Source organism: Mauremys mutica, chromosome 2 (assembly GCF_020497125.1).
Source record: "Mauremys mutica isolate MM-2020 ecotype Southern chromosome 2, ASM2049712v1, whole genome shotgun sequence".
Taxonomy (NCBI): Eukaryota; Metazoa; Chordata; order Testudines; family Geoemydidae; genus Mauremys; species Mauremys mutica.
Genome location: NC_059073.1, coordinates 153,378,444 through 153,450,532, shown reverse-complemented (window position 1 = coordinate 153,450,532; position 72,089 = coordinate 153,378,444). Strand labels below are relative to the sequence as shown.

Genomic DNA, 72,089 nt, shown 5'->3' with positions numbered 1-72,089 from the left:
TGGATATGTCTGATAATCATTCTGGAGCTGCCCCTTCCTAGCACTAATAACTGCAGAGGCACACTGTAGACAGCTGTAGATCAACTCAAAACTCAAAATTATAGAACTGTAGAAGTAAACAGTTGCTGCAATTAGCATATTAGGCAACAGTTAAACAAGTCAACATGTAAGAGGACCTTAAAAAAAAATCCAATGTTTGTTTGCATTACCTAAGGAGCAGCACAGTCACATAACCTCCAGTTCCAGGCACCCCACAGAATAGAAAGTGACAGTTTGGCATGCCAGCCAATCAGCCCCCAAAGCTAATTTTGCTGAGGATGGACTAGATCCTTACCTGGTATAAATCAGCATGGCTCTACTGAATTCAGTGACTGATTACATTTGATTTACACTAGCTGAGAAATGCTCCCAGTGAGTGGAAAGTTACAGTAAATATCTTAACCTTTACTGCTCCTGAATTTCAGTTCCTTACTGTATATACTCAGTAAAAAAAAGGGAGAGCAGCAAAGTGGTTCTTCTTCGAGTGATTGCTCATATCCATTCCATGTAGGTGCGCGCGCGCCGCGTGCACGTTTGTCGGAAGACTTTTACCCTAGCAACTCAGTGGGTCGGCTGGGCGCCCCCTGGAGTGGCGCCACCCTGGCCGCGGACATATACCCCAGCCAACCCACCCACTCCTCACTTCCTTCTTACCGCCCGTGTCGGTCGTTGGAACAGTGGAGTGCAGCGTAGCTGTCCTTCACCTCCCTAGCATTCTCATAGCTTTCGTGTATATAGTTCTAAAATCAGTTAAAAGTTAGTTAGTAGTTGATTCTTAGTAGTTAAATTAGAGTTCAGTAAGTTTAGTCGGGTTCGGGGCTCAGGCCCTCCCCGCACCGGGACCGGCGCTCATGCCCGGCTCCCCGGGATTCAAGCCGTGTTCGGCTTGCCATCGCCCGATGCCTACAGGAGATCCGTATGACTCCTGTTTAAAGTGCCTCGGGGAGTCGCACTTATCGTCTAAGTGTGCCATTTGCAAGTCTTTCAAGCCTCGCACTGAGAAGGAGAGGGACATTAGAGTAAAACAGCTCCTCATGGAGGCGGCTCTAACCCCTCCGTCCTCGGCACCGAGTGCACCTTCATCGGACGCGAAGCGTTCGTCTTCGGCACCGAGCCGCACCGGTGCACCCGCTCCTTCTCGGCACCGAACTTTGTCGGTGCCTAAGTCAAGCCAGAGGCGCTCACTCTCTCCTAGAGCGAAGATTCCTAAGACCCCTGCCGCCCCGGCACCGCCCCCGGTGCGGCATGAGGACACAGCTCCACTGCACCGCACAGTGCCAGCAGCCACCGTGCTGCCGCCTGAGCCGTTGCCGTCGACTCCGGCTCGCCAAGCCCCGTCGAGTCCGGCTCCTGTCTCCCCGGCACCTGCTGTGGTCGAGTTGAGGGTGCCTTCTACACCGGAGGTCTGCGAGGTGGCAAAGGACCTGATAGCGCTCTCGGATGCGGTACCGCCACTGCCCCCGGCACCGCCGGTGCGGGCCATCCAATCGATGGGGAAGCCAGCGTTGATCCATCCTGCTTCCGCCAGCGCTTCTGCCCGGCACCGCTCCCGATCACGGTCCCACCGACGTTCTGGGTCCCGGCACCGTTCTCGCTCCTCCCGCTGCTCGCAGTCCCGGCACTGCTCCTCGGCACGGCGCCGGTCGGACTCGTGGCACCGCTCTCGATCCCGGTCGCCGTCGTACTTCTCCCGGCACCGCTCGAGGTCTCGGCACCGGTCATGGCACCGCTCTACTAGAAGCCGCTCCCGACGCCGATACTCCAGGTCCAGGTCGACCTCCCGGCACCGAGCCGGTCATAGGTCCCGGTCCCGTTCTCGGCACCGCAGTTTTTCGTGGCACCGCTCCCCGGTGCGGAAGAGCACCAGGTCGGTGGGGATGTCGGCTCAAGGCCTATCTGCTCCGCCATGGCCTTCCAGGCATCAGTCAGCTTCGTCCCAGATGGGAAGCTACTACTCCTAGGACCAGGAGGCGGATGTACCGGAGGGCTTGTTTCAGGAGGCACATTCTGAAGCTCAGAGTAATCAGCAGTGGCCCTTTTGGACACCATGAGCATACCATCAGGCTCAAGGTTCTCCCCTAGCTCTAGCGCGGGCCGCCTCTTCCGAACATCGGGCCCCGGAGGCCACAATTAGTCGTCCTCCGCCAGCTGGCACGGACGCCCAGTTACCTCCTCCAGTCGCCTCACCAGTGCTTCTGGAGCAGGAGCCTCAGCTAGAGGAGCAGATTCCAGACGCCCTGGCTCTTGGTATCTCGTCCTCTTCGTCACCGGACGAGGCAGTGGCGGGCGCTTCGTCTTCGAGCCCACCACCAGTTGACCTCGCTGCTCATCAGGACCTCCTCAGGCGAATTGCCTTAAATATCAACCTGCAGGTGGAGGAGGTCCCAGAGGTTGAGGACCCTGTATGCAGCATCCTGGCGGCGGATGCGCCCACTAGAGTGGCCCTCCCGTTTATTAAGACGATCCAGGCCAAGGCTGATACCCTTTGCCAATCGCCGGCTTCTATTCCACCGACGGCGAAGGGGTTCGAGAGGAAATACATGGTGCCATCCCGTGGGTATGAGTATCTCTACATGCACCCTCCTCCCTCATCTCTAGTGATCCAGTCTGTTAACGACAAGGAGCGCCATGGACAGCCGGCCCCCACTCCTAAGTCCAAGGAGGCCAGAAGGATGGACCTCCTGGGTCGTAAGGTGTATTCGGCGGGCGCCCTACAACTCCGCGTAGCGAATCAGCATGCTCTGCTGAGTCGCTACGACTACAACACCTGGTCGGAGATGGCGAAATTCTGGGAGTTGCTTCCCCCAGATTCCCGCCAGGAGTACAAAGCCTTCCTGGAGGAAGGGAGGAAGGTGGCTAGGACCTCCCTAGACGCGGCGGACTCCGCAGCCCGGACCTTAGCGGCCGGCGTCACCATGCGGCGTATCTCCTGGCTGCAGTCCTCTAATCTTCCGCCCGAACTCCAATACACTATCCAGGACCTGCCCTTTGAGGGCAAGGAATTGTTCTCAGGGAAAACCGACACCAGGCTCCAGAACCTAAAGGATAGTAGGGTTACTATGCGCAACCTGGGTATGCATACCCCCGTAACCCAGCGGCGCACTTACCGTCCTCAGCACTTCCGCCCATACTCTGTCCCCAGGCAGAGGCAGGTCTTTAACAGACGCCGAGGGCGTGGAGGCTGCAGGCGCTATTCGGGGCCGCAATCTCATAATAATCGTGGCTCCTCTAAACCGCAGCCGGACCCGAAGTCGTCCTTTTGAAGGCACGCCCGGGGGCAACATACCTTTCTCAGTTCGGGATCCTTTCCCCCTGTTCTTCAACCGCCTCTCTTATTTTTTCCCTGCGTGGTCCCTCCTGACCTCAGATGTCTGGGTCCTGCGCACCGTGAAGCACGGATACCACCTCCAGTTTGCTTCCACCCCGCCTTACCGTCCTCCCTCCCAGTCCCTCTTCAGGGAACCCTCTCACGAGCAATTCCTCTTGCAAGAGGTACAGACGCTCCTGAGCATCGGAGCAGTGGAGGAGGTACCAAAGAAAGATTGGGGCAGAGGATTTTACTCCCGTTACTTCCTGATTCCGAAGTTGAAAGGAGGTCTCAGGCCGATCCTAGACCTACGCAGCCTCAACAAATTCCTATTGAAGTTAAAGTTCCGGATAGTCTCCCTAGGGACCATTATCCCCTCCTTGGACCCCGGGGACTGGTATGCTGCCCTCGACATGAAAGACACTTACTTTCATATAGCCATATTCCCGCACAGGCAATTCCTCCGCTTTGTGGCGGGCGGTCGACACTTCCAGTTCGCGGTCCTTCCCTTCGGCCTCTCCACAGCACCTCGAGTATTCACAAAGTGCATGGCAGTGGTAGCCACCCACCTCCGTCGCCAAGGGCTCCACGTGTCCCCCTACCTGGACGACTGGCTCCTGAAAGGGGCCTCCAGAGAGCAAGTCAGGGAGCATGTGCGAGTCGCACAGGACCTGTTCATGAGCCTCGGCCTGCTGCTCAACGTGGACAAATCCACCCTGGTTCCCACGCAGAGGCTGGACTTTATAGGAGCGACCTTGGATTCCACTCTGGCCAAGGCCTGTCTTCCTCAGCCAAGGTTCCTGGCGTTGACGACCGTCATCCGCACCCTTCAGGCCTTCCCCACGACCTCGGTCCGTACTTGCCTTGCTCTGCTGGGCCACATGGCGGCGTGTACATACGTCACCAAGTACGCCAGGCTCCGGCTCCGCCCCTTTCAGACATGGCTCCACTCGGTGTACCGTCCGGCCAGAGACTCAATGGACACCTTGGTCACCGTGCCGCCAAGTGCGCTTCACTCCCTCGACTAGTGGCTAAACCCCTCCATGGTGTGTGCAGGGTTTCCCTTTCATCCGCCTCAGCCCACGCTGTCTCTGACGACAGACGCATCTTCCCTGGGCTGGGGAGCCCACCTAGGCCACCTACGCACCCAGGGCCTGTGGTCATCAGAGGAGCTCTCCCTCCACATAAACGTACGGGAGCTCCGAGCGGTCCGCCTAGCATGCCAGGCGTTCCGCAGGCTTCTGTCTGGCCATTGTGTCTCCGTCTTCACGGACAATACAACGGCCATGTACTACATCAACAAACAGGGCGGGGCCCGCTCTTCCCCCCTTTGTCGAGAAGCCATTGAGTTAGGGGACTTCTGCATAGCGCATACGATCGACCTGGTGGCATCCTTTCTCCCGGGAGTTCGGAACACTCTCGCGGATCGGTTGAGCAGATCCTTCCTGTGCCACAAGTGGTCCATAAGACCAGACATTATCCACACCATTTTCCGCAAGTGGGGCTTTCCCCAGGTGGATCTCTTCGTGACGCGTGTGAACAGGAAGTGCCAAACATTCTGCTCGTTCCGGGGCCACTCTCCGGTATCGATCTCGGACGCCTTTCTTATTCAATGGACACACCAACTGTGTTATGCGTTTCCCCCGTTCCCACTAGTCCACAAGGTTCTGCTGAAGCTCTGTCAGGACAGGGCTCGTCTGATCCTGATTGCCCCGGCATGGCCCAGGCAGCCCTGGTACACCACGCTGCTCAGCCTCTCTGTGTCCCCGCCGATCACCCTCCCCCTCTGCCCAGACCTTATAAACCAGGAGCACGGCAGTCTCCGCCATCCGGACTTCCCGGCTCTCCATCTCACAGCGTGGCTCCTGCGTGGCTAGACGCCTCAGAGCTACGCTGCTCCGCCCCTGTGCAACACATCCTGCTCAGCAGCAGGAAACCTTCCACTCGGTCCGCATACTTGGCCAAGTGGAAGCGTTTCTCGCTCTGGTGTGTGTCACGGGCCCTTGCGCCCACGGCGGCCCCCGTGCCAGTCATCCTGGACTACCTATGGCACCTTAAACAGCAGGGCCTGGCCTTATCTTCTCTGAAGGTCCATTTAGCGGCCATATCCGCTTTTCATCCTGGCGAGGGTGGACACTCTGTGTTCTCTCACCCGGTGGTCGCTAGGTTCCGTAAAGGGCTGGAACATCTCTACCCTCAGATCCGTCACCCCGCCCCTACCTGGGACCTGAACCTCGTACTCAACAGGCTCATGGGACCGCCCTTTGAGCCGATGGCAACCTGTTCTCTCCTATACCTGTCATGGAAGACAGTTTTTCTGGTGGCCATTACTTTGGCTCGGAGGGTCTCTGAGATCCGAGCTCTCACTGTAGACCCTCCTTACACTGTCTTTCACAAGGACAAAGTTCAATTGCGGCCACATCCCGCTTTTCTCCCTAAGGTGGTCTCGGCCTTCCACACCAGTCAGGACATCTTCCTCCCGGTTTTCTGCCCCAAACCTCATTCATCTCCACGGGAGCAATGATTACACTCCCTGGATGTCCGCAGGGCGCTTGCATTTTATATTGACCGCACAAGGCCCTTTCGTAAGTCCCCCCAGCTCTTTGTGGCCATAGCGGACCACATGAAAGGCCTTCCCATCTCCACTCAAAGAATCTCCTCATGGCTGACAGCATGCATCCGCACGTGCTATGACTTGGCCCATGTTCCAGTGGGCCACCTCACTGCCCATTCTACCAGGGCTCAGGCTTCTTTAGCCGCCTTCCTGGCACACGTACCAGTTCAGGAGATATGCCGTGCAGCAATCTGGTCATTGGTCCATACGTTTGCTTCACACTACGCTCTGGTACAGCAGTCTAGAGATGATGCAGCCTTTGGCTCAGCAGTTTTGCATTCCGCCACGTCTCACTCCGACCCCACCGCCTAGGTAAGGCTTGGGAATCACCTACATGGAATGGATATGAGCAATCACTCGAAGAAGAAAAGACGGTTACTCACCGTTGTAACTGTTGTTCTTCGAGATGTGTTGCTCATATCCATTCCACACCCACCCTCCTTCCCCACTGTCGGAGTAGCCGGCAAGAAGGAACTGAGGAGTGGGTGGGTCGGCTGGGGTATATATCCGCGGCCATGGTGGCGCCCCTCCAGGGGGCACCCAGCCAACCCACTGAGTTGCTAGGGTAAAAGTCTTCTGACGAACGTGCACGCAGCACGCGCACACCTACATGGAATGGATATGAGCAACACATCTCAAAGAACAACAGTTACAACGGTGAGTAACCGTCTTTTCAGGTTTCAGAGCAAGTGCAACTACTGAAGAGGAAGCCATGCAACAGAAGTACTACCAGCACTACCATGGTTGCTGCAAAGGGCCCAGTGTCATCAGAACACAACTAGTCCTGAGTGTGCCCCACATATAGTGGGACTGACAAATGATAATGTTGCTGCTTTCCCCCCCTCTGATTCAAGCGGTCTTGTAGTTTTATATTCTGGCTATGGGCATCAAATGGATAGTGAAAAATGACCTGGAAAGAGGTGGAAAAACACTGGAATAATAATAATAATAATAATAAATACTAGACTAAGGCTCATTGGATGTTCAAAGATCTGGTAACTTAAAATCCCAACCTACCAGTTTGTGTGCAGATCACAAGCATTATGATGCATTGCTTTGTAGTGTAGGAAAACCTCATTGCTTCTCTTGCCATTAGTGGTGGTAATAACAGTAGAACTAATAACAGTGGGGTTTTTTTTATTCTTATAAATAAATGTTTGGTCCTTCAAATGCTTGCAGAAAATGAACAAAAAGGGTCAGAGATAATTCCAATTAGAATTCAACTAAAATGTAGTCGGGATTGGCATTTTCAGTGTAAGCCATCTACTTTATGCCCCATCCTGCAAAGACATATGCATAGTCTTAACTTTACTCATAGTTCATACATCTTTGCAGGACTGTGGGTTTAGGCTGCATATTTTTCCCATAATTCAAGTTATTCATTTGAATATTTAAAAAAACAACAACTCTGATTCCCAGTGTAATAATTATTTTCTATATTACACTTAGAAAACAACCCACTTTCTGGCATTCAAAACTCAATTTATTGCTAAACTCAGTTGTCTTGTTTAAAAAAAGCAACCAGACCATCTCATTCAGTTTGATGTTAATATTCATTTATCTGCAGGGGTCAGTGCCCCTTTGGCCATTTAGCTCAATGTTTAGAGCAGCATGGGCATGATTTTTATAGACGCTTCAATATTGGCTATGGAGTGAGGTGGGAAAGGGATGTCATATGAATATCAAAGCCTTTTTACTCAACTGAGTCGTGCTGCTTGGCTTACTTAGCAATGTTACTGTTTTGTGGCCAGGAGCTCTCTGCTTCAATCCCTCCTGACTTTTTGCAATGATTTGTGTATGTATTAATACTAAATCATGTCCAAAAGAGACAGCAAGACTGCCAGTGTTGTGCAAGTGGTTGATTACTAGAAAGGCAGTGAGTAGCATTTTTAGTGACTTAATAGGAGGTACCTGTGGATTGACAGTATCTATTAAACATGAGGAAAGATGAAAGGTGTCTTGAGTTGAATCATGTTACAGTGCCATATTGATAAACAAAACCTCATTAAAGTAGAAGTAGACCTTCCTCCCTTTTGGTTTGGAAAGATAGTGAAAGTCTTCTTATGAAGAGAGGACTATTGAGTTGTGCCTTCCAGAGGTGGCACATGGTAATTAAAATTGACTCTCTGGCTCTAGTGTGCTCATTGGAACTGTTTGAATGAGGCCTAATCAACAACAGATGAAGGTCAGTAGAAGCCTCTGTTCTTCCTGTGAGAGCAGTCATTGTCCTAACTCACCTGAGCTAGAAAAAGAACTTCTGCAGGCTGTATTCATATTCAAACTACAGCTCATTGGGCGAATAGAAACTCAACATTTTTCCACACACAAAGACACACTTTTGATAAAAATTGTCAAGGAAAACTTCTTCCTTTTTTTGACACATTCTAATTAAATACAGGTTCCAGGGTAGAAATTTCACTTCTTGTTTGCACCCTGACTCTAAATCCACCCAGTGTGTGTCGCCTCAGATTTGAGATGCAGGAAAGGGGAGATTACAGTAGAAATCATTAGAAAGCCAACATTTACCAACTCCTACAACATGATATACCAGCACTGTCCATGGTAGAAAATATCCAGTCTTATTTGTTCACATTCCAGTGACATATCTGTGGTCAATCATTTTCATGTTGTTGTGAGCACTGCCAGTTCCCACGTATCCAAACCTGAATCACCAGTGTTCCCCTTTGTTTTCCATAGGAGATATACACTTCTACCCCGATATAACGCTGTCCTTGGGAGCCAAAAAAATCTTACTGCGTTATAGGTGAAACTGCGTTATATCAAACTTGCTTTGATCCCTCAGAGCGCGCAGTGTCCCCCGCACCGAGCGCTGCTTTACTGCATTATATTCGAATTTGTGTTATATTGGTCGTGTTATATCAGAGTAGAGGTGTATGTGGTAATTGTGAGAATTCTCCTGGCAAATACTGACTTTTTAATACTATTACCTGTACTCACTACCTAACATTTTCTTCATCTATCATGTGTTTACACACTTTTAGGCCATGCACAACTGGTAGCAGGTTGTTCAAGCAGTAGTGTTATCAGCATTGAATCTTTGGACACACTATTCCTGGAGGAATTTTGAGCCTCTGCGCTTGTGAAGAATTCATGTCAAATGCAGAATATTTTTCCCCTGCAGAAAATACGTTGAGCTGGAGTGGACCCACAATTACAGCTTTCACTCACCAGGGGCTGCTGTGGCACCACAAAAGGGCAGCTCGGTTTGGGCCGGAGCAGCCAGCTGTGGAGACGGTGGAGAAGATGCTGACTTCTCACAGCACTCTGCCATAGGGCCAGGTGAGGAGGCACAGGATATTAAGGGGATGGACAGTATGGCATATGGGGCTGCTGGGTGTGTCGCAGACTGAGGTTCAGAAACGCTAGTGGTGGGGGACAGAGTGGGGTGGGGGCACAGGAGGTAGTGGGGTGACAGCATTGAGCTAGTCGCTGAGTGGGGGTGCAGGGCCACATGGGGAAGAGGCAGGGATTTCCTCCTCCATCCTGAATTTCCCCAACACCCCCCCAGTGGTCAACCTCTATGCTTGGCAGCTGATAGCCCTGGACCTCTGGGCTTGACATATAAGTTATGAAAGTAACAAACATGCTTGAGCCCCAGCACCTCTTTCATTACAAATTAAGCACTGGTCACTCTCAACTGAACTGACCTTGCTAAGCACTGGGGGTTGGATGCCAGATCCCAGTGCGGGGAGAGAGGGTGGTGCATGGGTGGGCTGCCTGGTGGTGTGGGCTCTGCCTAAAAGTCACAGGCATTATTTGACCTGCCCCTCTTTCCTGTTTAAAGATAGAGGCTGATTAGGCACTATAGTCAGTCTTTTGGGGTTTTTTTTTAAGTGACCACTAGCGATGAAATCAAGTCAAAGTCTGCTGTGGGACAGAGTTTCTGTGGAAGAGACAGCCCAGCCTGCACTAGCAATGAGGTTCCCCCTCTGAGAGCTGAAATCACTGAGAGCTGATGGAACCTTGAGAAACTGACTCACAAAGAGGTCACAGTTGCAGGTGGCAGCAGAAAGTAATAGTGCAGGGCCATTGGGGACAGAGCGGTGGAGTGAATGGTGGCATGATGGACAACAGCAGCCAGAGCAAGTGGTGAGTGGCTGGAGGAACAAGCAAGATGAGGGTTGGAGGAGAACTCACATGAAAGCACCTTTGTATTCTGGGTCTCCACTGACCAAAGACAACAACGATGAGTGGGGTGCGGTGGAGGGAGAAGGAAGGGGCACATTAAAGGAACATTTGTTTGTTGACTATATTTTAGTGACTTTGCTCCTGAAGGACAGATTTGTGACTGGGAAACTTTGTGGAGTTTCTGTACTAAACTTTTTAATTATGATTAATTTTATGTAAGAATGGCCATAATGGGTCTTACCAATGGTCCATCTAGGCCAGTATCCTGTCTTCTGGCCAATGCCAGGTAGTTCAGAGGGAATAAACAGGCAATTATCTATACTCCGTCATCCACTCCCAGCTTCTGGCGAACAGAGCCTAGGGACACTCAGAGCATGGTGTTGTATCCCTGCCCATCCTGGCTAATAGCCATTGATGGACCTAACCTCCTTTAACTTATCTAGTTCTTTTTTAACCCTGTTGTAATTTTTAGCCTTCAACATCCCTGGCAAAAAGATCCACAGGTTGACTGTGGGCATGACATGGATTTATGTAGTAAAATTGGAGGAGCTTGGTTTGCCAGAATGATCAGCCTAGGCAATATTGACAAGACTGCAAAACACAAAGCCTCTGAACTGCATCAACATGCAGACAGCTTTATAAGCCTATCACTGTCAAAGCCAATTTTAGAAGTACTTAATGAGGCTGTTAAAAATGGCGGAAACACAACACAGTTTATGTGAACCAACATGGCTGTTGCATCATACTTTCTATTTAAGCAAGCAATATCAAACACTACAAACTGTAGGCCAATGTTAAGTGCACTGTCATTTGTTAATATTGAATTTGGACACTGGTTCCAAACAAGACCGGCAAATGCTTGATATCTTTCTGCACAAAAATCAGCTGACTGACTAGAAGCATGTGGTGCAACAGTGAAATACTCAGCAGTTGAAAAAGTGAAGAACTCTCTTAACACATTCAAACAATGTGCATACATGGCTGATGAATGCACCGATGCAAATAGGAATCAAGTATTAAGTCATTGCATACGTTAACTTGATGTCCGTGGTAGACCAGTAGATGCATTCTGGATGTTCAGGTTGTAGAAGACACATCAGCTGCATCTGTCACATCTTAGAAGAGTTAAATGCTTGTAAATTGAACCCCAAACAGATGGCTGCTTGTGCATTTGATGGAATTGCAAACTTCTCTGGAAGACATAGTGGTGTGCCGGCTTTACTCAGAGAAAAGCATAATTCTAATCTCTCCAATACACACTGCAGAAGACATCTGCTCCAACCAGCACTAATATCAGCTGCAGAATCTTCAAAAGATATTAAAAAGCCATACGTTTAATGGCTTTGTTTTACTTTTTTTCTTCCCCCAGCAAGAGTCCAAAAGAACTGAACATCTTGAGAAAAAAAATAGAAGATACACTGGGATTGAAGTTCATATTAGTCCAACCTGGGAGAACCCGCTGGTTTCTCATGAGCAATCCTTGGTTGTTGTCTTAACATTACTGCAACCATTATTACTGGCTTTGGAAATTATCTACTGAGATAGGACAGATCTAAGTAGTGCCACTGGTGGACTATATTTGCATCTATATTCAGAGAAGACTATTGCCATTCTCTTGTAAGTCTACTGTTGAAACCACTTGAGTCATTAAACAATGGCATCCAGGAATCTGCTATAACAGAAATAGATCTTTGTCCAACAATAGAAGCCACACTTGGATCAATTAGAGAGATATCCATTGAAAACATACTGGAAGAAGCAAAGATTTCAGTTCAGAAGTTAAGTAAAGAAGGCACTTATACTGAATCTGTAAGTAAAGAGGACAAGTGTTGAGGTCCAAAATCCAATTAATGATGGGGATTTCGGGCTGTAAAACCACAGTCTGCCTCTCAGTCAGGTGCTCAGTTTCAATCAGGGCCCACTAGCAAGCCAAAAGCTGCTTCTCGAATGGAGTATACCGGCTGGCCGCCTCAGGAAGTTTATGAGACCAAAACCCGAGGGTCTGAAATCATGGGCACCCAACAATTTCTGCCACAGACTCCAAGAGGTATAATCCTCCAGCACTGATACCTCCAGGTGAAAGGGGCTATGAGGATCATAGGAGCACAAGGGCATTGCAGTCTGGATGGCATCTTTAGACTCCCCAAATGCCTGCTGCTGGGCTTCATCTCAATTGAATGCCATCTTTTTCCTGGGGACAGTATATAAAGGGGCTTTAAAAGCAAAATGAGGTGTGGGATATGGTTACACCAGTAACCAAACAACTCAGTCACTCACTGTGCCTCGACCTTGGTGGTCCGGGCTGCAAGCTGGGCAATTTGGTCTACAACAGAAGGAGGGATGTGGTGCTGCACCCCTTGCCACACAATCCCAAGGAATTTCATGGTGGGCTGTACTTTGTTGGGATTAACAGCCAACCCCCTGGCCTGCATGTGAGTGGTGAGCACCTGCAAGGTTTGCTCTACTACAACATGAGCCATCCCCTGAATCACAAAATCATCAACATAGTGGTGAATAGTCACTGATTTTCGAGGGTAAACATCTAGAGGTCATGTGCCACCAACCCATGGCACAACATGGGACTGTGGACATAACCCTGTCGCAATTGCATGGAAGTGTACTGGTGCCCACCCCAGATGAAGGCAAATTGGATTTGTGCCTCTTCAGCAATGGGAATTGAGAAAAAGGCATTGGCCAGGTCAATACCAGAATACCATTCCTCCTCGGTCCGCCCGATGGCCTCAATTAAAATCACAACATCAGGAACAGGGCCATGAGTGGGGGCATCTCCATGTTCAGGGCCCAGTAGTCAACTGTCATCCACCAAGACCCATCGGGTTTTTTTGCAGGCCACACTGGGCTGTTAAAAGGAGATACTACTGGCTTAATGACCCCCGCCCACTGCAACTCAGTGATTGTCTCCCCTATCTCCTTCTGTCTCCTGGGAAACCAATACTGCCTCAGTGAAACAACTGGGCATGGGGTAAGACCAGGGGCTCCCATAAGGCATGGCCCACCACAACCACCTGCACCCCAAACTGGTACCTCCCATCAGAAAGTGAAAGGGAAAGGCTACACTGAATATCAATGCCAATAATATACTCTCTGACAGGAGTAACAACCGGTGAACACAAATGGGGAGGGGTATCTCCAATTTGCAAAACTAAGGCCACCCAACTAACAAGTATGGCCTGCCCCCCAAATCCATTAATCTGTAATGGAGTACCCTGGAATCTGGAAGGATTACCATAAACAAGGGATAGCTCACAAGGGCACTGACCTACTGCTTATTGTGGGATGACCAATGAATCCAGACATTTACATGGGGGCGCTGGTGAGATGCGGCATTTCCCTTTATTAACCCAATGGCATCAGCCGTGCTGGCCTTCTAGTGGGTGTCTGGCATTCACCACTCATCCAACGAGGGGTAGAGGCGGGGAGTGGGTTCAGCAAGCATCTCCACCTCCCAGTTCCCGCCTTTACCCTGATCCTTAACCATTTCCCGATGGAGGGCAACTAGTTCTTTGGTGGGGAGCCGGTCAATCTTGTCCTTTGGGGTTCCCTCCTTCAGCAGGGCTACAAACAAATCTCTCCTCAAAAGGCATGTGGGCTCCTTCTTAGCGCCCCCCCTTTCGGTTGGCTCAACTCACCCGGACCTTCGTCTTGTTGTCTTCAATGTCCCCCAACTGCCCCAGCAGCAAGGTGGTCTCACCCACTGGGCGGCCCTGTGCAGGACTCAGAACAGCCAAAAGGGCCCCTTCAAACAGAGTGGGGTGGTGCTCAACAAACGGTTGTGCATCCCAGCTGTGAAGGTCTCATGGCCTGGACCCTGGCAGTTATTCGTGTAAAACCCTACCTGTATTCCCATTTCCCAAAGGCAAACGGAAGCCTCAGGAATTGTACTCCAGGGTTTATCCACATCATCCCAATCCATGTGATCTGGCCACTGGTGCTCTACAGCTGGCAAGTCCCACTCCCCGCTGCCTCCGGAGGACCCCCCAGAAGCTGATTGATCGAAATATCCCTGGAAAGGGCCCCTAATTTCAAGATCTCCCCTGGGAACAGGTGAACTGCCTCAGTGCCGTGGTCCTAGCAGCGGAGCAGCCAAGACTTCACGCAATCACCCTCCCACTGCCTGAATTGTGCCCGAAGGCCCTGGAGTTCTGTTTGCAGATAGTCCCGGATTATCTATATCGGTTAGGGGTCTGCTCCTGGAGGCTCCTTAGTTTTGTTAGTAACCTGGGGCTGGACCTCCTTTGCACTGCCTCCCTCTACCTCAGTCTCAGTTTCGCCTTCCCACCTACCATTGTCATCACTGGAGTCCCATATGTTCCTGTCCCACGTCTCAGAGTCCCAATCTGATGCCATAAGGGCCCTAACCTTGGACTGGGACATGGCGGGGTGGGAGTTCTACAGGAGGCGGCAATGGCGATCCCAGGAATAGTGGATTGTCATAGTCTCAGCTATCTCCTGCTGCTTGCGGGTCCTCAGCTGAGCCGCTTCCAAAGCCTTAGTTAGCATGTTATTCTTATCCATGAGAGCTCACCCATCATCCACCAGGATGCGTACATTCTTCTCTAGCTGCTCATTATGTGCCGACAGCACTTCCACCATTGTCAGGAACAACCATCCCCACCCCCAATCCTTATAGAGTTTATTATGCCCATATAACTCTATTTCCTTCTCCATCTGTTCAGCCAATTTGGCTGTGGTGAGGAGAACTTCATCCCTGTCCCATCCAACTGGGGGAGCCACCCGGCATAACAGTTTGGCCACCGGTGCCCAGCGGGGGGTAATACTCTAGCTGGGTATCTTGTCGGAGGCCACAACCCCACATCCTTGCTTACCCCCCATCTGGCTACACTTCCCGGAGGTATCACCGAGTGTATTCTGCCGACTACACCAGGTGTTGGGCCAAGGTAACTTGCTGTCAGTCCCAACAACAAGATATGTTTGTTAAGCCAGCTGAAAAAGTACAGAGACTTGATTCTTCCAAATCTACAACAGTGACTTCTGGATTCTACTCAACCTTTATGTAGCTTTTACGGATGCTTGTCTTATAAAACACAGACAATTGAGTGGAGTGAGGGACTAACCACAATGGGGTTGCCATGTGATCAGGACAGAATAAAGAATTTGAACACAGAGGGGAATATCATATGATGAATGAAGATTTGACTTCAACTTCTTCTTTGTCATCACTAGTGGTTCGACCTAATCTTTGTGTTATGTTTCCTGGATGAAAGAAGTATTAATTCATCTCTTGCTACTCTAAGTCACAACAATCTCAGCTGAGTTCTTTTTCCTCATTGAATAGAATACTGTGTTCTCAAAGAAGTTGCCTTCTGCTTGACCATGAGCATATCATGAAGGACTAGAAGTACCGGACACACAAGAAACCACACAAAACGAATGCACTGCATTCAGGAAGTTCATTAACACGGTTGTTCAAAATTACAACAAGAAACCAAGAAGGATGCAGATGTAGTGCTTTATAGTAGGCCTGAGTAACCAACTTTAATTTCTGTGATGATTTTAAAACAAGTTAAATATAATAAAATGATTGTTAAACATTTTTTCAGTTTTTACTATGGTAACATACAGCCTACCTTCATCCTCATGGTCTCAACCCTTGTTGCCCCTCACCCCCCTTATATAGTCGAACACCTCCCCTAATTTCATTTCCTGGGAAAAACACTGGGAAGAGTGGTGGCTGAGTGAGAGCACAGGGACACATGGGGATGGGGAAGATGTGCCTGACTGAACGGGAGAGGCTAGGAGTCAGTCAGGGTCTACATGGGGAGGCTTCCCAGCTCCCTAACTGCCCCAGCTCCCTATCCCCTCCCCACCCCCAAACAAACAAACTATTCCATACTTCTCCTACCCACACACAACCCTCCAGGTTCACTCTCAGTCTCCTTTCTGGGAATTACTTCCTTCTCCCTCAGCTCCTTCATTACCCCATACTCATCCAAGCCTTTCCACTGCTTTTCAGGGGTGTGGGAAATGCATTTCTGTATCATAATTTAAATGAATTAGTACTCAAATTTCTACATTAATATGCCTTGTAAGGAATCTGTTTGTCCCTCCCCCCCAAAAAGGAACATTTTTATTGTCTGTATTGTGACCTGTATTTTGAAATAAATTACCAAACTAATTGAAACCAGTGTAATTATATTGTTATTTTGACAAATAAAATATGCAGAATTTTAAAATATTGTGCACATACTTTTTACTTTTTGTGTGTAGAATGTTCATTCTGCATGTTATTCCTGTGGGAACTCTCCAAGTTGGATGCAGCTAGGAAGTGGAGATTTTCCATGTCTAAGAGGCAGGCATGAGACCAGACTGTGGAGGATCAATGGGAGTTTACCCATTGTGATGGAAGTCAATATCTGATACCTTCATCAATCCACTAATTAGCATTGACATGCTAAGGTTTGCCAAATCTGTAGACACCCTTTCACTAATTGTTGGAAAAAAAACTGAGAAACCTGAAGAATTTCTTCAACTAGTGAACTATAATATTCAGGAAGGGACAGATAAGTGCCCCTAAAGCTTACCAGCCCTCCCCTCTTCCCTCCCCCCCCAACCGCCACTTGATTTATTTTTGTTTCCACGACCATCTGTCAATAAACAACTGATTTTCTTTTGTTTAACAATGTTGTGGCCTTTTATACTTAAATTGTAGATAATTCTGAAATCTGTCTTCATTTAGACATATCCTAGGCAAAGTTTGCTAGTAGTGTATTACTTTGAGAAACAGAGCCTTTTTTTTTTATTTTACTATCTTGTCAATGTCTTGAGAAATTCTGGAAAATAGAAAGGAACAAGTTAAATTTTGCTGAAATATCCACTTTCTTGGGAACTTGTTAAATACAAAGAACGTACTAGGCCAAGAATCTGTACTTGTAACAATGTTGAGCAGTATGTGATATAGCTGTAGCTGTGTTGGTCCCATGACATTAGAGAGTCTAGATGGGAGAGGTAATATCTTTTATTGGACCAACTTCAGTTGGTGACGGAGATTCTTCTTCAGGAGCGTGTGGCTGGAAAGCTTGTCTCTCTCACCAACAGAAGTTGGTCCAATAAGAGAAGCTTTTGAGCCACACAGAATTGAAGAAGAATCTCTGGCTACGTCTACACTACCCGCCGTATCGGCGGGTAGCGATCGATTTTTCAGGGATCGATATATCGCGTCTCATCTAGACGCGATATATCGATCCCCGAACGCGCTTATATCGATTCCGGAACTCCACCACCGCGAATGGCGGTGGCGGCGTCGATATGGAGAGCCCCGGAGATCGATCCCGCGCCGTGAGGACGGGTAAGTTATCGATATAAGATACTTCGACTTCAGCTACGTTATTCACGTAGCTGAAGTTGCGTATCTTATATCGATTTTTCCCCTTAGTGTAGACCAGCCCTTTGTCTCCAACAGAAGTTGATCCAATAAAAGAAATTATCTCACCCACCTAGTCTTTGTAATGTTGAGCAGGTAATTTATGGTAAAATGTAATGCACTTCAAAGAACCCAGCAAGATTTTATCTTTTGAGACTTGTGATTAGATTCTTTGCTGCATATTTACACACATAAAACAGGAAATGTCATTTTAAGAGAAGGGCCTTTTTGTTAGACGCTTCAGCAGTGATTTTTTTTTTAAATTCTTGTGGAGTGAATAGCACTGTGGAACTCTCACGTTTCTGCTATTACATAAAGGGAAAGTGAAAGAAACAGCTTAGTATCACGGCTCCACTTTGTTTCCTTCCCTCACGCAGGAGCCATAGGCTTTAATCATTGGGATCTCCCTAAGTGAAAGGGGAGTGCTTTTCTCACATTACTGTCCCTACTCACTTTCACCCTGTGGATGCCTCTCCATGGGTACCCAACATATAAGGGATTCCATTGAGTTTTGGTGATGGAGATGTGTATAGGAGAAATGGATTGATCACATTTCATGGCACTGCACGCTACCAGATCTCTGCATAAAAATTAGTAGTTCACTCTCAATGGTAGTTCTCATTATTGATTCCTGGGTTTCACCATCCATAGTGTATGCACCTTTATGATTCCTTTCCCTAGACGTATTGGCTTGCATTCAGTTTAGATGGATGCCTAAGTTAAAACGTCTCCCTCTTGTTAGGGGACTTATTCCTTCACCCTCTCACTTCCCTGGTCCTTCTCACATGAACAGAGAGCAACAACACCCGAAGTCCAAAGGCGCAAGCAATTTGATGTTTATTGGGGTGAACTTCCAGCAAGCATGATTCCAGTTTCCTTCCTTGGTGTCCCCCTTCCCAGCTCTGACACCACAGAGCCTTGCCTGTGTCTCTGTTTCTGTTCCCATCCCTATTCCCATTCCCCCTCTTAGCAAAACATGATCCCAATTCCCCCACCAGGGGCGGCTCTAGACATTTCGCCGCCCCAAGCAGGGCAGCATGCCGCGGGGGGTGCTCTGCCGGTCGCCAGGAGGGCGGCAGGCGGCTCCGGTGGACCTCCTGCGGTCCTGCGTGCCTGCGGGAGGTCCACCGGAGCCGCGGGACCAGCAGTCCCTCCGCAGGCATGCTTGCGGGAGGTCCACTGGAGCCGCGGGACCAGCGGACCCTCCGCAGGCACGCCTACGGGAGGTCCACTGGAGCCGCGGGACCAGCGGACCCGCTGCAGGCACGCATGCAGGAGGTCCACCGGAGCCGCCTGCCACCCTCTTGGTGACCGGCAGAGCACCCCCCGCGGCATGCCACCCCAAGCACGCGCTTGGCGTGCTGGGGCCTGGAGCCGCCCCTGTCCCCCACCCCCAGTCCCTATTCCCATCTCCCCCCCACTTCCTGATTGACTGCAGACTATATAGTAAAATTTGAGTTCTGTTAGCTATACCATAACCAATCATTTTACTGAAATTTAACTAACCAATCCTAACATATTGTAACATGATTATTTAACCAATTATATCCCACCACATTAATTGGTTTACACCCAACAAAATTAATTATACAGCAGACAGAAACAATCACAGAACCAGACAGAGATTATACAGACAAACAATAGGGAAGTGATACAGTGATAGAACAATACAGAAATGAGGATTTCACATCCCAGCTATTGATAAGTGAGTTCTTGCCACACAGGATGCTATCAAACTAAGTTTCCTTTTACATCTTCTAGGCTCTTCCCATTCTCTGGAGGTGATAGGAATATCAGGACAGGATTGTATTCCTAACAGCCCAATAGCACCTTATTTCAATGTGACTAGTTTGGAATGTAAGGATGTGACCATACACTTCCCAGCTTATGGCTGCCTCTCCTGCTTAGCTGAAGGCCTTAGACTGAGAACAAGGCCTCAGACTATCACAGTAAGAGATAAGAGAAAGCCCTTACACAGACAGACAGTGATTTTGATTCTTTCTTTTATACCTCTATAAGTAGCTAAGTGATAAGAATACACCTAAATTATTAAAGTATAGGCCTTTGCAGACAGGCCTGAATATCTATATCCAAACACCTCCAAGTTGTCCTTCACTAAAAGGAAGCTTTTCACTTCAGGCTCATCTGGCTTAAAAATGCTCTTAAACAACCCAGGGAGCTCCTTCAATGACAACTGGCAGGCAACACCCCAGCCCATAACTCACGTCAGGCCTGACATACTCCTTGCTCCAACTCACTATGGTCACAATCTGTATCTAAAAGGTGTCATGTAAGGTATCATATATAAGTTGATAGCATGCTGGTCACTAATATTATTGGATGAGGTGTGCACAGGTGGAGTATACAGATTTATAGATGTGTGCTGGAAATATGTTCTTAAAATGTGTTTGGCAGACACTACAAAAGCCCAGCTAGTGCTAGACAAAGGAATGTTTCACCAGCTTGACAGTGTCTCCAAGGTAAATTGAACAAGACAAGGCCAGAAGCAATGGAAGTTCTTTTACATATAAGGTAAACTAAACCACCAAACAAGCAAATGGGGGAGATGACCACTTAATGATCACAATGGGGGATTGAGTATGTACCTCAGGAAGCCTTCCTGGTCTTTGAAACAGATGAACTTTGGGAAATATAAGAAGAAACAGCCATTTTGGCATCCATCACTTGAGGGACAAAAGAGGCCAGAGCATTTGAAATCTGAGAGAGTTAGAACCTTCAGCCAAGTGGGCTGAAGTCTCTGGGAACTGACTATAAAGAAGAAATTTGCTTAGAGAAAGATTGAAACTTCCTAAAGTTAGGTTTTAGTCATTAAAAAGTGTGTTTGTAACCTTTCAAACCTTTGCTCTTATTTGAAAACACTGAAATCTATGTTCTTTGTTAATTAAATTATTCTTGTTTTATTACAAAATCCATGTCAGTGTTGTTATACTGAGGAGAAGTGTGAGTCATCATCTTACCTAACAGGCTGTTGCATGTCCTGTCCCTTTGGAGGCAGCAAACCTAATAACTTCTGTGATTTTTTTTTCCCAGTGAGAGGGACTGGAAACTGCAGAAAAATGTCTCTGGGAACTCAGAAATTGGGGTTCACTGAAAGGCAAAGTTTAGGTTGGAAGACTCCTGAAAAGTTTGCTGGCAAGTCAGACAAGCAGGTATGTCAAGGATTTGACACATAGGTTAGCAACAGCAAAGCTCACTGTTGCTGAGGCAGAGGGGTAACACTGACTCACAGTGCTGGGTGACCTGAACAAGATGTCGCATCCATACTTTACAGCTCAAGAAAACCTTATTCCCTCAGTCAAAGTGAATAATAGAAATATGTAGTGTCTAGATATCATAAAGGAGGAGAAAATATTACCTGTTTCCTGGTGTCTTAGAGAAGCAAAAATCTTTCTAGAGCTCATGTCTTTCCAAGGTTATTGTTGACAATGGGAATTTGGTCTGAATGAGGAATAACTAAGGACTTTCAAATTAAAGTTTTTGGCAATAAATAGCATGTTACAAAACATGCTCCTGCAAATTGGAAACATACTCTGAGTTTTAAGATGTCATATTTAGTCTTCAAAACTAGTATGGAAGCCCAGATTGCTACTCTAAAATGGATTTACAAGGTCAGAGATTTCTATTTTTCTTCTGTCAATAAATGAAGGAGCTACTTGTTTTCAGTCGCTTGATACCCATCCAAGATGACCCTTCAGCTGCTAAGAGATTAAAATGCTGGTTGATCTTTCTAGCACTTTCTCTGGCTAGAAAATCCTGTGTTTTAAGGTAATAATTGCAGCTGTTTCTTAACCTCAACAGTTTTACTGGTACTGTAGTGACTATATACTCTTCTCTAATTGTTTTTTAATCACCTTTTCAATCAAGCATTTTGGGTTTTATATATATATATAAATATCAAACAAATTATTTATTTAATTATAATTATTTTAATTATAATTAATTTATTTATGTATTTATTAATAATTAATTAATTAATTGATTTATAATTTAATATATATTTGCTAGTTTAAATAAATAATTTGTTTGATATTGTAACGGCCCGGTGAGGCTCCCCTTCTCCCCTCCTCCCCGGAAGGGGCGGGGCTACAGAGCAGTGAGCCCGCCCCTCAGAGGGTCAGGCGGCGACCCGGAAGCATAAAAGCCGGCCATAAGAGCTCAGTCGGAGCCCAGCCACCGCCGGGAGCAGACCTGCCTGAGAGAGCTCAGGACTGGGAAGCCGCTGGGGCCCAGAGCAGTTCCCTGGACTGGCCGGAGCTTCCCCTCGCTCGCTACTGGGAGGACCCGCCGGAGCTTCCCCGCGCCACATACGAGGAGGAGCCGCCAGAGACTTCCCCGCTCCCATGTTGTTACCCCGAGGAACCCCCGGAGCAGATTTGGCCGGACTTCCCCGAGGAACTGCCGGATCTACCCCCCAGCCCGGGCTGCGAGGAGCCCATGCTGTGGGACTTCCCGGGAGCAGACGCTATGGACCAGGTAGGCCCTGAGGGGGAAATTGGAAGTGGCTCGGGGGCAGCCGACCCCAGTCAGGCTGCTGATCAAACAATGCCCATGTCAGTGTGTTGCGGTCAGGATCCCCACTGACCGTCAGCGGTCATAGCCGCTGCCTAGGGCCCCGGGCCGGGACGCAGTGGAGTGGGCGGGCCTGTGTCCCCCCTGCAACCCCACTTGAAGGTGGCAGTTTTCCCCCTCACCCCAGAGCTCAGCCCCTGCACCTACGGGCCTGAGCCCTAATTGTTGTTGCCCCGCCCTAATCCAGGGCCTGGGCCTTCCTAAACTGTTTGTTGCTCAGCCCCTGCCACAAATGGCCTGAGCTCCCTGAAGTGGATTGTTGCTCAGCCCCTGCACCCAAGGGCCTGAGCCACTTTGTACTGTTTCCTGCTCAGCCCCTGAAACAAAGGGCCTGAGCCACCTTGTACTGTTTGCTGCTCAGCCCTGCACCAAAGGGCCTGAGCCATTTTGTACTGTTTGCTGCTCAGCCCCTGCACCCAAGGGCCTGAGCCCTAACTGACCCTGAGACTGTTGTTCAGCCTTAAAGGACCAGGGCAGAACCCACGTAAGGACGACGGCCCGGTGTGGCTCCCCTCCTCCCCTGGGAGGGTTGAGCCCTGGACCCACACGTTTACTATATATATATATATATATATATTTGCTAGTTTAAATAAATAATTTGTTTGATAAAGGTTTCTTGAGATAAGAGGAGATATTTTAAAAGTATTTTATATGTATCAAAAATCTTTTCAAGTTGCATACTGAGCTATATACATTGACTGATTCGCTTGAAGTTATTTTTCTTAAAATTGACATTTCTGTGTTACTTTAAAATGCTTTTTCAATTTGATTCATTTCTTTAACATTCTAAGTTACTGACATCAAGAGGGCTATAAGCATAAGTACAGATTGACTGATGTCTGAATGAGGCTAGCATTGTGTAGGTGTAGAGAGTGTGTCTATTTTCTAGTGAAAAATGTTATAATAGGGTATTGTGATGGTACTTACTAATTTTAGTTCTCTACATTCATATTCTGATTTTTCTAGAACAATCTGAATATATGAACTAATACTCAGTTTTGAGCATTTATATCTTCTGAAATGGCTGCTTCCACCTCTAACACAGTTAGCCAAACCTACATGCATACCAGGAAAAAGTATCTGAACACTTGTTTGAATAAAAAAAGTAAAGAATCCCTTATCGTGATCTCCCACAGGTGTATAAACTACTACCCCTCTGCCCAAGTTGCATCTCATCAATAACATATTGGAGTTCTGATTGAACAAACACCACCCAGGGCCCATTCATCATCATGTCAGGACTCTTTCCTCCACCCACCAGCTATGGCTCCATAGAGAGACTCCATTGTCAAGTGTACTTCAAAAAACAGGTATAAGAGGATTTGAAAGTGAAAATCATGTATTTGTTATTGCATCTGGTGCATAAGCATTGGCCTGGAGTCTGTAATTAATGTGCTTGGCATGAAGCAGAACTGTTGGCCCTATGAGTGGTTTCTGATCACAGCCCAGGCTCTGCAACATCTGCTAATTATGGATAGGGCTTCTGGTTCGGTGGTTTATTAATTTCATTTTTCAAGATTATTCGTAGAAATTTTTGAGTTCTCTCTAGATGTCCAAAAATTGTGGCTTGCGGGAGGGGAGGCTGGAACTTTCTTCGTATATACTGTAATGTATATTTTATACATTACAATATCAACTATTGCAATAAGTAATTTTAATAATTCACTAGGGACCATTACTGTGTACAACTGTTTCAAACAACACTATATTAAAGTGTGCTAGGGAACCCTTAATGCATACCGAGTCTACATTGATCAATTAATGCACAACATGCTAATCTTTAGAAATCACACCCCCAAAATGCCTATGATGCCACTCTCTAGACAAGTCCTTAGATACAAGTAACCATATCTTGTGGTTAGTGGGTAAACACCAATTTCTTTTTCTTTTCTTTTTTTTTGTATGGGGCTGTGTGTGTTTTATTGGTGTGTATTTGTTAAAACCTAAAATCAGAAGTCCTGTATATGGCTTTGATGCTTATGGCCCTGTGGTGAGATGGGATTTTTACCCCCATTAGCTAAAAAACATGTCAGTCCCTTTCAGAGTGAGATAGAGCTCTCAAACTCCTACCATCACAGAAACTTGTGACGCTGCTGGGAACTACTCTTTTGAATAGCCCCAAACAGTGTTTACAGATGATGCATCATACCTGCTGTGATCTCCGGAACATTCAGGAGGTTAGTCTTGTGCTTTGTTTATTTTCCCAGGTTCTTATATTTTTGCCCTGAATAGCAGTCTGTCTCTCCAACAGGCTGGCAGGACCCTCGGGTTCTATCCACTTCACATAGCTGAGCCCCTACTCTCCTTCTTTGCCCTGCCAGACTATAGGGAGTTCCGTGTTTCTGTCTAACGTTCTATTTATGAAACACTTGAGCAACGAATGTAAGAACCTGTTCTAATATCACTTGAACAAAGTGACTAATTGCCTCCCTTCCTTTCATAGTCTCTTCTGATGGCCTTTTCAATCCATTCAGCTGCTGGTACTGTCCCCCCAGAGAATAAATGCTGCAGTGAGAAGGCTGAAGTGACAGGAGGAAACAAAGACAAGAGGGTGAGGCTATCACATTTAGAAACAGGGAATAGTACCTGGAAACCATATAAAGTATCAGTGAGACTTAGAAAATCCAGTTTAGCTGGTGCTCAGCCCAAGTAGAGCAATGATACTCCCTGGTCACCCACAACCAAAAATGTCTTCAAAGCACAAGCGTTGCTCAAAAGTTGCTTTGAAAATTCCCCCTTATTTTCTAAGCATTAAAAAGTGGACAACCCGTTCCACTGCAGAGCACACAGTACCTTTGAAAATTCCCCTCTACGCAATCTTATTGAGCAACGTGTAGAAATCTGTTCACAGTTTACTTGCATTCAGAACATAATTGAATAAATTGAAGTAAATAGTATGCTATGAATAGCTCTCTCAGCTGTACAATTAATACAATTCTGAGACTATATTATACAGTGCTAATTAAATGCAAAATAAAAGTCAAATCACTATCGTATAAGCTTTGATGTGCATCTCCAAGTGAATGTAATCCTGTAGCTGAATTTTTTTTAGCTTATTGAGAAATAAATGACAAGTATTGAAAAACATAACATGGGGTAGACTGTTTTTCTTGGTGGCAAGGTGTCCATTAATGTGTGTGGTTGTAGCTGGTGACTTTTTCTCCTTGCTTATTGGGTGGTTTAATATGTTCCTAGGTAATGAAAGTCCAAAAGAAAAATCCAATGGCTGAAACACATTGTTTACGTAGGATTCTTAGGGCTGCCGGCTCTTTTCCTGAGAGTTGGTGCTTCCTTCAGCTCCTCTCTTGCTGCAGAAGAGTGGAAAGAAGCTTTCTCTCACCTTCTGTCAGAAACTCCAGCTTTGACTGAGCACTCAGCTCCTCCTTTCCAGGCCCCAAGTACAAAGCCCTTTATGCGTCCTTATCCAAGGCCACTTCCTCAGGGTCCTCCACCCTCTCTGGAATCCTCTTCACATACTCTATTTATCCTTTCAAACGTTTCATTTTCCAGCATTCTGAATCCGCTCTGAAAGCTATTGCTACCTTGGCTTCTTCAGGGAAATTAAAAGACATGTTCTGTAGCTCTAGCTCCTTCAACAGCTTATCACTCGTGGAATATGCCACCAGTACTGTTTGTTCAATTGCTCATCATGCTTTCTCTCTTTCAGAAGCATTTTCTCCTCCCAGATCTCCAATGTGTACATTGGAGATACCCACTTTCACCATCTGTTCCTCGAATAGTTCTGGTCAAAACTTTATGAACAAATTACTTATTTAACAAAGTCCTTTTTAAAAATCAAACACTTTCATGATTTTTTTTCATTTCTTTATTTATGATAAAATTGAAAAATTAAGGATTTTGTTTTTTGGTTTTGTTTTGGTTTATCACTTTTCTTTCCTTTGCTGTACCCTAATGTGCACATTTGCTGGACCTGATCCAAAGCTCATTGAACAATTTTAATGCATGTTGGATGAAAGTTTTCATCACACTCTGTTAATTGTGTATGCTACTTTTGCTGTTTTTTTTTTCTTCTTTTTTTGGCTTATCACTTTTCCTTTCTTTACTCTACCCCTATTTTCCCGAGAGAAAAGGGGAAGGAAATGTGTGAGAAAAAGAAGAGAAGGATGGAAAAGAGAACTGAAAAAAATGGAAAACATTTTGACAATATCTACTGAAATGTTAATATATTTTGAATATGTGCGTCAAAAATGGCTAAGAAATTGCATAATTCACAAATTATTTTTCCATTTTTTGACCAGCTCTAACCTCTAGGAGTATGTCTGTTATGAGAACAGAGATAGTTTATTATTTGCTCTTTCCCATTACTCATTGTAGGCTACTACAAGTTGTATGGTCCCTCTAGGAACCACCTCAGAATGCCTTGGTTTTGCTGAAACAGGAGGATAGTACTGTAACTATGGCCTTTCCTTAAAGGGACAGTATTTCCTTTTACATTCCTTAGTAACTAAATTTCTTTTGAGTGGAAGAACTATCTGAAATATTTTCACAGTACTTAGCTTTTCAAAGTGCTTTCCCCCACTCCTCTACTCCTTTTTTCCTTTCCAATAGTTTTTTCTTGTATATTAGTCTAATCTGAGAATAATTTTTAGTGTGTTCCTTCTTTATCACTTCACCACCTGATGTCATTTCCACAAAAAACACAAGGAAATAAGGATTAATGTAAGTAATAAATAAATTCAAACTGCAACTGATTCACATGCCACTGGTATATTAATGGTTTTCCTAATTTTCTACTTTCACAGTAAAAGAACACTTTACCTGAACAAATAAATTGCTTTGAAAAGCACTGTGTACTTGTAATACAGTGATTTAATTAAAAATCAATTGACTACATAAGAACCAATTACTTTATTCTTTTAAATTATATTTAATAAAAATAAATCAATGCCTCTTTGCTTTGAGTGCATGATTCATATTTCAATAAATTTTAATAAGCAGATGTTTTATTTCCTGTTCAAAATTGATGATAAATATAATAAAGGGGCTGAGAAGTGGGATGTAAGTTTAAATATTTAATTGGGACCTGATCCACAGCTCATTTAAGTCATTGAGTATGTTTTAAACAACTTTAATGCCCTTTGGATTAAAATTTTCATCACACTCTGTTCATCCTGTATGCTAATTTTGCTGTTTTGTATTGTAAAAAGTAAAGAAAAGAGTTTGTTGCTTAGGTGAGACTCTGTTGAACAGAATGTTGCTGACAAATAAACATGATATACTGAAGCAGGAATTTATCTTTTCATGTCAGAGCCTTTGCAAAATAAACAAGTGCCTAAGTCTTTCCATTTTTACATCGCAATACTCATAACTTTCTGTAAGTCTTCCCAGAGGGAATTATGGATTCACCCCACTAATATCTCTGGGCATGGACACCACTTGGTTTTCACTGATTTCAAAGTAAGTGGCTTTAACTGATGGAAGGTAGAATTATGAGAATTATATGTATTGCTTATTTATCTACATGGACCCCTTATATTATACCAGTGGTTCTCAACCTATGGCTTCATGTGGCCCAATTAGCACACAGCTGTAGGGCATTTGTGTGATAAAGGCTCCCGGGCCATACAGCAGGGTCCAAGTTCCTGGCTACCGCCCGTCCAGGGCTCTGCTCCTGGCCCCATTCTGTGGAGGGGACTCTGGGCAGGAGGCACTGGGCATAGGGGTTTGTGGGTGGAAGGGGGTGTGCTGTGGTTCTCAACCTGCAGCCCAGGTAACACATTGTGGGCTGCATATGTGGCCCACAATGATAAATAGGTTGAGAACCACTGTACTATACTGATAAGATCCTAATTAATTCCAATAAAAATAATATGTAGGCAAGGCATTAGGGGTGGGATTCACCTGGGAGATTTAGATTGAGCATTGCCCTGTCTAACTCTTAGGTGTCCTACCACCAGATGGAATCCATAATGTTGAGTTTAGGCACTCAGATTCCCTTTACAATATATAGGAAAGTTAGGTGCTTTAGAGCGGGATCCATAGAAGCCAACATGCCTAATGAAGAGCCACTGAAGTAGCCTCTAGGACAGGGGTCAGCAACGTTTTGGAAGTGGTGTGCCGAGTCTTCATTTATTCACTCTAATTTAAGGTTTCGCGTGCCAGTAATACATTTTAACGTTTTTAGAAGGTCTCTTTCTATGTCTATAATATATAACTAAACTATTGTTGTATGTAAAGTAAATAAGGATTTTAAAATGTTTAAGAAACTTGATTTAAAATTAAATTAAAATCAGAGCCCCCTGGACTGGTGGTCAGGACCTGGGCAGTGTGAGTGCCACTAAAAATCAGCTCACGTGCCGCCTTCGGCACCCGTGCCATAGGTTGTCTACCCCTGCTCTAGGAAATACCATGGGTGGGGGGTTAAACTCCACCCCCTCAAAGTGGGGGGTAGTGCCTATCATCCCCAGCCAGGACTCACAGCCGTGAACTTCCTCTTGCAGTTAGGCACCTGAAAAAGGGCTGGCCTTGCTTAAGAAAAACAGATGAGGAGGTACTATTGCTTCCTTTCTATCCTATAGCTCAGTGGTTAGAGCACTTACCCTAGAAGTGGTAGGAGACCAAGGTTCAAATCCTGCCTCTGCCTGAGCAGACCAGGTACTTGAATCCAGATTCCCACGTGCCATGGGAATGCCCTAACTACTGAATTATCTGGTAAAAGGCATGAAGACACCACCACCTATGTTTTATTGGGGGCAGGGAGGCAAAGTCCATTAGATGTGCTGAGAGGATGACTTAGATCATGTCCATAAGATTAGGCCCTGCAGAAAAAATACCTGCATGGAATGCCTAGCTTGTAAATCCCATGGGGGCTTCACCGCTGCTCACTGTGGTCAGGACTGAAGTAGCTATGCACATGCTAATTGGTAAAAATTTGAGGTGACATTACCAGTGGAAACTTTGGTGCCTATTGGGTTAGTGGAAGTTGAACATGGGGGCTTTGAGAATCTACATTTTGGACTTAGACATCTAACGGACACGTTAGGTGCCTAGGTCCATCTTGTGAGTCCCGTCCTATTCTGCCATATGAGTAGCAATGTGGCCTAATCAATAGCTTCCCTGGACTGGGACACAGGAGACCTGAATTCTGTTCCCAGGCCTGGTGGGCAACATTTTGCACATCACTTCCTCTCTCTCTCTCTCCTTCAGATTCCCCATCTGTAAAATGAGGAGAATGATACTTGGCTCCTTTGGAAAGTGCTTTAATATCTATGGATGAAACATGCTATATTAATATTGGCACCAGGGAGGACTCCATTGTAAGGCTGATTTTTCACATCGTTCCAAACCCCAATTATAAGGTAATACAAATGTTGAAACCATTTTAAGGTAAACTCTCCAGTGACAGGATAATTTTCACAGAAAATCTAGAGGAAACCGAGCAAGTCAATTTTTGAGATTTACAGCCTTAAAATTGTCTGAAGTATTTTTGCAAGTTTTCTTATGTTTCTTTGCCTCTTCTCTGAACCCCTCAAAATTAGATAATACTACATATTGGAACAACAGCAGAAGTAGTAAAATAATTAAGTCCTATTTAAAAACTGTCCTTCATTCTCACACAGTGAAAAAGACCAGCGCCAGGAGGTTTGGCGGTGCGTCATGGCCCCAACCCAGGGGAGATGTGCACACCGAGGCCCCCAGCCTGTCTGCTCCAACCTCTCGGTCACAAGAGAACAGCAGGCAGGAGGGGGTCTCGGGGGTGGAGCATGGGCAGAGCCACGTCAGGCTTTTTGGGGAGGCGGAGCCTTCCCCTGCCTACGATACCCGCCGCCCATGGCTGCTTCTCCTCAAATTCTTCCTTCCCTGATCCAGCATTCTATTCACACACCTTCCCAATCTTGTTTTTGCTTATGTCCTTCTATGTCAACATTATTAATTATCTGTTTGTGGATAAATCTAAAGGTTTTACTTCTCTCCTCAGCCTTCTTGAACTATCATCTGAATTTCACACTGTGGATCATACTGTTCTTTAATTCCTTAGTACATGCTGTGTGGTTTCTCTGATTTTGTAATCCCATTGTTTTCTTCCTAATCACAGCCCTGGAATGTTAAAATGCCAACCCTACAGCAAGGGAGATTTTTTTAAAAGATAGGAACTGTTGTTTGAATTCACCCTGCAGGGCAGAAAGTCCTCTAAGGGCCTGGAACAATTTAAAGGTGGCATAAAAGTAAATGACTGATACTTTAGAGTACCATGAAAGAATAATATATTTCTCATATTTTCTCTTGCAGCAGACGGTGTTCCCAAGTGTTCTGCTCTGTGTCCCCTACCCTTTTCTTTTTATACTTAACCTCTTGGAGAAATTGTTTCTTCATATGACCTTCTGTACCACTGATGATACTCAATTGCAAACCTCATTAAATTCATTTCCCGCTATCTTTACAACTTTATTTCTGCCTGTCTTCTCTTCAGTTCCTCTTGGATAAAAGCTAATTATTGTAAATTAAATACTGGCAAGATAGAAATTTGTTTTCTTACCCTCTAACTCTCTCTTTATTCTCTGCTGACTTTTTTTAACATCAACAATATTCCCATTAGTTGTTTTTTTGTTTTTTTTATTGCTCAGAACATCAATTGAAATCATGGCCCCTTTGGAGTGTATGCCAAGACTTCCATTGACTTTTGTGGGGCAAGATTTCACCTATCCATTTTATCTATAAGAAGTAACACTATTTTTCTGCCCATATTTCTGAAGTTGCTAAATCATAGATACTGTCTAAACATCTGAAGTTTCTAGAAGTTTCTTAATTTTTAATACAGCACATACCACGTGCACGTATGTGTGATCTCATGTCTCCAGTTCTACAATGGTCTTCTGAAATCCACTGAAAAGTCATATAGCAAATCCAGTTTTTGTTTTACCTCACTACTTACGTTTCCCTTCTTTCTTCTTTTTGCCACCCACCTTTCCAAAATATTCACCTGCCTGGGTCAGAGTAAGAGCTGCGCGGGCAGCTGTGGGGAGCTATGGACTATCCACCTGCTGGGGGCGGGGGGCTTTAGAATCATAGAATCATAGAATCTCAGGGTTGGAAGGGACCTCAGGAGGTCATCTAGTCCAACCCCCTGCTCAAAGCAGGACCAAACCCAACTAAATCATCCCAGCCAGGGCTTTGTCAAGCCTGACCTTAAAAACCTCTAAGGAAGGAGATTCCACTACCTCCCTAGGTAACCCATTCCAGTTCTTCACCACCCTACTAGTGAAAAAGTTTTTCCTAATATCCAACCTAAACCTCCCCCTCTGCAACTTGAGACCATTACTCCTTGTTCTGTCATCTTCTACCACTGAGAACAGTCTAGATCCATCCTCTTTGGAACCCCCTTTCAGGTAGTTGAAAGCAGCTATCAAATCCCCCCTCATTCTTCTCTTCTGCAGACTAAACAATCCCAGTTCCCTCAGCCTCTCCTCATAAGTCATGTGCTCCAGCCCCCTAATCATTTTTGTTGCCCTCCGCTGGACTCTCTCCAATTTATCCACATCCTTCTTGTAGTGTGGGGCCCAAAACTGGACACAGTACTCCAAATGAGGCCTCACCAGTGCTGAGTAGAGGGGGATGATCACATCCCTTGATCTGCTGGAAATGCCCCTACTTATACAACCCAAAATGCCATTAGCCTTCTTGGCAACAAGGGCACACTGTTGACTCACCGTAACCCCTAGGTCCTTTTCTGCAGAACTGCTACCCAGCCATTCGGTCCCTAGTCTGTAGCAGTGCATGGGATTCTTCCGTCCTAAGTGCAGGACTCTGCACTTGTCCTTGTTGAACCTCATCATATTTCTTTTGGCCCAATCCTCTAATTTGTCTAGGTCCCTCTGTATCCTAGCCCTACCCTCCAGCGTATCAACCACTCCTCCCAGTTTAGTGTCATCTGCAAACTTGCTAAGGGTGCAGTCCACACCATCCTCCAGATCGTTAATGAAGATATTGAACAAAACCGGCCCCAGCACCAACCCTTGGGGCACTCCACTTGATACCGGCTGCCATCTAGACATGGAACCATTGATCACTACCCGTTGAGCCTGACCATCTAGCCAGTTTTCTATCCACCTTACCGTCCATTCATCCAGCCCAGACTTCTTTAACTTGCTGGCAAGAATACTGTGGGAGACTGTATCAAAAGCTTTGCTAAAATCCAGAAATAGTACATCCACTGCTTTCCCCTCATCCACAGAGCCGGTTATCTCGTCATAGAAGGCAATTAGGTTAGTCAGACATGACTTGCCCTTGGTGAATCCATGCTGACTGTTCCTGATCATTTTCCCCTCCTTTAAGTGGTTCAGGATTGATTCCTTGAGGACCTGTTCCATGATTTTTCCAGGGACTGAGGTGAGACTGACTGGCCTGTAGTTCCCTGGATCTTCCTTCTTCCCTTTTTTAAAGATGGGCACTACATTAGCTTTTTTCCAGTCATCCGGGACCTCCCCCGATCGCCATGATTTTTCAAAGATAATGGCCAATGGCTCTGCAATCTCATCGGCCAACTCCTTTAGCACCCTCGGATGCAGCGCATCCGGCCCCATGGACTTGTGCTCGTCTAGCTTTCCTAAATAGCCCCAAACTACTTCTTTCTCCACAGAGAGCTGGTCACCTCCTCCCCATACCGTGCTGCAGAGTGCAGCTGTCTGGGAGCTGACCTTGTCTGTGAAGACAGAGGCAAAAAAAGCATTGAGTACACTAGCTTTCTCCACATCCTCTGTCACTAGGTTCCCTCCCTATTCAGCAAGGGGCCCACACTTTCCTTGACTTTCTTCCTGTTGCTAACATACCTAAAGAAACCCTTCTTGTTACTCCTAACATCTCCGGCTAGCTGCAACTCCAAGTGTGATTTGGCCTTCCTGATTTCACACCTGCATGCCTGAACAATACTTTTATACTCCTCCCTGGTTATTTGTCCAATCTTCCACTTCTTGTAAGCTGTTCTTTTGTGTTTAAGACGAGCAAGGATTTCACTGTTAAGCCAAGCTGGTCGCCTGCCATATTTACTTCTCTTCCTACACATCGAGATGGTTTGTTCCTGCAACCTCAATAAGGTTTCTTTGAAATACAGCCAGCTTCCCTCGACTCCTTTCCCCGTCATGTTATTCTCCCAAGGGACCTTGCCCATCAGTTCCCTGAGGGAGTCAAAGTCTGCTTTTCTGAAGTCCAGGGTCTCTGTTCTACTGTTTTCCCTTTTTCCTTGTGTCAGGATCCTGAACTCGACCATCTCATGGTCACTGCCCCCCAGGTTCCCATCCACTATTGCTTCCTCTACTATTTCTTCCCTGTTTGTGAGCAGCAGGTCAAGAAGAGCTTTTCCCCTAGTTGGTTCCTCCAGCACTTGCACCAGGAAATTGTCCCCTACACTTTCCAGAAACTTCCTAGATTGTCTGTGAACTGCTGTATTGCTCTCCCAGCAGATATCGGGGTGATTAAAGTCACCCATGAGAACCAGGGCCTGTGATCTAGCAACTTCTGTTAGTTGCTGGAAGAAAGCCTCGTCCACCTCATCCCCCTGGTCCGGTGGTCTGTAGCAGACTCCCACCACGACATTACCCTTGTTGTTCATACTTCTAAATTTAATCCAGAGACACTCAGGTTTTTCTGCAGTTTCATACTGGAGCTCTGAGCAGTCATACTGCTCTCTTACGTACAACGCAACTCCCCCACCTTTTCTGCCCTGCCTGTCCTTCCTGAACAGTTTATATCCATCCATGACAGTACTCCAATCATGTGAGTTATCCCACCAAGTCTCTGTTATTCCAATTACATCATAATTCCCTGACTGTGCCAGGACTTCTAGTTCTCCCTGCTTGTTCCCCAGGCTTCTTGCATTAGTGTATAGGCATTTAAGATAACCCGCTGATTGTCCCGCTTTCTTGGTCTGAGACAGGAGTCCTCCCCTCTTGTAATCTCCTGCTTGTGCTTCCTCCCGGTATCCCACATCCCCACTTACCTCGGGGCTTTGGTCTCCTTCCCCCGGTGAACCTAGTTTAAAGCCCTCCTCACTAGGTTAGCCAGCCTGCTTGCAAAGATGCTCTTCCCTCTCTTCGTGAGGTGGAGCCCGTTTAGGGGGTGGGAACATGGGTCGTGGCCTACTCTCAACCCCCCCATCCCCCACAGGCAGGTGGAGGGGCCTAGGGGCCCCAACGTAGCTCCAGCTTCCAGCTTGGCTGGGGGGCAGAGTCTCAGGGGGAAGAGGAGGGGCAGAGCCCCCTACTTATAGGCCCCCCACTTTTAGGCAGAATCTATCACCCTTGCTTCTAGGTCTCTGCAGACCTCACCCTCTCCTGTACAGATTCATGACAGACAAAAACCAACCTCCTCCATCACTGTCCCTCTCATTAGTATCCAGCACCCATCACTGGACACTCACAGAAATAACCAGGTAAACAGTCTCTGAAAAGAGAGAGAGTGTACACACAACTTAACTGGTACAACACAGGATCAGGTCCTTTATAACAGCACAGTAATGGAATCTACTTATAGTGAAAATAAATAGTTGTTTACTAAGATTACGATAGAAGACATCTTTTCAACATGATTTTCCCTACTAAGTTTTACCTTTCTCCTTACTGGGAACCACTTGTTTTTTAAATAATAAACATACTGTGATATGTCATGTGAGTTTCTGAAGGAATTTTTTGAATGCTGATATTCTGAGGTCCTTTTAAGAACATGAATGTAATCTCTGAACTATGTTTCTGAATATTATTGATGCAGTCCCATGAGGGAGGAGAGTTCTGTTGGGACTTACTACATCTTGCTAATGCTGGTCTCCTATGTTCTTTCTACAACTAAAAAGAAAAAGAAAAAAACCAGGAGATGAAGGAAATTATGTTACTGTCTTACACAGTCTTATTTGAATTTCTGGTCAAATTGTTTGTAGCATCAAAAACAAATATCACAGTTACTTGAGATATAAGACTTGGTTCTGTTTATATAAACCACTGGTGCATGTGTATTATAAGTCCCCTTCTGCACTGACCGACAGAGGATATGGGTTTTTGAGCCCCACCTACAGAGCCTGGACTCTTTAACTCAAACTGTAGCAGCTTATGCATCTAGTTCTGGAGGTTTATCCCCAAGGCGGCAGCCATAACATTTTAACAAAGAATAAAAATGTTCTGCAGTATCTATCAGTACTCATCCAACCTTATATCAAAAATCCAGTCTATAAAGGAATTAGAAACAAAAACTCAGGAAAAGAATTAGAAAGTTGTCTCTACTGACTTTCAGAGAAACAAAAGTTCAAATACTCGAACTTCTAAAATATCTTCCTTTAATAAACATTCAGCCCCTCCCCCATTCGTGAAACATTAAGTGCGCACATTTTAGTGAAAAGAGAACTAGATTATTTTTTTCTGACATGAATAATTCCCCCACTTTGGGCTCAATCCTCTACTGCACTTAGTCTTCATAGGTCACATCTCAGGGGAACATTTGGGTGGTGGGGATGGAGAGGAAGGTACTTAACCACCTTTCCATTGCTTTGATTATAGACCAGCTGGAGGCCAATATGGCCTGCTCTAAATTATACTAGTTTCAGCCACAATGCTGGCCAGGATTTAGCAGACAACTGTGCACTCCACCCTGCCCCTGACATGCCTCCTATGCAGAGAAGCTACCAGCTTTGCACTAGCTGAGGATTTTCCTATGTCAAAGGTCATCTTCAATGGCAGGGCAAAGCAGTCCAAATGGAACTAATGTTTAGGCTACTGTGAATAAAGTATTTACTAGAGATAAGCCTTACCAAAATACTCCCCAGATTTTGGATTGCTTAAGTTCCAAAATTCTCATCTATATTTTATCACTAACATATTTAATATGCAAAGGTATTACATACAAAAAAACTGCATTTAAACAACTTTAAGGTTGCAAAGCCAAGCACTCAGAAGTTACAAAATCCCAGAATAAAGGTTGCTTCTGCAACATTAATTCACCCCCCTTGTGCAAGTGCATTATGATACATTCTTTAATTACATGATCACATACTATTTAGATAACTGCCACTGTTTCCTAGTCCCAGTATCCCTGTCCAGCCTTCCTCAGTTCCTTATCGAGCTCCCAGTCACCTCCATTTGCCTCACCAGGTCCAAGTCCAAATCTTCTGCACTTCTAGCTCCCAGTTTCCTTGCCCAAATAGTTCTAGTCTCACCATACTCTTGTCCCAGTCTACTCATTTCCCACCCGGGGTCGGACTCCTGTTTCCACTGCATTCTAATCAGGTGGCTTCCTTCCAGGGGCAGGGGCCATTGAGAGCACAAGAGAGACGGGCTGCCTGCTCTCAGTCATTCTTAAAGGTGCAGACACTTAATTTCATATTCAGTTAGAAGTATATTTTCCTCCTGATGAGCATTTGTCTCCCATTAGCACTAATGGGGGCTATGCATGTACATGGAAGGGAAAATACATCTCACAGACCTAATTTTGAGCAAGAGGAAGAATCTGGAAGTCATTTATTTACTAATCTATTTCTCTTCTTGCATTAGTCTTTCCATTAGGTGACACTAGCCGTACTGATTTTGTACAGATTGCAAATCATTAACTGCTTATTTTCTTAATTCTTCTTTTGATTTGGATAATGTCTTTCCTTCTCCTGCTCATCTCCTTTCCACTCAAAGTGCTAATTTTCCTTTAAAATCTGTTTCTTCTGCTGAAGTCAGCATAGATTTAAAAAAATTGAATTATTCTAAACAACGTACTTCCAATGTGCTCACAATGGGACCAAAACTTATTGTCCTAAAATGTCAAGTTGCTTAATTTCAGGATAGTAGCTTTTTGTGTGTGTGTGTGTGTGTGTGTGTGTGTGTGTGTGTGTGTGTGTGTGTGTGTGTGTGTGTGTGTGTGTGTGTGTGTGTGTGTGTGTGTGTGTGTGTGTGTGTGTGTGCGCACCTTGTAACATGGTTGTAAATTTGGTGGGAAAGATCGCTCAGTGGTTTGTGCATTGGCTTGCTGAACCCACAATTGTGAGTTCAATCCTTGAGGGGGCAGGGCCGGCTCCAGGCACCAGCTAAGCAAGCTGGTGCTTGGGGTGGCATATTCTATGGGGTGGCATTTCGCCTAATCCTACGGCAGCATGGCTGTTTTTTTTGTTTTTTTTTGGTTTGCCGCTCCGGCCGCCCTGTAGGGGGCGGCAGTGCGGCGGAGGGGAGCGCCCTGCTGCAAACTGGGCAGGGCAGCCCCTTTTCTTCCCTCTCCGCCGACTGGAGCAGCGCGGAGCCCTCTCGGCAGGCGGCACAGTGGTTGGGAACGCAGGACAAGCGCCCCGCTGAAGCCCTGGCCGCTCCCCTGCTCTCTCTCTCTCCCCCGCTCCCTCCCCTTCCTCCCCGCTAGACTGGGTGCGCACTCCGCTGCATGTCAGCAGCACAGGGAGTCCCCCTGCACCCTGGCTCCGACTGCCTGGCAGGGTTTTTTTTGTTGTTTTTCCCCCCCTGCTTTGCCGCTCCGGCCGCGCTGGTTTTTTTTTTCCCCTGCTTTGCCGCTCCAGCCGTGGCCCAGGTTTTTTGTTTTGTTTTGTTTTCTTTCCCTGCTTTGCCACTCCGGCCGTGCTGCAGGTCCCTCCCCCCCGCTTTGCTGCTCCGGCCACTCCACAGGTTTTTCTTTTGTTTTGCTTTTTCCCCCTCCTGCTTTGCCGCTCCGGCCATGCCCCAGGTATTTTGTTTTGTTTTGTTTTCTTTCCCTGCTTTGCCGCTCCGGCCGAGCTGCAGGTCTCTCCCCCCTGCTGCTCCGGCCGCACCACAGGTTTTTTTGTTTGGTTGGTTTTTTCCCCTCCTGCTTTGCCGCTCCAGCCGCGCCACAAGTTTTTTGTTTTGTTTTCTTTGCCGCTCCGGCCACACTGCAGATGCCCTCCCCCCCCCCGACTTTGCTGCTCTGGCCGCGCCACATCACCATTTATTAATATTGTACTTACTTATTTATGCTTTTCCAAAAGCCATTGATAAACTCATTTTGCAATGAAGAGAGGAAATATGTGTAGCTGTATTTATTATTTAGTTAGTAAAAGATTTCCATTCCATTTAATTTCTTATAAATAAGCTGATCTCTAATGCCAAAATAAACTGCAAGCAAGCCTCTTCTTAACGTTTCTTGTTAGTGATGGGGCAAATCCCAACCCCCTGATCCTAATACATCTAAGTGACGTATGGGGTGAAAATTGTTCAGAATACCAGCTTGATTCCCAGTTTGGGCTCTCTTCCTTTCCATCACTCTTAATGACTCCACCATCCTTACTCACGCTCACTTTCAACATTGGTGTTATGTTCAGTTCTTTCCTTTATTCACCTTTCTGTGCATTTCCAACAAGATTCATGGAGTTTAAGTCTAAGAGGGACCATTAAATCATCTAATCTGATTTTCTGTAGGTCACAGGCCTATAAATTTATCCATTACCCCTATTTTGAGTCCAATAATGTGTTTGACTAAAGCATACCCTCCAGAAAGGCTTTGATTTTAAGACATCAAAAGGTGGAGAATCTACCATTTCCCTTGGCAGTTTGATCCAATGGCTGATCACCCTCGCTATTAAAAATGTGTGCCTTATTTCCATTTTAAATACAGGTGGGTACTATCTTTGTGTGCCTTATTTCCAATTTAAAACCACTAGTGGGTATTATCCTTGTTGCTGCTAGATTAAAGAGCCCTTTAATACCTAGTATTTTCTCCCAATGAAGGTACATATGCAGTGTAATCAGCCCACCTCTTCATGTTTCTGATAAATCAGATTTGAACTCTTTCAGTTTCTCACTGTAAGGCATTTTGCTCAGCCCTTGAAACATTTTGGTGGCTCTTTTTGCCACCTTCTCCAATCTTTCAACATCCTTTAAATACGTGGACACTGGAACTGTGAGCAATATTCCAGTATCAGTCTCACAAATGCTGTATACAGAGATAAAATTGCCACCTACTAGAGCTGGGCAGGAAATGGTTTCCCTCCCCCAGGAAAAACTTGTGATTACGAAATATTTTCCCATTCTGTGCCAGGATGCAACAGAGGCATTTTGAGATTGTTCATGAAAATGAGAGAATGATACCAGAACAGCCAGTAACCCAGAGGTTAGGGCACTCATCTGGGATATGGGCATCCCAAGTTCAGGTTCCTACTCTGCCTGATTCATGAGTTGGGGGTCTCATCAGTTTTATGTGATAGAAGAGGAAAGAGACCTAGGTGTGTTTGCTGATGATCTCATGACTATGAGCCACTGATGTGCTGTAGCTCCAAAAAAGGCAAATGTGATCCTAGGATACAGCAGAGCAGGCAATTCCAGGAGAGAGAGGGATGTATTAATGCTATTGTACAAGGCATTGGTAAAATCTCATCTGGAATACTGTATATAGTTCCAATCACCAAGTTCAAGACAGATGAATTCAAACTAGAGCAAATGTGTAGGTATAGCTCTTGCTAGGTATGAGTAAACTTGAATATAGCTTGATCTGAGTGCAAGGTTAAACTGTAAACAAAGGTGTGGCAAGCTGTGTACTGGACATGGTGTATGAGGGCTAACTGAGCTAAGTGGGAACACTCTGAATTGATAAACTTGAAATGTAGATAAGGTGAGGACATAAGCAATTGGTCCTTACACAATCTGCAGAATGATTTGTCCTTATATGATCTGTACAATGTCCAAGACAATTAGATTCAAGAAGTATAGATGTTAATAGCTGCGGAAAATGTATATAAACTGAGTAGTGGGTCATATGACTTGGGATAGTGGTATCACCCTATACCTAAGCTCCCTATATCTGGACCTGACTATCATGGGCATCAATTTGTTACATGCCTAATAAAGATATCTGAGAGATGAGCTGGAGTCTAATTGAGTTTTTGGATCCCAGAGATCTGGATGACCTGTCTGGATAAAACCAGTGGAAAAGGTCTCACAGAAAATCCCAAGAAGACGCAGAATACAGCTACTACAATGATCAGCACAACGGAGACCATCTTACGAGAGGTGACTAAAAGAGTTTGAGTTATTTAGCATCGCAAAACAAAGGCTGAAAGGGGATATGATTTCTTTCTATAAATATATTGGGGTGTAAATACCAGGGAGAGTGAAGAGCTGTTTAAGCTAAAGATCAACGTTGGCCCAAGAACAAATGGGTGTAAACTAGCCGTGAATAAGTTTAGGCTGAAAATTAAAAAGTTTTTTTGTTTTTTTTTACCACCAGTAGAGTGAGATTCTGGGACAGCCTCCCAACAGGATTTTGGGGGGCAAACAACCTAATTATTTTTAAGAACTTGATAAATATGACTGGGATTGTATGAGAGTGCTGCCCATGATGGTGAAGTGCTGGCCAGGGCAGTTCTGAGGGGCCCTTCTGGTTCATGTCTTATGATCCTAAAATCTCATGCTTCAGGGCTTCTGATGGTCACCTATAGGGGTCAGGAAGGAAATTATTTTCCCCAGTGTATTCTGCCATGGTGCTTTTTGTTTTTATTTTTGTCTCCTTCTTCTGAAGCATCAGAGATGGCCACAGCTGGAAATGACACACTTGATGGGGTGGGCCGGTGCTCTGAGGTGGCACAGAGAATTCTCTTTCTCAGGTGCTTGACTGGGAGGTTTTGCTAACCTGCTCAGGGTCTAACTGATCACGATATTCAGGATCTGGGAGGAATTTCCACCCAGGTCAAATTGGCAGTGACGTTGAGACTTTCGCCTTCCTCTGCAGTGTTGGGCCTGGGTCACTTGCTGGGATCGTCTGGGTATATCTCCCTAAATCAATTCCCTCCCATTGCAGGGGCCATGGACATTGTTGCACCCATGTACCTCCGATTCTCTGCCTGTGGCACACAATACTTTAGTCTCCTGAGGGTTGTAATAGTTTGGTCTGATTCCGTATGTTGGCTTGGTTTGTGAGTGCTGGGTGGCATTGATGGCCTGTGATAGGGAGGAGGCCAGACTCGATGATCTGATGGTCCCTTCTGGCCTTAAATTTGATGACTCTGATTCCTAGATTCTTTTCAGAGTCACTGCTTTCTGGGAGACAGTCCTCCATTCTGTAGGTATGGCCTGCACGACTTGTTCCTAGATGTATGACTTTGCATTTGTCTTTACTGAAACACATTTTTTGGATGGGCCCAGTTCACCAAGAGATCCAGATTGCTCTGTACAACTGCTCTGTCATTATTTACCATTCCTCAAAACTTTATGTCATACACAAATGTTAGAAGCAGTGATTTTATATTTATTTCTAGATAATTGATACTGTTGAATAGTGTCAGGCCTAGTACTGACATCTAGAGAACCTTACTCGAAGTACCCCATTCAATGGTGAGTCCCATTTGAGTACTTTCTTTTTAGTGCTATTAGCCAGCCATTCTTAATCCACTAAATGTGTGACTTATTGACAGTGTATAATGATATTTTTTTAATCAGAATGTCATGTTGTACTAAGTCAAACACCTTACAAAAGTTGAAGTACATCTACACAGCTAGCTTTTGTCAGCCAAATGTGTAACATCCTCCAAGAATAAATCAGGTTTCTTTGACAAAACCTATTTTCCATAAAACCATGTTGACTGTTACTAATTATATTTCTATTATTTAATTCTTTATTGATTCTTGAATCAGATTTCCCATTATTTTGTCCAAAATTGTTATTACGATAACTCTGCTTTAGTTTCCCAGCTCATTCTGCCTGCTCTTTTTGAATATTGGTACAATAGCAGCATTCTCCCAGTCTTCTGGAATTTTCCTGGCATTCCCAGATTTATTACAAATGAGCGTCAGAAGGCCAGAGAACTCCTCAGCTAGTTCTTCTAGGACTCTGGGGCACAATTATCTGGAACTTCTGGGGTTTTTTTTCCTAATGGCCATCATATTACAGTTGAGTTATATGAATAATAAAACAAAATTTCTGTACCAGCTCATTCTGACAAACACCTCTCCCTGGCTTATGCTTCATGTCAAACTGAGGTTTGCGCAAAATGTTTTAGATGGTAAGATTCAAACAGTTTTATGTTGGTGGAATTCCATAACTAAAAGCCTTAATCTCAAAAATACAAAGCCCCCGGTCTCAGCAAGTTACAGCTTATGCTGTGTTAGAGTGAACAGATCTATCAACAAACTTACATGTAGTGTGAGTCCATGACAGGGAATATTTCATACACACAAATCATATATATCTTTTTCTGTCTATTTGCAGATGGTTAGTGCTTTTCTGTTTTTTTCTGTTCATCAGTTATAGGGACACTGTTCACTCTTCAGCCTCTCAGACTGTATTGAGAGAACTATAGTAGTTCTTCTTCTTCTTCTTCTTGTTATTTTATGGAGTCATTTTAGTGCCCATCACTGAGCTGTGTATCAAAGCTCAAGTTAGTTATCTTTTGCCAGCAGAAAGCTCTTTCACTCGCTATTAATGATACATAAACAATTGCATAATAATGCTCCAATTTATTAAACCTTTTTCTTATTAGTTATTTATTAATAGCACTGGTTATTTTTTTCAGATCTTTTGAACGACGCTTTTTTTTTTGCTTCAGTCTTTGATTCTAGTGTGGGTGTTATTTGTATAGTATTGTAGTTTTTCATTGGAATGTTCTGTAAAATATCACAAAGTGAATAGCATGCATTAAATCCATTTTATTGTCTTAGTTGAAAACAATATGCAACTGCAGATTATATTTATCCAGCAGCGTATTATCACCTAGGCCAACAAGGTCTAGGCCTAGGGCGGCAAATTTGCTCGTGACTCCTCCCCAACTCCACCCCTTCCCCAAATCCCCAGCCCGCCTCCTCCCCCAGGCGCGCCGCGCTTCCCTTCTCCCCCCTCCCTCCCAGGCTTGCCGTGCGAAAGCGCTGGGAGGGAGGGAGAAGCGAGTAGCAGTGCGCTTGGAGGAGGCAGAGCAGAGCTGAGCTGGGGCCCGCGGGCGCGGGGAGAAACCCGGGGGGCTGGGAACCGCTCCCCGCCCCAGCTCACCTCCGCTCCACTGCTGCCATCCCCCGAGCATGCCGCAGCTCCCCTTCTCCCCCCTCCCTCCCTCCCAGGCTTACCGTGGGGGAGCAGAGGTGAGCTGGCGGAGGGGGGCAATTTTTTGAGGGCCTAGGGGAGCCAAATTTGTTAATCCGCCATTGTATTTATCCTTATGCTAAAGATGCATTATATATTTGTCGTGAATCGAATTAGACTGTTTGTTTGGTTGGTTTTTTTGGTAGTACAGCAACATATGCTTGATTCCCTATGGTCCTCACAGGCATTCTTGTGAAATGTTTCCATCACTGCAGGATTTTTTTAATTTTTTTAAAGATATCTTTGTCAAAGCTTATTTGTAAGGAAATGAAAATAGTTTCAGTCCAGAGCTGATGCTAGCTCACTGGGGGCCCTAAATAGGAATATTTTGCCCCCCGCTCCCCCATACTAAAGCAGGCAAGGTCTTATAATAAAAAGAGACTGGGGGGCCCTTGAGCTGCTGGGGCCCTAAGCAATTGCTTAGTTTGCTTATGCTTAGTGCCAGCTCAGTTTCAATCACATCCTTACATTTTCCAATTTTCCACATGTAAGAAGAGCATATTTGAATTTCCCACCTGTGTTCATAAAGGATGGTAACATAATAAAATTAATGATTTAGGGCAGAGGTAGGCTACCTATGGCACGCGTGCCAAAGGCAGCATGTGAGCTGATTTTCAGTGGCACTCACACTGCCCGGGTCCTGGCCACCGGTCCGGGAGGCTCTGAATTTTAATTTAATTTTAAATGAAAGTTCTTAAACATTTTAAAAACCTTATTTACTTTACATGCAACAATAGTTTAGTTATATATTATAGACTTATAGAAAGAGACCTTCTAAAAACGTTAAAATGTATTACTGGCACCTGAAACCTTAAATTAGAGTGAATGACTCTAAATGAAGACTCGGCACAGCACTTCTGAAAGGTTGCCAACCCCTGATTTAGGGTCTGGTCTTGCAGCAATGATGCCAGTTGTTTTTAGTAAAAAGGATGTGTTAAGAATAACTGGCAAATCACACACAGAACAAGTGGATCCCTTCTATAGTCACACTTAGGGCTGGTTGGTCTACACTACCTCTTAAGTTGATGTAACTTACATCGCTTAGGGGTGTGAAAAAGACACACCCCCGAGCAACACAAGTTACATCGACTTAAGCACGGTCCACACCAGCGCTATGTTGGTGGGAGTCGCTCTCCTGCTGACATAGCTTCCACCTCTTGTGGAGGCGGAGTAATTATGTTGATGGGAGAGCACTCTCCCATTGGCATAATGCGTCTTCACCAGATGCAATACATGAGCACAGCTGCATCAGTGCAGCTGTGCCAATGTAGCACTGTAATGTAGACTTGTCCTGTAACAGTAGCATTAAAGTAGACTTTTTTTCTATATGTTGTGTATACTGATTTTTTTTTTTATCTTTTACATGGAAAAACATTATTATATTTGGTGTAGAGCACTGGCCTATCTAATCTATCTAATGTCTCACATTAGTCCATGGCTAAGGGATTATAGCAAGAGGTAACTCTGCCTCCCCGAGTTGTTCACCCAGACAATGGTGCAAGTCTGTGTACAAGAGGAAAAAAATATTCTTGACCCCAGCAGGCAATTATCCTTGCTTTTGTGAACATACACATTTAATAAACAGGACCAATTTTTGCTCTGTAATACATATGCCGACATCACATTTAAGCAGGACATCTGGAGGAAAATGATTGATAAAGAAGCCAACTGGAATAAGGACCAGAAAAAAAGAAAGTCAATGGAAATAGGGCAGAGAATTGAGACAATAGGGAAAAAAAAGAGAGAGAGAGAGAAGGGAATGCAGAGAAGCCTACAGTTTGTGTTTGGGATTAGACATAGGCCTAAACTGCAGACCTCAGATCCCAATTGGAACTTCATAAAAGTTCAAATCCATGGAGATCTGGCCACTACAGATATAAGGATTAAAAATAAAGGCTGGATCTGCATTGGTATCCAAGCTTTGTCCAACGTCTGGGTGTGTTTGGGCCATTCTCTTGTTTGTGAGATCATTAAAATGACTTGAACTACAAAGGTTGCTAACTCCTGCTCGAGACCTTGAACTTCACCACTTTGGTAGGGCTTTTTATTGATTGATTTAAATCTCAAATCAATCAACGGATTAGATACCTTAGGAAATTTTAAAAATACTTTGCAATGGCAACATCTTACATAAACCTTCAGGTCCACTTGTAGTGCTGGGGAAAAATAACTTGCCAGCTATTTCTGCTTTGTTCAGTCATTGCATATTGTGTCTAGCAACAAAGACTTTTAGCAGTGAAAGACAGTTTCAGCCTTTTCTCCTGAACACACAGAACTGTCAAAACCAATCATATACACAATAAGATTGCACTGCAGTATTTCACAGGCACTAATACTTTTATTCTTCTTTTAACCTGACATTGATTTTTAAGACATACAGTATTTTAAAGGAGCTATAATAATGTGCTAGCAAGAAGTACTGCTATTTTGTAATTTGGAAATAACTGGACTGTGTCCCTATTCATTTGATTAGTTAATGATACTGTCATTCTCTAATCTATTTAGGTACTTACGACAGCGATGAAGGACATATATCTGAGCGACTCTCTGGTATTTATGGATTTAGCCTCATAACACCCACAAAGTCAGTAAGTCCTGTCAGTGACATTTTACAAATAAGAAACTGAGGCACAAGACATTATGGGTCAGATTTTCAATGGTATTTACGCGCCTAAAGATGCAGACAGATGCCTAGTCGGATTTTCAAAAACACCTAAGCAGGTTAGTCCCTAAACTCCCCCTGAAATAAGTAACTTGCCCAAAGTCACACAGGAACTCTGTGTCAAAGCTGGGAGCAGAAACCAGGATTCCTATATTCCAATGAAGTACCTTAATCATAAAGTGATCTGTTGGGTGAAAAATAAGATCTAATTCAATTTAGGCTCAAACAGTTTTTTAGCCTTTATTATGTACATGTTAATTTTTAAGATAATGCTATTATCACATATGAATTATATATTCATGCAAAAACAGAAAAGGCAAGAAAAGTAGTTTGATCAAGAAATCTCTGCTGGGGACGGGTGACTCTCTTCAAATCTCTGGTCTCTTTATGTTTTTGCCCTGTGTCTTCTCCACTGTTATTGTTATTCATCTATCTTTTATCTGCAGTTCCATAACTTTGCACAGACACAGTTTACCAAGTTAACTCATCTGTGTACCTATCTATTCTAAACCCCTAATTTATAAACAGTTTCAGGCATAAATCTTAATAACTAACATAAACTAATACATTTTTTGCTTATCCTCTAAAACTTACTTTTACCTGTCTACTTCTGTCATCCCCACTGGCTCTATCCAGTTCTCATCTTACAGTAATTGGTATTCTTCTTACTTGTCTGGTTTTGTGGCTTTGGGTTTCTTGTTAGCATCGTCTTTGGGGGAAAGGGGTGCACCTGAAGCTAATAATTCCCTCTTGACACTCTGCTTCACCCTGCTATTTACACCGGCCAAAGATTTTACAGATAAGACACACAAACTAGGTTTCTGATTTACAAACTTTCTTAGCAAAATCCAAAGTGCTGTATCTGCAGAAATACATGCAAAAATTCCTTTATAGTTTCTTATACTATATATAATATTAATTAATTAGTGCATATATAGTTAACTAACACAACTTATTACCATTTCTCTAACATATCTTTCCTTCTCTAATACTATATTCTTTATGTAATATCTCAAACTGTACCAGTAATCTTTCATGATGCAAAATGATAATGGAATTCTCATTATTTTGATCAGCTTGTATTACATATATCAAACCTATAATGTATCTAACCCCATTAAGAGATTTCCTTGTGGCAGCCTACAGATACCATAAAAACCAAAAGCATTCTTAGGGGTACATTTTCTGGAGAGATATGCATTGTTTTAGCAATGTGTGTGAGATTAGTCAATGGGATCCCACATGACTAAAACCCTATACACCACTTCAAAAGTTCTCCCTGTATGTGGTTCATGGCCTTATGTAATGCTTATCAAGGAAAACAGTAATGTGAAATAAACAGTTGCTGAGGAGCTTCCTAATTAAAATGGGCTAATGGTTTAGTATGTATTTAAGGATGTAATCAGCCTCTGACCCATAATGTCTTGTGCCTCAGTTTCTTATTTGTAAAATGTCACTGATAGGACTTCCTGACTTTGTGGGTGTTATGAGGCTAAATCCATGAATTTTGAACCTGAATTTAATGTCCCTAATGTAGGCAAACCTCTTTCAAGTCAATGGTAATTTGGCCTGAGCAGGGACTGCAGGCCTGGTCCCTTGCAAGTGCTTGAAAGTTAACCACAAGTCCTAGATGAACAATTTGCAAGGAATCATTATTAGATGAAACCTTGTAGAATATCCACAAACAGGCTTAGATTGTTACTAATTTATTTGTTTGATATTATTGGACAGGATTATTATTCAGCAAGTAATTCTTCCAAACACAAACTTGCTTGTGTGAATAGCTATTGATGTTGTTTAATAATTACATTGCAGTCTGACTCTCACATTTGCTACCAATAACTTGTCCTGAACCTTGGAGGAGGATTACTTTAAATCCCTCCTTTTATTTGATCCTCATGGTAGAAAGAAGGGAAGATATTTTTATAACTGGTTCTTAGTTCAAAAAAATAGTAACAATGTTACATTGAGAGAGATGAGAACACAGCATACTTAAGAACACTGTCCAGGATCCATGAAGAAAGTTAGGTATTTCAAAGCCTAACTTTTAGGCACCTTGAAAATCACTAGAATTCACAAACCCTAGGTTAGGCTCCTAGGCTCTCTGTATAGTGAATGGGGAGAGACAGGTGCCTCAAAATGGAATCCACAGAATCCAGCACGCTAGGCAGGGATCCATATAAATTAACCAAGAGAAGATGCTGATGATAGGAGTGAGTTCTAAACCCACCCCGCTTAGGGATTTAGGCACTTAGCTCCTGGCTTCAGGAAGTTACCTATCTTGGTGATCCACTCTCCTGGAGTGCGGCAGCTTTGGTGCCTAAACTGTTCTAGGAAGAAATGCTGGATGAGGAGGGGCTGCCACCTCCCTTGTAACTTTTAGCCCACTAGTTAGACCACTCAACTGGCATCAATTCCTCCCCACCAAGCAGAGAAGGGAAGGACCTGAACAGGGATTTTCCACACAGCTCAGGAGAATGCTTGATCCACTGAGCAATGGGATATTCTGAGGTGGGGCTTCTTCACTCTCTCCTGTTGAAGCTGTTCCACTTTGGATCAGTACTCAACCCGTCATTAGGGCAGAGAGAGAGAGAGACTGTAGAGCTGGTTAGGGCAGCCTCCAAAGTGGGACACAACTGTTCAAATTGTCGTTTCTAGCTGGTAGAGGGGGAATGAAACCTGGGTCTCCCACATCCTAAGTGACTGTATTACCACTGGGCTAAAGTATACACAGGAGGCAGTGTTGGTGGTCCTCTGGATGGATGGATTTTGAATGGGCCAGCAGCAAAGAATCCTGTGGCACCTTATAGACTAACAGACATTTTGCAGCATGAGCTTTTGTGGGTGAATACCCACTTCATCAGATGCATGTAGTGGAAATCTCCAGGGCCAGGTATATATATGCAAGCAAGAAGCAGGCTAGAGATAACGAGGTTAGTTCAATCAGGAAGGATGAGGCCCTGTTCTAGCAGCTGAGGTGTGAAAACCAAGGGAGGAGAAACTGGTTCTGTAGTTGGCAAGCCATTCACAGTCTTTGTTTAATCCTGAGCTGATGGTGTCAAATTTGCAGATGAACTGAAGCTCAGCAGTTTCTCTTTGAAGTCTGGTCCTGAAGTTTTTTTGCTGCAGGATGGCCACCTTAAGATTTGCTATGGTGTGGCCAGGGAGGTTGAAGTGTTCTCCTACAGGCTTTTGTATATTGCCATTCCTAATGTCTGATTTGTGTCCATGTATCCTTTTCCATAGAGACTGTCCGGTTTGGCCGATGTACATAGCAGAGGGGCATTGCTGGCATATATTACATTGGTGGACGTGCAGGTGAATGAACCGGTAATGGTGTGGCTGATCTGGTTAGGTCCTGTGATGGTGTTGCTGGTGTAGATATGTGGGCAGAGTTGGCATCAAGGTTTGTTGCATGGATTGGTTCCTGAGTTAGAGTTACTATGGTGCAGTGTGCAGTTACTGGTGAGAATATGCTTCAGGTTGGCAGGTTGTCTGTGGGCGAGGACTGGCCTGCCACCCAAGGCCCTAATTGAATGGGCCCTAATCCAGTGGAAGTAGTTTAAGACTATCAGATCAAGTCTCACAGATGAGATAAGTGTTTCCCCACCTATCTTCACTTGGTGGCTGCCACCGGGGTCCTAGTGAGGAGCCAGCTATGGTCACTCAATTAGGGTTAACTGCAAAGAATGGGGCAGCCAAAGCCCCCCAAAGCTGGTGGATATTCCAATACTTAGATTCACCAAGCCAGCATAAAACAGCTTCTTTATTACCTCACTGGTTACTCAGAAGTCCAAACAACACAGTTCCCTTAAATTGATCCAGCCTCAGGCCTCCATCTAGGTACCCATGTCACATATGATGAAAATTTCTGTAGATCTTATTTCATCATATAAAAGAAAAGGTTCTACCAATCTCAAAGGATCAGACCCATTACCTCCCAGGTTAATGAATGTTTCAGATCTTACCCAAATACACGCTACAGCCAATTCTTATTAACTAAACTAAAATTAATTAAAAATAAAGGAGAGTATGGTTAAAAGATCAATATACAGACAGACATGAGTACAATTCATTGGGGTTCAGATTCACATCAGAGATGGTGAGCTTTGTAGTTGCAAAGAATTCCTTTAGAATTCAATTCATAGGTCATAGTCCATTATCCATATCTCATAGTCAGGACCTACCAGCATAACTGGGACCTCAGTCTTGCGACTCAAACTTCCCCTGACGAAGCCTAAGTAGATCTGAGATGACAGAATCAGGACCCAATGATCTTTTATACAATTTCATGTCTTTTGATGAGTTGGAATTCCTCAGGGAACAAAAGGTAATTAGGATGACGTTGAAGGAGGTCCATCACCTGTACTTAGCTATATGGATTAACATAAGGCCATTTGCTTGTCCCTCCACCATTCACAGTACATTTCAAAGAGAGACGAATACTGAGATATCCCGTGTTTACAATTCATTTACATGATAGGATGTTCTTTTGACCTCTGAATGATCAGAATACAGCATAGACAGGGGCTGTTGATTAGATTGTCTACCCTACTCATACATATGTAAATACACAAAAACACAAACATTATCTCCCCACATGTCTTTTGAGGGTTATTTATTTTGCAGGATGTTTTACCCTTTCTAGCCATGCATCACAGTGGCTTAGGCATCCAATCATCTAGACTGAGGCAGCAGTGCATGTTTAGAGACAGAAACATAGGTGCCTAGGAGACTTTTACAGTGAAAATGTAGGCACCTCATGGGCAGCAGTTATAACAGGCCAGGGAATGCTCAGTCTCCCCTAGTGCTGCTACTGCCTTCGGACCCCCAGTTGTGGGGTTTGGTCAGGGGTGAAAATAACTTAAAGGACTTACTGGTACTCCAGAGTCCTGCGGAGGGGGAGGGGCTCAACTGGAAGAGGCGTGGCCTCTATCAGAATAGGTGGGGACTTTAAATCCCAGGGCTTTTAAATCAGGATTTAAAGGGCTCGGGGATTCGGCTGAAGCTAGGAGCCGGGCCCTTTAAATCATCCCCCGAGCTACCAGCTGCAGAGGTGGCTGGGAGCACTGGGGTTTGGGCAGGGGTGAAGTAATTTACATTTCTTACCCATATGGTCCAATTGCAAGCAACCCACCTCTCCTATGTACTTCATGGATCCCTCCCATTGCATGACATAGATAGAGAAAATAAAGCTACTATTACTACAACCAGTACTGTCTGTAATAAAACTTTACTATTGGAATAAGCCTGAAAAAGTGAAAACTCACTGTCACATTTTTCTCCGTGTCTTCCCTCCTCCTCCAGCCAGGCTGCCCTAGGCTCTGTGCTTTCTCCCTGCCTGGCACTGAGCAGCTGTACAGGCTTCCCTCTAGCTTGCAGCAGGGAGCAGGGAGACTGGCTGAGGGAGGGAGAAGCCTGCCTCCTGCATAAGATCAGTTTAAACTCAGCTGTTCCCTGCGCGGTTCAGTAACATTTCAAAGAGGACCTGCAAGCAGTTTGGACATCACAACCATGATCCTCTGCTGGGGAGGGAATGGGATAGATTTGAACTTGGAAATAGTTCCTGATTTTGATTGTGTTTTTTGTGTATAGGAGATCCCCTCATCCTGGGGGCAGAAAAGAACTGCCCCTGCCATGGTCACCGCCCCCCCCCCCCGCCACCAACAACAACTGGGAGTGAAATTAACAAGGATGCCAGAAACTGCTCCTAACCCTGGGGGCTGAACTGCGCAGGGAACAGATGAGTTTAAACTGTTCTTTTGCAGGCAGCAGCAGCAGGCATCTCAGCCAGTCTCCCTACTGCAAGCTAGAGCCTAGAGGAGAACCCCTGCTGGGGCGGGTGGGGAGGGGGGAAATACAGAGCCTTGCCTGCAGCCTGGCTGGAGGAGCGGGAGGGAGGAGACGAGAAACCAACGTGACAGTGAGTTTTCCCCTTCCACCTGCTTTTATTAGTTCTGGATTTAAGCTGTGCAGCCAAATGCTTGTATTTGTTGTGTATATTAGTAATGGAGAGATCGCCTCATCCCGGGGGCAGAAAAGGACTGCCTCTGCCATGGTCAAACACACCCTCCCCTCAGCTACTGTGAGTGAAATTAACAAGGATGCCAGAAACCGCTCCTAACCCCGGGGGCTGAACCGCTCAGGGAACAGCTGAGTTTAAACGGTTCTTATGAAGGGGGCAGGCGTCTCCCTCCCTCAGCCAGTCTCCTTTTCTTACTGGTCCTCCGTACCGGCCCGTACCGGCTTACTTTCACCTCTGGGTTTGGTGAAGGAAGTTTTTGTTTTATTATGCCCCATGCAGGTTCTGGGATGGCTGAGGAGGCAATATGTGCTATTTCAGCTTCCTGGGTTCATCAGTAATCTCCCTGGACTTCAGAGAAATTACTGATGAACCCAGGAAGATGAATAGCAAATACCACGTCATCAGTTGTCCCAGAACCTGTGTGGGGCATATCAAAACTTCTTCAGGATGAGATGGTTTTCCCCCGGGTGGCTTCGGGTCTGGGGAGGGGAGGTGCAATGCAGCTGCAGATGGGAGGGGGGGCTCTGGGCTTCGGTTGGCCTGGGGGCTCCTCTAGCCGAGGGGAACAGGGGATCTCAGGGCTCTGGGTGTATAGGGAAGAACAGAAAGGATGGAACTGGGGGCTAGCCTCTCAGAAAGGGGGCTCCACTCGCTGCCCATGGAGCGCCTAGTGAATTTAAACACTTACGGGGTTCGGCAGCAGCCATATGGGATTTTGTAGATTGAAATGGTCCCTAAAATGGGAATTTAGACACCTAAATCTGGGACTTAAGTGCCTAATTCCTTTTGTAGCTCTGCACCACTGTGACAAGTCAAGGATACTGCAATCTACAAAGGATTAAGCTGTCCCCTGCCTGTCACACAGATGCTTGGGAGGGAGTATAAAAGGAAGGGGAAGCTCAGACAAAGGGGACTAAGAACAGTGCTTAATTTGTAATGAAAGAGGTGCCTGGGCTCAAGCAATTATGTGTTGAGGTTCTAGCAATTTTTTTTTCTTACATTCATAACTGATGCGGCAAGCCCAGAGGTATCGGAGCTATGAACTACCAAGCCTGGAAGTGACTGGGCTCAGCCCTGGAAAGCCATGGCACAAATTAAGCACTGACTAAGAGGAAGAGGTGTTTTTCTCTTCTGTCCTGTCTGGTTAAAGCAGGAACTGCCTAGGGGAATTAATTTCCATTGTTTTTTTTCAATTGATTTGTTTGACTTGTAATTGTTCTGGGAACAACTAAAAACAAAGCCTGTGGAAAGGACAGTAGAAACGAATGCCTTAAGCTTTATTTCTCTTTCCTGGCTGGGGAAACTGCCCACTTCTCTACTTTCTTCACACTTTCTATCCTCTCGTTCAAGTTTCTACATGCAATGTGCATGTGGACAGTTAGGATGGCATTGTACGGTTCCAGGGAAGCAACTCTTCTTTAAACCAGAACTGTGATGTCACATGGTGGTGTTATAATAGTTGGTGCCATCCCATGCAATCCTTTACAGGAAAGCAGTTCATCAGGCAAGATGTTGAGGTGTCAAACACCACACCCAAATTCTATAGGTAAATCCAGGTGTCGTCCTGGCTCCTGACAGGCAGAAAAAAATTCCCACAAATCTATGCTTTAATAAATCTCTAAACTCGGGGGTTGTACCGTTCGACTGGAGATTAGCTAATATAGTTCCTATATTCAAGAAGGGGAAAAAAAGTGACCCGGGTAACTACAGGTCTGTTAGTTTAACATCTGTAGTATGCAAAGTCATGGAAAAAATTATAAGGAGAGAGTGGTTACGGACCTTGAGGCCAATGGCAACTGGGACAAATTACAGCATGGTTTTACGAAAGGTAGATCGTGTCAAACCAACCTGATCTCCTTCTTTGAGAAAGTAACAGATTTTTTAGACAAGGGAAATGCGGTGGACCTAATATATCTTGATTTCAGTAAGGCGTTTGATACGGTACCGCATGAGGAATTACTGGTTAAATTGGAAAAGATGGGGATCGAAATGAAAATCCAGAGGTGGATAAGGAGCTGGTTAAAGGGGAGACTGCAGAGGGTCGTATTAAAGGGTGATCTGTCGGGTTGGAGGGGGGTTACCAGTGGAGTTCCTCAAGGTTCGGTTTTGGGTTCGATTTTATTTAATCTATTTATCGCTGACCTCGGAACCAAAAGTAGGAGTGGGCTGATAAAGTTTGCGGATGACACCAAGTTGGGAGGTATTGCCGATTCGGAAAAGGATCGGGATATCCTCCAGGGAGATTTGGATGACCTTGTAAACTGGAGTATTAGTAACAAGATGAAATTCAATAATGAGAAGTGTAAGGTTATGCATTTAGGGATGACTAACAAGAATTTTAGTTATAAGCTGGGGACGCACCAGTTGGAAGTAACGGAGGAGGAGAAGGGCCTAGGAGTCCTGGTTGATCGTAGGATGACTATGAGTAAGCAATGTGATGTGGCCGTTAAAAAAGCTAATGCGGTCTTGGGATGCATTAGGCGAGGTATTTCTAGTAGAGATAAGGAGGTGCTAGTCCCATTATATAAGGCGTTGGTAAGACCTCATTTGGAGTATTGTGTGCAGTTTTGGTCTCCCATGTTTAAGAAGGATGAATTCAAACTGGAACGAGTACAAAAAAGGGCCACTAGAATGATCCGAGGAATGGAAGGCCTGTCGTATGAAAGGAGACTTGAGGAGCTCGGTTTGTTTTCCTTAACCAAAAGAAGGAGAAGAGGAGATATGATTGCACTCTTTAAATATATCAGAGGGATAAATACCAGGGAAGGAGAGGAATTATTTCAGCTCAGTGCTAATGTGAACACGAGGACAAACAGATATAAATTGTCAGTTAGGAAATTTAGGCTTGAAATTAGACGAAGGTTTCTAACCATCAGAGGAGTGCAATTCTGGAACAGCCTACCGAGGGAAATAGTGGGGGCAAAGGACCTCCATGACTTTAAGATTAAGCTGGATAAGTTTATGGAGGGGATGGTACGATAGGATAACGGGTTTAGTCAATAGGTCAATAACGTGCCACTGGTAATTAGTACAAAGGGTGAATGTTGGGATATTGTTAGCCCTTTCCAGAGGGTCTGGCTGGAGAGTCTTGCCCGCATGCTCGGGGTTCAGCTGATTGCCATATTTGGGGTCGGGAAGGAATTTTCCTCCAGGGTAGATTGGCAGTGGCCCTGGAGGTTTTTCGCCTTCCTCCGAAGCATGGGGCAGGGGTCGCTTGCTGGTGGATTATCTGCTACTTGAAGTCTCTAAATCACGATTTGGAGCATTCAACAGCAGAGTCAAGGGAGAGAATTAGTTCAGGAGTCGGTGGATCGGCTTATGTGGCCTGCATCTTGCAGGAGGTCAGACTAGATATCATAATGGTCCCTTCTGATCTTGAATTCTATGATTCTATGATTCTATGCTATGTACTTTTCTCTACACTCCAGGTTTTATTTATTACACTATATATACAATTAAATCTATCTTTATTCATAGGTTACAGGAATGGAATAAATCAGCAAAGCTCCACTGAAGCCAAAAGAGATGTATCACTTGATGCCAGCTGAAGAACTGGCATTACAGAGCTACTCATATTTCCTTTGTCTTTGCATTTACCTCAGATACTTTGGCTTGTGCAGTCCTGTGACATGTATGAATTCATGCAGAGCAATAGAAAAGAGTGGCTGTTAAATAAAGTGATGGTGATATTCTACACCTCAGACCTGACATGTGGAATAGCTGTCAAATGAAAGATTATGTGTACCTCATTGTGCATTAGGGGTTGTGCCAATCATTTTCAAACACAACTATCACTTCTATCAGCCTGCAGCAAGGGCTAGAAAGGATGCCGGTGCTGCTTTTTTTGTCTGTGTCAGATCAGTTGGTATGTACCGTATATTTTTGGATACTTCAGAAAATATGTGAGTTAAAGTGCATGGAGGTTGCCAGCTTTGTGTTGGAGTCACTTGTAACAACTCATTGTCAGAATGGTCCATGCTTTGAAGGCTGGATGTGTGTTCTCATATTCTTTGCTCCACCGGTGCAGTATGCCTTTGAGGGCAAATTTCCCTTTAGTAGAGTGTAACATAGCAAATCTACTGGGAAATGCTGAATAACAGTTGTGAGAATTGCCTCTCATCAGTGATTCAAAACCAGGTGCTATTTGGGGCCTTCTATTAGTCTACTGAGGTACTTATTATTATCTGTATTATCATAGCACCTAGGTGTTATATCCTTGGGGGCAGCCGGTTTAGGAAGAAATCACTTGAGGCAAGACAGCAGACAGCTAACAAAACCACCATTTTATTTACAGACTCAGAGAACTCACTCAGCCGGCTGAAGCTGGCTGAACTAACCCATAATAATCTAACTCAGTTCCCATAGCAACAAAAACCATGACAACCAAATACACAACATATTCCTCCCCCCCTAATAAGAACATCCCCTAAATAAAACACACACTAGACTAGAGAAGGAGGGTAGACTGCCTCCATTCCCGGCTAAACCCTGGGGATTATTTTGCCCCATAACCGTGGGTTCGCCCTAGCTAAAGATCCAGCCGATGAGGAGGCCTTCTGTCTCTAGGTGGATTACGGCGAACTTCTGGTGTTTTTGCACCCGAAAGCACTAGGGGCTCAGGGTCCGCAGCACGAACGGGTGAGGAGGTGGTATCAGCTCGTGCTGGGCAGAGGGGTATCTCAGCCGCCAGCAGTAATGGAGGAGAACAGTCAGGAACAGGTGACTCGTGATTCGGTGCCTCACCAGAAGAGGTGAAGTCAGACCCCTCAACTGAAGATGGGTCCTGAGGACTGGCATGACCTGGCAACAGCTGATCTACATGTCGCCGCCAGGTAAGATTCTCTGCAGTCCGGACTGTGTAGGAAACAGGTCCTGTTTGAGTGATGACTGTGGCCGGGACCCATTTAGCTCTGGAAGTATAATTCCGAGCCAAAACTGGCTGTCCCGGGCTAAAGGTTCAGTCTTTTGCTCTGGGTGCCCGTCTGATGACTTGATATTGTTGCTGATGTTGCACAGTTTGTCGGGGTTCAGAAGGTTTCAGCAGATCAAAGCAAGTGCGCAGCTGTCATCCCAACATTAGAAAGGCTGGGGATGCCTGGGTCGTAGCATGAGGTGTGTTTCTGTAGGAAAGTAAGAAGGTATCCAGACGCTTTTGAATGGAGTGTTGTCCCCTTGCTGATTTCAAAGCGTTTTTCATTGTCTGCACAAATCTTTCAGCTAATCCGTTGGTGGACGGATGATATGGTGCTGACGTGATGTGGTGTATCCCATTTGCCTTCATAAAATTTTGAAACTCCTGAGAAACGAACTGCGGTCCGTTGTCGCTCACAAGTTGTTCTGGCAGACCAAAACGACTAAAGAGTCCTCGTAGTTTTTGGATAGTACTCTCTGCAGAAGTGGACTGCATTATAGAGACTTCTGGCCATTTAGAATGGGCATCTATTGCCACCAAGAACATGCTTCCTTCAAGGGGGCCAGCAAAGTCAACGTGAATACGTTGCCATGGGTTTTCAGGCCAGTCCCATGGGTGTAGGGGTGCCCACTGGGGTGCATTCCTCACACCCTGACATGACATACAAGCTTTTGCCTTCTCTTCAATAGCGCTGTCCAATCCAGGCCACCAAAAATAGCTTTGTGCAATTTCCTTCATGCGCACTATTCCACAGTGACCGGAATGTAGCTGTTCTAACATCTGTGATCTCAGTGGTGGTGGAATAATGACACGTCTCCCCCACAACAAACAACCAGATTGGACCGATAACTCCGTCCACTTGGACATGTAGGGAACAAGGTCGGATGAGACCGGAGAGGTTTGTCGAGATTTTCCATGCATCACCAGGTCCATAACTTGGGTCAATACTGGGTCAACGCGAGTTGCCTTCTTTATCTGAGTAGCAGTGATGGGTGTATTCTCTACCTGTTCAAAGTAGAAGATTTCCTTTTGGGCACTATCCTGATGTTTGACCGGCAAAGGCAACCTTGAGAGGCCATCTGCATTGCCGTGCAGAGTGGATTTCCGATATTTGATTTCATATGTGTGTGCTGAAAGTAATGCCCAACGTTGCATACGACTAGCAGCTAATGGGGGAATGCCTGTGTAGGGTCCAAAAATTGATGTCAGAGGTCGATGGTCTGTAAGAAGAGTAAACTTTCGCCCAAACAGGTACTGATGAAACTTCCGAATTCCAAAAACAATTCCTAATGCCTCACGTTCGATTTGGGTGTAGTTAGTTTCTGCTTTGCTTAGAGTGCGTGAAGCAAAAGCAATAGGTCTCTCTTCTCCCGAAGGCATAATGTGTGACACGACTGCTCCCACTCCATAAGGGGAAGCATCGCAGGCCAATTGCAGGGGTAAGGATGGATCAAAGTGCGTTAGAACTTCAGAATTTAACAATGCATCCTTAGCTTTGTTAAATGCAACATCACAGGCTTCAGTCCACTTCCAGGCCTTGTTCTGCCCAAGGAACTCGTGAAGTGGTTTTAGCAGTGTGGCTAACTGTGAGATGAACTTTCCATAATAGTTCAGTAGTCCTAGAAACGAGCGCAGCTGGCTTACATTTCTTGGTGGGGGAGCTTCCACAATAGCTTTAACTTTTGCAGGGGCCTTATGAAGACCTGCAGAATCGATGATGTGTCCCAAATATCCAACAGAGGGCTTGAAGAATTCACACTTGTCTTTGCGAACTCGTAGGCCATACTCTTCCAATCTTTGTAGGGTAGCCTCTAAATTCTTTAAGTGATCCTCTTCATTTCTTCCAGTGACCAGGATATCATCCAGATAGCACTGAACTCCTGACAAGCCACACAAGATCTGGTCCATAGCCCTCTGGAACAGGGCGAGAGCAGATGTTATTCCGAAGGGTAGGCGGCAGTATCGATAAAGCCCCTTATGAGTCACAATAGTCAACAGCTCTTGGGACTTTTCATCGACGTGCATCTGTAAATATGCTTGACTCAGATCAATCTTACTGAACTTTTGTCCCCCAGCCAGGCCCGCGAAGAGGTCATCGATGCGGGGAAGCGGGTATTGCTCTGCACACAACACTGGGTTGACAGTGACTTTAAAATCACCGCAAATCCGGAGAGAGCCATCTTTCTTCACTATTGGAATGATAGGAGTGGCCCAAGAGCTATGGGTAACTGGTATTAGGACTCCATTGGTGACCAGGCGCTCCAGGTCTGCTTCAACTTTTGGCCTGATGGCATATGGCACAGTTTGGGCTTTCAGATATTTTGGTGGACTGTCAGGTTTAATGTTCAATGTCACAGTGATTCCCTTCATACTTCCCAAATCATCTCCAAAAACAGCAGCATGTTTCCTTAGTATAGGGGTTAGACTGGTTTCTTCTTTAGTCATCCGGTGCACTTCTGCCCAGTTCAGTTGAATCTTCCCAAGCCAAGACCTACCCATTAAGGCTGGGTAGTTACCTCTCACCACAAACAGTGGCAATTTAGCCACCTGTCCATTGAGCTCCACCTTAACATCAATAGTGCCCAGCATAGGCACAGCTTCTCCCGTATACGTCTTCAGAACAGTTTTTGTTGCCTTAAGCGGAAGATGCTGTAGCTTTTCTTTATACACAGTCTCGGAGATCAGTGAGACGGCTGCACCGGTGTCCAGTTCCATGAGTATACGTTTGCCATCCAATAACGGGGTTACCCAGTATTCATGTGAGCCCACTGCCAAAGACAAAACATGCAGTGGAACTTTCTCTTGCACTGAGGTGTCACCTTGATCATCCTGGGTCTGCTCTAGGGTATGCAAGGTTCCTCTTTTTGTCGGCCAGACCACAGGCCTCCTTTTTCGCTTCTGTAATGTCATTTGCAATAAAAAAAGCTCAAAACGTTCAGTATACACATGCCATTGCTCTATATTCTCATCAAAAGGTTCCAGTGGCCTGGTCAGAGTAGCCATGATTTTAGTTTCACTTTCACTGTCAGTGCAAACAAGCAGCTTTTTTGTTTGTTTGTTCTTTACCTTGACTTCTACTTCCTTCTGTTACTGGAGCAGCACCGGAATCCCACCCTCGTCGCCACTTGTTATATCCTTGGGGGCAGCCGGTTTAGGAAGAAATCACTTGAGGGCAGACAGCAGACAGCTAACAAAACCACCATTTTATTTACAGACTCAGAGAACTCACTCAGCCGGCTGAAGCTGGCTGAGCTAACCCATAATAATCTAACTCAGTTACCATAGCAACAAAAATCATGACAACCAAATACACAACACTAGGATCGCTAGTTGTGGAATAGAACCCCATTGTGCTAGGCACTGTACAAACACAGGACAGACTATTGAGAAATGCTACTGTAAAAAAAAAAAGAAATCACAAAAATTTGTTCAACATTTTATTCCACCTGGCTTTTTATTCACTGAAGATTTTTTTGGCTGAAATTTAAAACTTTGACAAATTCACCAAACTTTTGAAACGTAATGTTTAACTGGCTGCCTAGTTGGTGCATAAACAGGAAAAAAATCTCAAACATTTTTTTATTAGATTTCAAAATGAAAACATTATGAAAACATTATTGCAAATTTGAAATTCAGAAATGTTTTGTCAAGCTCCATTGCATAACAGTTATGTCAGTTATGTCAGGACCTGTATACCATAAATATGTCATATGGTCCAGGACCCTGATTCAGGAAAGCACTGAAGTGCATACTTAAAGTTTATTTGCTTCTTTGGGACTAAAGCACATGCTTGAAGTTAAGCTTCCATCCAGAATATGGATGCCTTGCTGAATCAGAATCTGTCTGTCTAATCAAAACAACTTAAGTTTTAAACATTGGATACTCAAAGAGAACTACTCTCAAACTAGCTACTGGCCAAAAATTATTCAGAAAACCTTTTGGTGAATCGGTTTGAAAAACAAAAATGTAAGAGAATATTCATCCTTTGATGGGCATTTTGTGAACAGAGAGAGAAAGAGAGAGAGAGAGAGTCAAAAGTCACTGAAAAAAATATGTTATGAATAATGTAGTTCTACTCCCTAATTAGTCCAGGTAGAGTACCAGTGCTATATATTCTAAAAAATTGAGTCCCTTAACTGGAAAGACAGATGTAAAAATGGAAAACAACCAAAGAAAACCAAACACAACCAACTCTTTCCCCCACCCCCTCAGACCTCCATAAAACAGCAACCTTGCCAAAACAGGAGTACAGAATATAGATGTCTGGTGAAGGACTTTTTTCACCTTGTCTAGGTTTTGAAAGAAGTCTCACTCAGGAGAAGGAATTTTATGGTTGCATCAAGGAATTCAATGTTGCTAACAATATTGAATTGAAGCGTCTTCAGTGAGGATCTCGAACTCTTTTGCTGTTGAACTCTTCTGAGAACATTACTTTCCTGTTGGTCATAATCATCTATTCATCGGGTGAAGCATCAAAAGCCAAATCCATTGGCTTCACTGGGAATTGGAAAAATTTGCACTGATGCCAATGGTTATTGGATTGCACCATAAGAATACAGTGCCAAACTTTGACCCATGAAGGTATCAAATCTTGTGTATTTCTTGCTAACAGATTCCTAAAGCAAAACATGATGAAGCCAAAGGATTATCCTCCTTACTTTTCCCGATTGGTACTTTAACTTACAACTACCAGCTGCCACTGTCAAACACAGGACTCTCTAACTCTGAATACAAAGAAATGCGATTGCATCTTCAGTAGAGTCAAAGGAATCTATTGTATGCTGAATAACAGGAATGAGGATGATATACTCATAGTAGATAGTGGCTTCTCTTTGGAGAAGTGCCATTTATTCCACCAACTCCAAATTGTTGTTAGACAGGCAAGGAAACTTTACACTTGCAATCTTGTAAAAAATATATGACTGCTTTTGATCAAAACTAATTGAAACTGAAACTATTGTGATCCACATACTGTGCAGCAACCTTCCCTTTTTATAGCTGCTGACATACTAGCTGGTTATTTGAGAGAATTGCTTTACCACTGACTATAAGAGGAAAAGAGATTTTTATCTAGACGGAGCAAAACTGGTTACAAAAATAGCTAAAAATTGGTGAAAATACTTTGGATTAGGGTGACCAGACAGCAAGTGTGAAAAATTGGGATGGGGGTGGGGGGTAATAGGAGCCTATATAAGAAAAAGACCCCAAAATCGGGACTATCCCAGTAAAATTGGGACATCTGGTCATCCTTCTTTGGATTAACTTTTTCTGCATGGTTGGATCAAATCTTAGCCTTTTTGAGGTGCAGATAAGTAAAAGATATTCATAGATTGCAGTGGACTCTGTCACTTAAAAATAAACAATCCCATGTACAACCACAGGTTTCATTCAAACCAAGATTTTTTTAAGACCCAAAGTCTTCTGTGGGCACACTTCTGTTATGCACAGTTTGGGGGCAGGCTGTGAAAAGCCCTTGTGCTTAGGCTGGGCACCTCTTGTGTGCCATGGAAAAATGCTCTGCCCATGCATCCTCTGCAGGGGTATAAGCGGGGAGTTTGTGAATTCTGTGCAAATCAGTTTTTTGTTTTGTTTTGGGTTCAGATTCAACAAACAGGAATAGCTGTTTGGTGGAATGAAAGTCAAAAAGTTTTTGGTTTGTGTCAAACAAAACAATATTTCATTTTCAATTTATCTTTTTTCAAAACTTATTAAAACTGAAGTATGGTTAAAAGTCATTTAAAATCAAATTAAAACATTTAAAAAAAATCAAAATGAAACATTCTTGTTTTTAATTTTTGTAAACAAAATATTTAGCAAATTTGACAATTTTCAAAATGTTTGTTAGCCCAAGTCTTCATTTTTTAGGGGGAGAGGATGGAGGGAGTTTTGTTTGAAAATTTTTACCCAGCTCTAGTGCAGTCAATAGATTCGTAGTTTGTAGGGACTGAGGTACGTTGGCCATTAAGGCTTCTGAAGTTTGTGGTTTGTTGTAGTAACTTTTCATTCATAGATCTTCAAATATAGTAAAGTAAATATCATTTTATGTATAGGGAAACTGAGGCATAGAGAGACTTGTTCATTTACCAATGTCACACAGTAAGTCAGTAACAAAGCTGAGAAGTAAGTCGTTCTGACTTTCAGTGTGGTGCTACTGGATGACATGTAAATTCATGGCTTTGCAGCATTGTGGAAAGGATTCTGTATACCTAGTATTTCTAAAACAATTCTTGCAGAAAACACATTTACTGGGCCTTTGCACAGAAAGGAAGCATTTGTCTCATAGGCAGGAACATCTATAGTACTTCTACACAGGCTTAAAGGTTTAGTCTAATTAGCTAGAGACACTAAGGAGATCCGAAATGACACATTCAACCACCCAAGAAAATTTGCCATATTTTCTCCTACAAAGTGTTTGTAAAATGTCATAAAATGCAAACTGGAAATTTTCCTTCTCTATATTGTGTAATTAGCAAGATGGGATGACCAGCTCTGATAGAAAAAGCTGTGTTAGCTGGGACAAACAAACTTTTAGCAAAATAAGTTTATTTTCTTTGTCTGGGATTATAAAAATCATTGCTCTAGAACTAGGAGCTCTAAGGTGATTTGGCTAGTAGGGAGGATCTGAAGGAAATCAATGAAACACCCTATAGGAATATGTCAGAATTTTCTCATTAGCATTAAACAGTCTAAATGGACAGCTGGTAGGAACAGAAGCATTTCAGCTGACATTGCAAAAATACATTCAACATATTCTTTATGTAGATGAGATTTGTTTAGTGGATATCACATAACTGGTGTATTTACAATACATAACACAATCACACATTTATTTTGAGTGATGAGGAACAGACATGGCACTCAGGCCATATACTTTATTTAAAGTACTGTGAGTAACTTTCTGTGGAATGCCAGGCACCCTTACATATAATTGTCAAACTTTACAACATATTCAAAAAGTAGTTATTTAATCTTTGGGTTATAATTTAGCACAGCAATAGCAGATCTGTAGGATAATACATGTAAAAATATACAAAGCACATATTCACTGTGAAAGTGCAGTAAACTTGAAAGCTTGTTTAATAGTAGTGTGATATTAACTGTAGTGTTCTTTTGAAAGAGACCAAAATGTTAATTTTAATTCTTCAGTTGTTTATTATCTTCCCAGTTTCAGAGCAGAACAGCTTGCAGGATTGGGTCCTATATACATTCAGTACTATTAATGTGTAGATGGGTTTGGAGAGGGATAGTGTAATGTGGAACTGGTGCACAGGACATTGCCCAAGCATTTTTATTTACTGATCATTCAAAAGTTTTATTCTGGTATTTATATGCACATCCTTCAAATAATCTGTTTTAAGGAATGTTGTAGAATATAACTCATTGCAGAGACATGCAAAAGAATCAGATTTCATAATTCCATCATTTAAAAACTTGATTATTGTATAGAGCCGAGGGTGGATAAAACAGAATAAATTCAGTGAAAATGTTCATTTCTTTAATACATTTTTATTAATTCTCAAAAAATACTTTCATCAAGGTACATGAAATAATGAAGGCAATAGTAAAGAATTATGAAATGCTGCTTTATGCCCTATCTAATGTTGTTATGAAAACAAAGTGATACTCATGACAAAAAAGCAGTACATTTTAAAATGAATCAAGGGAAATGCTCTCTTATAGTCACCCTCTTGAACTGACTTCTGCAAGAGATTATCAAGACAAATGTAGCAGGATTTATAAAAGGCATGGAGACTATTAAAGTAGCATCTGGAGTGTTGTTAACTCTTTCACATCTCCTTATCCTCTACTGTATTCTTCAAATTATTTATGTCCTGCAAATGTGCTGGTAAGAAAGCAGTTGCCTTCATCTGGATCCCCAAAGAGATGTCTTATCTTAAAAACTGGTTCTAATCTTTGCAGGGTATAAAATTGCTGTTAGTGCACTATCCTCTGAGAAAGCAGCCTTAAGATTGATAAGATGGTCCTTCGGGGCTTGTATTGCTCTGCACAAATATAAACATCAGGAAATATATGCATCCTCTTCAGGAATTTATTTTTAATCCTTACAATGGCAAATACTTTTTTCCCCTTCGCCTCTCAGAAATATTGGATCAATCAAACCTTTTCATTTTTATTCCAAGCCTCGTGTGTGCTGAATTGTTTTTGGCTATTTCTTGGAACATGACAGCTGTAGGAACAGCCTCCTTCTCAAAGCAGTATACCTCCTAGACAGGAGTTTAGAGCAGGGGTGGGAGAACAGGCTTTGCAGAATTTAGAATGCATGCAGACACTGCAGGACAACCCACCTCCCTGGGGGTGTTCAATTTGCATGTTCTTAGTGGTTCTATTCCGTACACAAAGCATGTTGCCAGTCGTAGCCCAGCAAAGTGGCATAAATTTGACACTGTGCAGTTCAGCTGCCTTGAGGTGTAAGATTGTCAAAAGCCAAAAAGGCCAAAAAGCAAACATAAATGTAAAAGCATAGCGAAGGCCCTATTCTTCCCATGTAGTATACAAAAAAAATCCCACTAGATATGAATGAGTTACCTGAAATCGCTAGGGGGTGTTACCCAGGGTTTTCAGAACCCAAAGCAGTGGTAACTTAACTACATCTCTCCAGGCCGTGTCAGGAACAAATCAAAGGAGACACAACTCATCCATCTGATAAATTATTAATAAACTAGAGTGCTTTTGCCTAAAACTATTTTTTTATTAGTTTTCAAGCATGCATGTGCATGCACACACATATGTTGTAGCAGTAGGTTCAGAACATTCCAAGCATTTATAGTTACCCCAAAAGTCTGAAATGGTTTTGAGGAATCAACAGCCAGGCTTCTGGGAACCCTCCTTCTGTCTGACTGGTGGGGAACTTAGGTGTCAAATCCTTGTCCAGAGAAAGGCTTCCTTGGACTGCCTCCAAAGCACTCTTTCTAACTAAACTTTTCATCCAGACAAAGCACATAACTCATAATAGCCCCTAATAGGCTAACCATTTCCCTAGCAACAGCCAATAACATTTCATTATTCTCCTTATCAGCAAAGCATTTCTAGTAATAACAACAATAAAACTTACATGTCGGAGGCACCTAAAACCAAGGTCAGTTGTCTAAACATTCCTTCTATTTCGACAGTACATTAACTTCTTGTCCCAACCTCCTATTCTGATTATCAGAGCTGCAAACATGCAGCTGCATGGCCTGGCCTCTCAGGGCCAAACATTATTCTTAGCTATGTGATGTTTGGTTTTCAGCTGGCAGTAGCTGAAGACACAAGATGGCTGACGGCAGTACTGTCAAATTCTGGGGTACATGCAGGAATGTCAAATTTGGGGTCTCCATGGGGAGGGGAGAGTTTATGGGCTAGATCCTTGGAATCTCATAAATGTGGAGTAAAGGGGACTGAAAGCTACCTTAAAGCAGCAGCTGAGGATTCTTCTGTTGTATGTATTTTAGTATGCCTAAAACCTAAGCCAGCTGTATGTCACCTCCCACTTCACTAGTATAGTACTCAGTACATCTAGGGGCTAAAGGGTGGGACTTATGTGACTTTATGGTACCTTACTGGCCCTCCACAACCTCCCGCCAGAGGTTTTTGGGTAGTTTGCTAGATGGGATCCGGGCAGTGATCCAACCCCTGGTATGCTCCAGGACTGGGGACAGGCCTCAGGAGTTTGCAGGGGGGGGGGGGGGCGAGGGGGGGGGAGGGGGGCAGAAAGGTGCCATAAACCAAGTGCTTCTCTGACATCACTTGGCATCTAACCCTGTATTCCTTCAGCTGTCATTTTAATGTGGTCCTAATTTTATACATTCTTATGACACTGGAATTCTCTTCAATTGCACGTAATGTGTGTCTATTTAGGAAAAGAGTATTACAGGCAAATAAACAAGTACACGCAAAATGTAAATTGACATCTGTAGATTCCAAAGGTTAACCACATTACCCGTGTTTATTTAATACAATAGAACAATTGCAATATAAGTATTCAAATATAGTGGAAGCAGCACAAACAAACATATGAAAGCTATTTTTTTAAAGGAGAATCAAGTTATTTTCATGTATGTGCCTTGCTACTGGAAACTATAAGACGGAGTTTAACAATCAGAAAAAAGGTGCATCAATACAAGGGAAATTATAATTCACTAATAACAATTTATTAATCTCTTGGTTGTTTATTTGAAAAAAATACACTTGAGTACAAATACTTCCTGACATGTGTTCCTACTCTTATCACTTCTGCCTTTTTCCTCTTTGGGTTTTATACCCAGTGTTTCCATCTTGTTCTTATTTATGCGTGGATCCTGCAAAGACTCATGCACCAGTGCAGTCCCATTGAAATTAGGTAAATAAAACCATGTTTATGCATCTTTGCATACTCAGGATCTTAGATTGTAAAGTCTTTTTGGGGAGGAGGGAGGGAAGGGGCAGGACAAGCATTGCATGTTAATTTCATGGCCATGTATCCTATAAACTGCTCTGTGTAGCTGAATTCATGTGGCCTCACTGAAGTCAATGGTGCTCCATGCAAATGCAAAGAGTTTTCTGCATGGAGTGTTTCGGTAAAGGTCTATGATTGTGCCATGTCCAGAACAATGGGGACAAATCCTGTTTGGGCCAGTGGACACTACTGCAGTACAAATAGAGGAAACTCAGTGAACTCAACAGAATATAAAGCCATATCACTCCCCTTCTTGTTCAGGAGCACTTATGGGGAGGGGGCAGGGTCCTGTCTCATTAGTTTGAATATTCTCCAAAAAAGGCCTTTGAGTTGATAGCCCAGAAAAGTGTGCTTTTTTCATCAGGAATGACCCAGAGCTTTGCTGGGAATAGAATAGCAGTTTATGCGCCTGCTAAACCAATTTATCTCTTGAGGTACAGATTTTTTACATCTAGTGTATAGAAAGGACCTCTCATATCAGGGAAAGGAAGTCAGGATTTAGTTTTCTTTATAGATAACACCTCTAGCTGCTTTCATCCCATATGTTAGTGTAATTATGATCATGTTGGCTAAATTATCCATGTTACTTAATATAGTATCTAGAACAAATAGTGATCAGTAATAAGATAGTCCATTGTCAAACTGGGGTAAAACTTAAACATGTATTGGACAAAGGTGTCCAGTTTTTCTCAGAGTGTGCATGCCCTATTGCAAATAATGCTTTGTAGTTGGTATGTTCCAAGAAGTATCTTTAAATGACATTTAAGAGGAAATCCATTTATTTTACATTCCACCCATATTGTTGCCTCACTTGTCTTACAAAATAGGAACACATATTGACATTTGCAATTAAAAAAAATCAAATTTAAAACTGTAATTTCAAAATTAAATATGAGAGAGTGTGAAGGGAACGGAATGGAAAAGTGTATGATTAGTAAGCACATACATCTTTATTGTGATATTGAGAGGAAACTTAAGCTAGTGGTTAAAATAAGACTGTGCCTCAGAAAATCTTGATTCAGTTCCCAGCTCTGCCACAGACCCTGGGAAAGTCATTAAATCCCTCTGTTTCCCATCAGTAAAATGGGAATAATAGTACTACCTTTCTCCCACCCATTGCCTTGTCTATTTGCTAAATAACTGGGAGTTAGGAATAAACCCTCAGTTTATGCCTCAAAGCAAGAGAGATTATGACCCTTGCACATTTTTAACCTAACTTATCTGGCTGTCTATGTTGATGTAAAAATATAATGCTTTTGAAAACCTTACTAAACCTCTGGCTGCAATGGTAGTGAATGGCAGTGAGTTCCAGAGGCAAATTATTGATTGTGTGAAAAATTATTTCCTTTTATTGGTTTTAAATTTATTCTCTTATTTTCATTAGATGTCACCTGTGACACTGGCAGATCACATCATACTAGAATGTATTCAGGTCAATTCACTTGTGTATTAGCGTGGATGAAAGTGATCGTTAAATGCATAAGAGTATATTTGGTGTTGAAAACTAAAGCGATGTTACATGCATGGTTTTTACTTATCTCTGTTATGTTGTAATGTAATAGCAAGCATTTACACTGTAAATACCCCTGTAACTAAATAACCCTTCATCTCTGGACTGTTTGGAGTTTTACTGGGAAGTGTATCAAATACAAAGCAGGTATCCCCAGAGACAAGATGTGTACCCTAATAAGACTTTTGGGAAACTGGCAGTTTATTATATCACTGCCACCATTTGGAATTACAAACTGTGACTCATCTGTTAATATATTTTACTTGCTTTAACCTGACAACAATTCTCATTTCCTTTTCTTAACTAATAAGCTTTAAGTTAGTTTACTACAGAATTGGCTGCCAGCTTTGTCTTTGGTGTAAGATCTGGAATATCAATTGATCTGGGAATAAGTGATTGGTCTCTTGGGACTGGGAGCAACCAGATGTGGAGTGATTTTTGGTTGAAGTAACCTCTTATCACAAAGTTCAGTATCTGTGGGTGGCAAAATAGACTGGAGAATATAAGGGGACTGTCTGGGACTCCCTGGTAAGACTGGTATAGTGATCCAGGAGTTTACATTTGCTTCTGGTTTGGTGAAAACTAATTATAGAACATGCCACCAATTTGCACAGTCTACCCTGTTTTTTGACAGTCTGCCTCATTGCCCGATCTTTAGATTATGTATTAATTATACTGATTATTTAAGAATCCCCAGTTATGGCTTTGAGTGTTGACAGGTTCTTGTCCCAAGATCAGGCTCAGTATTATCCAAATTATTATCTGATTGGGAACCCTGATGCTCATAGTTGCCACACTCACACTATAGGAACTCTTTTATATTTACAAATATAGTTGGTTAATACATTTAGCACTGTCACAAACATCCCAGCTCAGTAGGTAGATAGAGATAACACAGAATGTACATCTGCACATCCATATACTCACACCATCTCCTGTAGAACAACCTGAAATGTTAGCCATCATTTTCCTCATCCACATCACCTTCCCCATCATCACCAGTGGCCATCATTTTGGCACCTCCCAAGGACTACATCTCTCTCTCCCATTGCCGTTTATCTGTGTAAAGTTATCTGTTCAAAGTTCATAGGCCTCAAGCCTTAGGCTAACTTGCTGAAGCTAATGTCTTACAGGATACAGGCCTGTAGATTTCTTGTATTTCCTTCTCTTAAGTTTCCTATACATGATTGTATTTAAACACTTGTTACTTGACTTCATATTTTCCTTAATAGCCTGTCAAGGTTCCTTCCCCACTCTGAACTTTAGGGTATAGATGTGGGGGACTTGCATGAGATGCTCTAAGCTCAATTACAAGTTTAGATCTGGTATCGCTGCCACCATTCACAAGCACTCCCTTCCTTGGGTAGCCTTGAGAAACGTCACCAATTTCCTGGTGAACACAGATCCAAACCCCTTGGATCTTAAAACAAGGAGAAATTAACCATCCCCCCTCCTTTCTCCCACCACTCCTGGTGGATCCAGATCCAACCCACTTGGATCTAAAAACAAGGAAAAATCAATCAGGTATTAAGAAAAAGGCTTTTAATTAAAGAAAAGAAAGGTAAAAGAAAACCCTCTGGGAGAGATTAGCATACCAGCTACTCTCACAGACAACAGATTCAAAACACAGAGGATTTTCCCCTGGGCAAAAACTTAGTACACCAATGAAAATACCCAAATACCCAATTTGATTCTACCTCTAATTGCACAAGACAGGTTACAAAGAAATAAACATAAACCTATTTATTCTTTTCTAAAACTTACTACTCTGATAAGAGGCTGGTTCCTTGATCTTTTTCACTCCGGCTCAAACTGAGAAATTAAACAAAGGAAAAAACCCTCCTTCCTTTTGAAACATCTTGTTCCCCCATTGGTTCCTCTGGTCAGGTGTCAGCTAGGCTAGGTGAACTTCTTAACCCTTTACAGGTAAAAGAGGCATTAACCCTTAACTATTTGTTTCTGACATAGCCTCTTGTGGTTAAAAGCTTGTTGAAAGTCCAAATCAATTATGTAAACCAGGGGTCTGCAACCTTTCAGCAGTTGTGTGCCGAGTCTTCATGTATACACTCTAATTTAAGGCTTCGCGTGCCGGTAATACATTTGAACGTTTTTTAGAAGGTGTCTCTATAAGTCTATAATATATAACCAAACTACTGTTATATGTAAAGTAAACAAGGTTTTCAAAATGTTTCAGAGGCTTTATATAAAATTAAATTAAAATGCAGATCTTATTAGTTTAGTGTGATCCTTGCCTTGCTTTTCTACGCTGAGTTTTCCAATGTCTGGTGGCAGGTATTTAGATACTTTAAGCTGCACACAGGCTTCTGAGTGATCAGTTGATAACCGGCTGGCAGGAGGTCAGCGGCTGGACCCCCAGATCGGCAGCTGAGGTGAGTGGAGCTGGCGGCTGGTAGGGCTGAGCAGGGCCGGAAGTCTGGACCCTGTCTGGCAGGGGGCCTGCGCTGGAACTCCAACCGGAAGCAAGGTGAGTGGGGCTGCAGAGGGGACCCCGGCTGACAAGGGCCCAGCAGCCAGAACCCCAGAGCAGCAGCGGGCTGAGCAGCTCAGCCTGCCACTGCTCTGGGGTTTCCACCACCGGCTCCTTGCCAGCTGGGGTCTCAGCCCACTGCCAGCCTGGGGTTCCTTCCTGGGAAGGAAGTGAGTGCTGAGTGGGACTGGCAGTGGGACCCTGGCTGGTAAGGGGCCAGCAGTGGGAACCCGAAAGCGGCGGCAGGCTGAGCGGCTCAGCCCGCCCCGCTTGCCATCAAAAATCGGCTTGTGTGCCACCTTTGGCACGCGTGCCGTAGGTTGCCGACCCCGATGTAAACTGATTATATTTTAAGAAGTATTTCGCCAACATCTTCTAATAATTCTAGCTTCTCCCACACATAATCCACCTGTCAGGGATGTTTTAGGCATACTTTATCCTGCCTCAGTGCAGAGGGTGGGCTAGATGACTTCTTGAGGTCCCTTCCAGCTCCGATTCTATGCTGGCTTGTCATTATCAGATGATTTTCATGTAGTGGAGTTATAACTCAGAAATAATAGTGTGGGTTTTTTGTTTGCTTTTTTTGTTTTTGTTTTTCAAACCAGCTTCTCTTGAACAAAAGTACAGGACTGTAACCTCAGTGTCTTTTTTTTTTAAGTTACCTATAATATTTGTTTGCTTTCCATGCTCTCTCTTTGAAGGGTGTGTGTGTGATTTTTTTTCTCCCCCCAATTTGTGTGGGCCAACTATGACTTCCAAGAGTTAATGCTAAGTTACAGGAATATTTTATAAAATGCATGAAATATCTTTCAGAGGCTTCACCATTCTATTTCCAGCACTTCAGTGGAGTCAGTTATACGATTTTAAATTTCCTTTCCAATTGCCCAAATAAATCCCTGTTACATGGTTGTCAGAAATCCTAAGGAATGAGAGCAAAACCCATCACATTT

General features: G+C 44.1%; 1 long non-coding RNA gene across 1 annotated transcript; it reads left to right on the top strand.

The window, feature by feature from the left end:
- Window positions 1-21,955: 21,955 nt before the first annotated feature.
- LOC123365437 lies at window positions 21,956-41,371 on the top strand. The gene is made up of 5 exons (XR_006577585.1): window positions 21,956-22,005; window positions 23,238-23,411; window positions 24,545-24,652; window positions 39,934-40,049; window positions 41,294-41,371. It is a non-coding gene; the product is annotated as an uncharacterized LOC123365437 (long non-coding RNA).
- The last annotated feature ends 30,718 nt before the right edge of the window (window positions 41,372-72,089 follow it).